Raw genomic sequence first — 72,089 nt, forward strand, 5'->3', positions numbered from 1 at the left:
ACGAGGGAGGCGGAGGAAAACCAGGGCGCCATGCAGCCTGTGAGCCAAAGAGGGGACATGCATGATTCAAGCGTGATTGGAAGAGGGGACCAAATGCAGCAGCAGAGATGTTTCCTCGGGGAGGACTGAAAGGTGTGAGGACTTTCAGACTGGAGGTCCACTGGCTACTTTTGCCTGAGTGTTTTCAGTGCGGTGGGCAGCAGCCGAACTGCTGGGCGTGAGGCTGGAATAAGGGGGAGTGACTGCCAGTCTGTGCCATTACAGAGACAACTGCTGGGGCTGGGAGAACGCAAGAGGTCACCCTGGGAAAGAAAAGACTAAAACCATCCTGGAGGGAATTGGAAAGAACACAGAGAGAAGGGTTGGTTTTCTGCCACCAGGGGGCGATCTGCACCAGCCCATCTGAACATTTTTCAAAGGAGGTGGATAAAGGAACTTAATGATCAATAAATTTAACTTTTTCTATGTAGCTTTCCTGTAGCAGCAGAGGCCTGTGCACAATAAATAAAATCTGTGGTGCTGAGTTACTGGCTCAAATGAATTATACCGGGGGTTTCTTAAGAGTAAAACTCTGTCAATATCTCACCTCTTTTATAGGAGATTCAGTAATCTCAAGATTAGGATCCTTAACATGAGCTGGTGGTGAGGTTGGGAAAAGGAGAGAAATGTGGGCTAATACAGGAACAGACTCTCAGAGGGGCAGACATGCAGACAGAACACGGTTTCCCTTTACTGGTGAAAGGTTCTAGATGCATCTTTTGATTCCTAACAAGACGGTGATTTAATATAGCTGCCTTCCTCCAACGCTTGGGAAGTTGGAAGAAAGAAGGAAGTTTACAGATCCCAGAATCTAACGTAAAAACAAGAAACACACCGGGCTTCCCTGGTGGCGCAGTGGTTGAGAGTCTGCCTGCCGATGCAGGGGACACAGGTTCGTGCCCTGGTCCGGGAAGATCCCACATGCCGCAGAGCGGCTGGGCCTGTGAGCCATGGCCGCTGAGCCTGCACATCCAGAGCCTGTGCTCCGCAACAGGAGAGGCCACAACAGTGAGAGGCCCACGTACCGCAAAAAAACCCAAAGAAAAACAAGAAACACTTTGGGAGTCAAAGGGTGGTCGAGGAAAGGCAGCCACACAGACAAGTTTGGGATGGAGCTTTTGTTTGTGTCCTTTTGTCTCCCACGTTGCTTGGGCCTCCCACTTGCCACCGCAGAGTAGAACCACAGCAGGGCCAACCATCTCCTTGTGACGACTGGAATGGAACTCCTAGGATGAAGGTGGCAGGGCTGCCATTGGCCTGTGACCCTATATGACCTTTTGGAGCAGAAACCCCCAACTTAGTCTCCTGTTTCTGACTTGGAACTATCCTGAGCTGTTATGTGAGAAAGAAAATTCTACTGCATTGAGTCATGCATTATGTGTTTGGGCCTATTTTTTTTTGTTACACAGCCAAGCGTCCCTAACTAATACAAGGCTCCAAGTCACTAATCAAAATTAAGAATTTCTATTTAACAAAGGACCCATAGACAGAGTGAACAGATGGGTGGCAGATTGGAAAAAGATGTTTGTAATAACCAACACTGACAAGGGATTAACAGCCTTTTAGATAAGAAATTCCTATAAAGTAACCAAACCTCACCACCACCATTGCCCAACTAGAAGTCCATCTGAGAAGTGCGCAAAGGATAAAAGATTCATTGAGTTAGAAATACAAATGGCTAAAATGAACGTGAAGAGATGCTCCATATCACTGATAATCAGAGACATTCAAATTACAATATGAATCAGAGATGCCCCTTATCCCAATCAGACTTGGCAAATTCAGAAATGTGGACAAGGCAAAGTGTTGGTGAGGGGTGGAGGAAATGGACCTGCCATGTATCCACTGCTGGTGGGAATATATCCTGGTGCAGCCCTTCAGGGGTGCCACCTGGTGGGATTTCATGGAATTAAGGATGCGTAGACGCCTTGACCAGTGATCCTGTTGTGACTCTGACGTGGGACTGGGAAGGGGCCGTGATGTCGTTGTTAGTGGCAGCAGAGAGCTGCCGTGGACCAGCTCCCCCTGACAGGGGATTAAATATGCAACACAGAAGCACTAAACCAAAAAGCAGCATTGAGTGAAACATACCAAGAAACCGAATGGGATACACAGCACCATACCATCTACATAAACCGAAGATTACTACACACACTGAATAGCACCCCCTACCCGCCCCCCAACACACACTTATATCCAAGGATCTAATAAACCCATCAGAATGGGTGTTTCTGGTTGGCGGCTGGAGGCTGGGAGGGGATAGGTGAAGAGGGGCCCTGCGTGTGCATCAGGACAACTGAGGAGTATGAGCTGAATGCTAAGATTAGCTCAATTTTCTCACCCAATCTCCAAACGGGGTAAAAAAAACCCTCAGAGGAAGTATTATCTGCAGAGCCTGACCCCTGTCACCTGATCCTTCACCCAATGCCGCTGAGTAGAGAGTTCATTTATTCCTTCCGACTTAGGGATTCAGTAGAGATTTCGACAATCAAAGCGTAACTAACTCCTACTTAATTGAAGTCGCCTCCACGGTCATGGTGTTTGCGTGCAGGACAATTCTGCTTGGCCTCCAGCGCTTCATTACAAGGCCCAGCTTCCAACTCAGCCACTAACAGCCCCGAGTCAGCGGAGTCAGATGAGTCTTCAGGCTGTAGGGGGTTTACTGCTAGAATCGGGGTCCTTGACCTCCAGAGGGACAGACTGCAGAGGAGGAAGGAGGTGTAGAGATTGCACAGAGAAGGGGATCCCACAGACTGGGCAGTATTTGGGCTCAGTGAACAGGACTCATGTGGAGGTGAAGGTGACAAGTACAGTGACCAGCCAGCTGCCTTTCCTGAGATGTCTCTCGATTGAAAGTGGTTCTTTTCCTTACTCATCTTCCAAAGCTAAGACAGGCCACTTGGTAAAATCTGCCTCCAGACCAGTACTGATTTCAATCCCAGTTTGGGAATCAGCCCGGGGGAAGGCAAGGAAATGTTTATAGCTCCAGGATGGCAGGTCATCTGAAATGAATCTAACACAGGGAGGTACTTGGAGATGAATTTGTCAAATAGGCTGGGGCCAGATTAGGTAGCATCTTGGGCTTTTTCCTAGCAGTGGAGAGCCAAGCTACTGGACTCTCTTTAAGAGAAGGTCAACATTAGCTAATAGATGTTTTGGAGGACTTCCCTGGTGGTCCAGTGGTTAAGATTCTGTGCTTCCACTGCAGGGGGCACGGGTTTGATCCCTGGTTGGGAAAATTCCACATGCTGTGTGGTGCGGCCAAAAAAAGGAGAGCATAGTAGATGTTTTCAGAGGACAAATGACCATCTAATCCCGGCCTCACTCTGCTGTCAGAGACTGCAAACAGGAACTCTAATTTGGAGGCATGGCAGAGGGCATTTTCCAAAAGTGGCTGCCACAGTGTTTCCATCCCACATACTTTTCTTACAGTGTGACTTTGACATTCTTCCCATCAACAGTTGGGGTCTATGCATACAAATGGCCAACAGGTACATGAAAAGATGTTCAACATCACTAATTATTAGAGAAATGCAAGTCAAAACTACAGTGAGGAATCACCTCACATCAGCCAGAATAGCCATCATCAAGAAGTCTACAAATAACAAATGCTGGAGAGCGTGTGGAGAAAAGGGAACCCTCCTATACACTGTTGTCAGGAATATAAGTTGGTATAGCCACTATGGAAAACAGTATAAAAGTTCCTCAAAAAATTGAAAATAGAGTTGCCATATGATCCTGCAATCCCACTTCTGGACATATAACCAAACAAAACTATAATTCAAAAAGATACATACACCCCTATGTTCATAGCAGCATTACTCACAATAGCGAAGACATGGGAACAACCTAAATGTCCATCAACAGATGAATGGATGGAAAAGATATGGTACATATATACAATGGAATATTACTCAGCCATAAAAAAGAATGAAATCATGCCATTTGCAGTAACATGGATGGACCTAGAGATTATCATACTAAGTGAATTAAGTCAGAAAGAGAAAGACAAGTACTATATGATCCCACTTATATGTGCAATCTAAAATATGACACAGGGGCTTCCCTGGTGGCGCCGTGGTTAAGAATCCGCCTGCCAATGCAGGGGACCACAGGTTCGAGCCCTGGTCTGGGAAGATCACGCATGCCACAGAGCAACCAAGCCTGGGCGCCACAACTACTGAGCCTGTGCTCTACAGCCTGCGTGCCACAACTACTGAAGCCCACGCACCTAGAGCCCGTGCTCCGCAACAAGAGAAGCTGCCGCAATGAGAAGCCCACGCACCGCAACGAAGAGTAGCCCCTGCTCATCGCTACTAGAGAAAGCCCGCACGCAGCAACGAAGACCCAATGCAGCCAAAAATAAATAAATAAATTTTATAAAAACTAAAATATGACACAAATGAACTTATCTACACAGACGTAGAGAACAGACTTGTGGTTGCTGAGACAGGTGGGGGAGGGATGGAGTGGGAGGTTGGGGTTAGCAGATGCCCACTATTACACATAGGATAGATAAATAACAAGGTCCTACTGTAGAGCACAGGGAACTATGTTCAATATCCTGTGATAAACCATAATGGAAAAGCATATGAAAAAGAATGTATATCTATGTATAACTGAATCACTTTGCTATACAGCTGAAACTAACACAACATTGTAAATCAACTGTACTTGAATAAAATAAATTAAAAAAAAGAGTTGGGGTCTATGTTCCCTCCCCCTGAATCTGGGTACACTTATGACTGTGGCAGATGTGACCCTATGTGACTTTTGAGGTGAGGTTATAAAAGGTGGTAGAATTTCTGCCCAGCTCACTTGGGATGCTTGCTCCTGGCCCCCAGCTGCCATGCGGTGAGGAAACTCAAACAAAGGAGGAATCACATATAGTTGTCCTGCCTGACAGTCCAGCTGAGGTCCCAGCCAACAGCCGGCATCCAATGCTAGCCCTGTGGGTGCACAAGCCCTCAGATGATCTCGTCCTCCACCACTGGGTCATGCCTAGTCTTTGAGTCTTCCCGCGGAAGACCCAGATGTCATGGAGCAGAGACAAGCCAGTCCCACTGTTTCCTGTCAGAATGAGTCCGGAAGCCTAGCAACATGGTTCTTGTTTAATGTCACTAAATTTGGAATTGATTGTTACACAGGATGAGATAACTGGAAAAGAAGAAGGCTATGGGAACAGCACAGGAGAGACTTAAAGAAGACAGATGCTCATACACTGTAGGGGTAGATCTGACTAATTGGAGGAGGGGCTTGAAGATGAATGAATGGCCGACGGGATGATGTGCCATTGACTGAAATAAGAACCTCAGAATGGGGAACAGAAAAGATGGTCCTTTTGACTTTGTGTATGTGGATTGTGAGGTGGTGGCTAGGTATGTCCATGGGCAGACCGGCAGGTTTGGGAGTCTTCAGCCTAGAGGGATATTTAGAGCCCTGGGAGGGAGAAGCTCACCCAGGAGAGGAACTTCGAAGTCTGGAAGAAGAGAGGAGAATTCAGAACCGGTCTTTGGGGCGAGTGCTCATACCAAGGGAGCACAGAGAAAAGAAGGTGGATGGAAACCAAGACAGAGGGGTCTCTAGTGTCTGTGGTACAGAGAGAGCTGGGAGGCCAGGAGCAACAGGGAGAAACTGGCCTTGGATTTGACAACGTGGAACATCCATTTGGTTTCGAGTTATTTACCATAAGCTCAGAGTTGAATCATTAAAAATGGATTTCTTGTGATTACCATTGTCTAATACCAGCTGGATGCCAGAGACCAGACTAGGTGTGCTACATGTGTTATTTTGCACTTTTAATTTTTCTAACATGTTGGCACATTTTATTTTTATTTATTTTTATTTTTGTTTTTGGTATGCGGGCCTCTCACTGTCGTGGCCTCTCCCGTTGCGGAGCATAGGCTCCGGACGCGCAGGCTCAGCGGCCATGGCTCACGGGCCCAGCCACTCCACGGCATGTGGGATCCTCCCGGACCGGGGCACGATCCCGTGTCCCCTGCATCAGCAGGCAGACTCTCAACCACTGCGCCATCTGGGAAGCCCTGGCACATTTTATTTTATCCTCACAACAGTCCTATGAAGTTAGGTGTTCTTAACTGGTAAGGAATCAAAGGCCCCAAGGAGACACTATTGTTTGTGGTAGAACCAGGATTTGAACCCAGCTCTTGCTGGCACCAAAGCTCTCCCATTTCCCCTCTGCCTCATCTCTCCTCTCCTCTCCTTTCTTAAACTTGCAATCTCTGGCACACACATATTACCCAGAACACTGGGTACAAATGGGAGTAAATGGATTTTGTCATGAAATGCAAGGAAAGAGAAGATCCTGCTTCTTGAGGCTGGAGAGAGCAGCAATGGACTTTGGTTTTAGAGGGTGAATTTTGCAGCCCTGGCTTGTGGTCTTGCTTACACATGATGGCTGGAGGGGAGGGAGCATTCATGGCAGTGGTTCGCCTCACGGCTGTGCTGGGAAAGAGATGTCGATGGTGTGTTCCAGGCTGTAACATCACAAAACCCCCAAAGGGAGGGAGAAAACCCAAAGGAAGTTCACAGTGCACACCTCCCAGAGGGCAGCAGATGGGAAGCTGAGCAGCCATCAGCTGCCTGAGAATCCCTTTTACCATCTCTGCCAAGACTGGATGGGGCCTGGAACGCTGGGCAGTGCTGGCACCGACACAGACTGGAATAGGTGCTAAAGAATGTCTACATGTTCTGTGCTTTACACACTTCCCAAGTGGCTGAAGCATGGCTCGGGGTTGCTGAGGAGGCCCAGAGCCCTGCAGAGCAACTCCCTAAATGTGGGGACTTCAGAACGGAGATGCTCCCCTGTGACAAGGGGGACACACGGGGAGCAGAATCCATTTAGAGCCATGGGGGCATCAAATACATACACCTGAGAGTCTGGAGACAAAGACCTGGGCTGTGGCCTGGGCAGGGAGGGCCCGGCTCGGGCAGAGGCCGCCCTGGCTTTGCTGCCCCATCAGGCTGCTTCAGGGCTGTTGCCAGGATACAGGAGAAGGGCAAGTTGTCCAGGTCACCCTCACACGCACCAACAGTGGTCATGTCGGCCTCCCTCCTTTCGTCATCAGTAACCAGCTGAGAAGCCGCCACCTGCCCGTGGGCTGGATGCTACCAGAAAGCCCATCCCCCAGGAACCGGGCTCCTGGTGTGGCTCTGGGCCCCAGGGCAGCTGGAGGCCGGTTTTGGGGTCACGCTCACCTGTCAGGACAGTTGGCCCTTCAACCTTGATGCTGCCCTAGATACCAGCCGGGGTCCTTCCAGCTGTAATCTACCAAGCACAAAGGCAAGGGATCCCAGGAGCCTCAACCCTCCTTGTGGAAAGTTCACTGTGGTGGATTCCCTGGAATGCTCGGCCCTGGGCCCCTGCTCCACCACTTACTAGTTTTGTGACCGTCTTTAGGCCTCCGTTTAGTTTCCTCATCTGCAAAATGGGGAGAATAATAGCGTGTCCCAGATAGGGCTGCTGTTTGGATTAAGTTAGGAAGGCATGTGATGCCCTGGACACAGTGGGGAAGGTGTTCAACACAGGTTGACTATTATTACTCCTGTTATAATTTATACTACTAGGCTTTCTGCTCCAGGTGTGAAGGGCTCTGAAGACCGCCAGCTCAGCATTCCCACTGCTAACCTCAGGTCTCTCCACCCACCTGCGTCTCTGGAGCACCCAGCAATCTATCCTCCTGCAGCAAACAGTTTTGCTGTTTTCCAAATTTGTCCATAAGGTTCTTTCACAGATGAGTTCCTGGATCCACTGGCTTCATTCATGAGGCACCAAACTGCAGCTGCCCAGGAAATCCCACAGGCTTTGGGCCTGAGCAGGTTGGCGGCGGAAGTGGGTATCACAGCCCAGCCCAGGGAGTGGTTCACTCCAGTGGTCCTGTGTCTGTGGCTTTGACAGACAGGAGTTTACACGAAGAGGCACTGTCCAGTCCTCCAGACTGTGCACAAGGCAGCCTGTTGGTCCCTGGAGGTCTCCAAAATGCCCCTGTCCAGCCCACACCCAGCCCCACTGGAGGCCCCGCGGCAGAGCAGCCCTGGGGCTTGCCTGCTTCATTCCTTCCCAGAGGAGTTCCAATGAGAATCAGTGCTTTAAAATTTCCACCTGTTTGGGGTTGATTTTACTAAACACACCTGCTGGGGGTGGATTTTTCTGGTTTTCTTGTATTGTCATAAAGAGCCTGCATCACTGTTTGTAAAAATGGGTCAAGATTATCACTGAGAAACCACCATGTCATCTGGGTCATCCCCACAAGTTCTTCCCAGTCACCACGGCTGCCCATCACCCTTCTTTCTTTCCCTCAGTCCCTTCAGGAGCTCAGGTGGATTGAGGAGTGCGACAGGCATGGAGATGGCCCACAGGGAGGCAGCACCGAGCTTCCTGGTTGGAAAACTCTGGGTGCAAATCCTGGGTTGGCCTTCACTGGCTGTGCAAGTCTGGACAATTTTCCCCAAGTCTCTGCACCTGTTTTCCTCCATCTGCATGACGATAATCATTCTGGCCTTGCAGGTTCATGCAGGAATACAACACCATGGGGCTGGCACAGTGTCTAGCATATAGCTGCCAGGTAACAGGACACTGCTGTTAGTTTGTGAAAAAGGAATAATAATTGAAAACAACACAGTGGAAAACCTGCAGTTCCTCAAAAAGTTAAATATAGAATTACCACCTGATCCAGCAACTGCTCTCCTGGGTGTATACCACAAGGAAGTGAAAACAGGTGTTCACACAAAAGCTCTTACACAAACGTTTATAGCAGCACTATCCACAATAGTCAAATACTGGAAATAGCTCAAACGCCCATCACCTAATGACTGAATAAGCGAAATGTAGTATATATCCTTACAAAGGAATATTATTTGGCCATAAACAGTGTAAAGTACTGACACACTACAACATGGATGAACCTAGGAAACAGGATGCTAGTAAAAGAAGCTGAGGGAGTTCCCTGGGGTCCTGTGGTTAGGACTCTGTGTTCTTACTGTGAAGGGCCCAGCTTCAATCTCTGGTCAGGGAACTGAGATCACGCACGCCATGAGATGTGGCCAGAAAAAATAAACAAATAAATAAAAGAAGCTGACATAGGGACTTCCCTCGTGGCACAGTGGTTAAGAACCCGCCTGCCAATGCAGGGGACACGGGTTTGAGCCCTGGGCTGGGAAGATCCCACATGCTGTGGAGCAATTAAGCCCATGTGCCACAACTACTGAGCCTGCGCTCTAGAGCCCGTGAGCCACAGCTACTGAAGCCCGCGAGCCTAGAGCCCGTGATCCACAACAAGAGAAGCCACTGCAATGAGAAGCCTTCGCACCACAACAAAGAGTAGCCCCCGCTCGCCGCAACTAGAGAAAGGCCACACGCAGCGACGAAGACCCAGCGTAGCCAAAAATAAATTAATTAATTAGAAAAAAAAGCTGACAAAGGCCACATGTTGTGTGATGCTATTTTTATGAAACATCCAGAATAAGGAAATCCATAAAGACGGAAAGCAGATTAGTGGTGCCAGGGCTGGGGGAAGGCGGAATTGGAGTAGTTAAGGGGTATGGGGCTTCCTTTTGGAGGGATGGCAGTGTTCTGGAACCAGATGGCTGTGGGATGGCCACACAACATTGGGAATGCACCAAATGTCACTAATGACAGATTTTACGTTACGTGTATTTTACCACAATTAAAAAAAAAGAAAAAGAAACAAGGAAGAGACGTTGCTAATCAATACTGTCTTATTCCTCACGGCTGTCTTCTCTCTGCTGCCTCTGGGCCCCCTCGGGGCTGGGGGAAGGGCAGGGGCTGGACCTTGAGGAAAAGCCGAGATGGGGGCTCAGAACAGGGCTTTTCAAAGCACGGTCCTCCCAGGGAGCTGCCCTCTGTTCTGTCCCCGTTGCCCCCCAGCCTCCTCCTCTGGGTGGGGGCAGTGACACCTCCTCTGCCAGTCCCTGCAACACCCCATCCCTGGTTCTCACACATAAGAGCACTTTCTTAAGAAAATGTTTGCAAATGATATGACCAGAAAGGGGTTAATACTCATAAAGTATATAAACAGCTCATGCAACTCAACATCAAAAAAACAACCCGATTAAAAAATGGTCAGAAAACCTGAATAGACATTTTTCTAAAGAAGACATACAGATGGTCAACAGGCACATGAAAAGATGCTTAACATTGCTAATCATCAGAGAAATGCAGCTCAAAACCACAATGAGATAACACCTCACACCTGTCAGAATGGCTGTTATCAAAAAGACCACAAGTAACAAATGTTGGCAAGGATGGGGAGAAAAGGGAACCCTCCTGCGCTGTTGGTAGGAACGTAAAGTGGTGCAGCCACTATGGAAAACTGTGTGGAGGTTACTTAACAAACGAAAAATACAGAGCTACCATTTGACCCAGCAACTCCACTCGTGGGTATATATCCTAAAAAAACAAAAACACTAACTCAAAAAAATACATGCACCCCAATGTTCATTGCAGCATTATTTACAATAGCCAAGATATGGAAACAACCTAAGTGTCTATCAACAGATGAACAGATAAAGCTGTGGGATATATATACACAACAGAATATTACTCAACCATAAAAAAAGAATGAAATTTTGCCCTCTGCAACAACATGGATGGATCTGGAGGATATTATGCTTCGTGAAATAAGTCAGACAGAGAAAGACAAATACCGTATGATATCACTCATATGTGTAATCCAAAAAATATGACAAACTAGTGAATAAAACAAAAAAGAAACAGACTCACAGGTATAGAGAACAAACTAGTGGTTACCAGTGGGGAGAGGGGCAGATGAGGTAGGAGACGGAGATTTAAAAACCACTATGTAGGGCTTCCCTGGTGGCGCAGTGGTTGAGAGTCCGCCTGCCGATGCAGGGGACGCGGGTTCGTGCCCCGGTCCGGGAGGATCCCACATGCCGCGGAGCGGCTGGGCCCGTGAGCCATGGCTGCTGAGCCTGCGCGTCCGGAGCCTGTGCTTCGCAACGGGAGAGACCACAGCAGTGAGAGGCCCACATACCGCAAAAAAAAAAAAAAAAAAAAAAAAAAAAAAAAAAAAAAACCACTATGTATAAAATCAGTAAGCTACAAGGATATATCGTACAGCACAGGGAATATAGCCAATATTTCATAATAACTGTAAAAGGAGTATAACCTTTAAGAACTGTGAATCACTACATTGTACGCCGGTAACTTATTTTATATTGTTAATCAACTATACCTCAAAGGAAAAAAAGAGCACTTTGTTTTCATTTGGTGGGCCTCACCTGTGAAACTCCACGAGTTCTGGCGGAGAGGGGCCAGGAAGCTGGAACTTCACACGAAGCTGTGGAGGCCAGTCCTCAGGTGGCTGGAGAGACAGAAGTGCAACAGGGAGGTGGCTGGCGGGGGCCACTGGAGGGTTGGCTGATTCCTGGACACTGTTCAAATCCTCTTTTTTACCCAACAGGAGGATATACGTGGTTCTGGGCTCTTGATCCAAGTCTTTCTTAACATCTCAGATTTGGGGAAGTAGCTCAGTCCTTCTGACTGCGGCCACCTCCCTGCCCGCGTGGAGGCTTTTGCGGGGGCGGGGTGGGGAGCAGAAAGGACTGAAAGGGGACGATCTCTGGAGAAGTGTCCTGGTCCACGGGAGCACCCCGACTCGGGAGGCACAGTGTCCCTTCCCCGAAGCTCCTGCTGCCCCTGAGCAATGTCATCTCTGAGGTTGCTGCCAGCCGGTCCTTGTTTCTCTTCGTTTCAGCCACACCAGGACCCGAAGGGCCATGTCAGCAACACCCCCAGCATCAGCAACACCACTGACTTCACAAGCGTTCTTTGAACCTTCTATCCAGTAACACAGGCTAGAGTGACATGTACCACCCGAGCCAAGAGCTGGTGCGGTCACTCCAGCTACCCGGTCTGCACGCCTGCATGTCCCTCCAGCCCAGGCAGACTGCCGAGGCCCAGACCCCGCCCTGCCACTGGAACCCTGGGTAATCATTAGTCAAATCCATTCCACCTGCCCTCACTCATCAAGGGCACCTTAATTGTGGCTACAAAACACTTGCATGTCTTCCAAGTGGAGCCTAAGGGATAAGTTGTTTGCCCTAGCCGTTGTCTAGGAACTTGGAGTCAACTGCGTCTAGTTCCAGCTGAACTGGTTAAGACTGGCCAGGACCACCGATCCTCTAACTGGGCGTGCGCCAATGTCCAGAATGTGTGGAACACTTCATGTAAATTAATTTAACCCTCTAACAACCCTCTGACTTTGGAACTATTTTTAACGCCCATTTTATAGATGATAAAACTGAGGCCCAGTGCATTGCAGTGACTTTACTGGGTTCACACAGGTCGTAAGTGGCACACCCGTAGTCAGCTCTGTGATCTCAACCATTGTGTTAGACCATCTCCCCAAGGAACATTTCTAGCCCTTTCCAGGGGACCAAATGGGACATCAGGTATCAGCCTCACAGCCCTCATTTCCTCAGACAATACTTGGGGACATCTACCAACATTCTTTCAGGAACGCCCTTGGTGTTCACTAACTAGTTCCCAAGAGTCTTTCTATCTCCATGGGGTGAAGACACACAACGGGGTTTCTGAGGAGAAACGAAATTACTACGTCATCTCACACCTTCCAGCTACCTTAGCTTGGTTTTCACATCATCGTGAAATCTTGCAAGACGTGTATTGATTTGAGAAGGCTGGCAAAGGACTCTAACAATTTGGTGAACCCAAATGACCACGTGCTTCCACTTGTTGGGGAAGCCACCGTACCTTCTACATTATGATAGTCTCCTTGGGGTGTGCGTTTGGATCTTGGAATGGGGATAGTGACCCACATTGTTGGGAATTCAGCAAGTATCTGATGAGGAGTCAGACCGCTCCGGGTGTTGCTGTTTGACACGGCCAGCTTGGTGTCCTTTAAACCATCCCTCCAACAATCGGAAACACTCAGAAACTTAGCTGCGACAATGCACGTGCTGATCGCTGCCACTTCTGACTCCCGGGAATTTTACACGTCGAAGTGCTTTGAAAACTAGATTGTTTGAGGCTGAGAGAGATTGTGAAAGTCATTAATGACGTCACACAACTGCATTTGCTCTCCATTCATCACAGTTTTCACCTTTCAAAGCCCCAAACTAGACTCAAGATGTGCGAACGCTGGTAGGAAGTGAGGAGATACAAACTACTAGAAATAGCAAGTCATCTTGGGTAGAGTTGGAATGGTTTTGGACAACATTCCTTGCTGGGTCAACCTGACGCACTCAGAATGCCTGGGGGAAAATTTTTTCTAACTCTAAAATGGGAGATTAAATGATATCTAAAATTATTGTATTTTTTCAGGGAAAAAGTTCCCAGGGTTCTTTTATGATAAGACAACTTTGGGAGATCCTGGACATCTTTCTGAAGTTTATACTGGGGGGAGGCAGGGCATACACTCTCGTGCCCCAGGCCACCCCTGAACGGTAGTGGTAGAATCCCATGACAGTCATTAGTAGAAACTGCCTTGGGGGAGCTTTCTCGTGAAGTTGCACTAGCTTAGTGCTTCTCCAAATTTAAGGTGCATATGAATCTCCTGAGGAGGTTGTTAAAATACAGATTCTGACTCTATAGCTCTGGGGTGGGGCCTGGGATTCTGCATTTCTAACAAATTCCCAGGTGATGCTCCTGCTGCTGCGAGGATATAGACGAATTGCTTGTGCTAGAAAATGAAAAGTATTGTTCACTATTGTGAAAATTTTACCGCGTGTGTGCTGAGGTTGGGATTGGCCAAGATGTTAAACAAAGCAATTCCTCCAATTGAGTTAGATTCAAGAGATACATTCAAGGAAGAGCCACAGTAAGATCAGGAAGCCCAGTGGAAAACAAAGACGACTTATCAGCTGACATCTGTCCAGGTATGTGCACAGCTGAAATGTAATCCTGCCTAGGAACTGGGAACCCGCCCTGTGGGGCTCCTGGGCATGGAAGCCTTTCTGTGTCCCCCGCTTCTTTTTTGGCTTCAGCTTCCATGACCTTCCCTGAGTTCCAAAGGGCAGGTACAAACCATTGTTAATCAGGGAAGGGAGGGGATGCAGAGACAAGGGAGGAGCAGCCAAGAAACAACAGTGCAGCCTTGGGGCAGGGTCCTGGTTCCCCCTCAAGGGATACACGTAACAATATCTTTGAGCTCTTCTGCACAACTAAAACCCCCAACAAATGGAAGATGTTAACTACCTGATGAAGCATTCTTCATCCCAGAGAGAAGGTCACAGTTTGATAACCTCCAGAACCACAGAAGCTCATCAGGAGACCACCTGAGGCCGGATTCAAAAACTGCAGGCCCTGCACACACCCTGATCCTTATCAGCAAAGCCACCCTTGAACCACTGCTCTGAAACTCCTCACCAAATCCCCCCGGGCTGGGACACACAGTTTTTGAGGGCACGAGCCCACTGTGTCCCCCTTTGCCTGGCAAAGCAATTAAGCTATTCTTTTCTATTTCACCGAAAACTCTGTCTCTGAGATTCGATTTGGCACCAGTGCACAGAGGCTGAGTTTTGGGCATCAAATTCTGTTTGCTTCTGGGGAAGAGAGAAACCAGCTGGAGAGAGTAAGGGAGGGGCTGAGTACAAGAGAGGTGAAGAGGTGCAGGTGGGCAGCTACCTGCATCGCCTGTGTGTGCAGGGTGTCGAGTTTGTGTTGGATACAAGGGATGTCACAGGTTTTGTTGGTAATCACTCTCCCCAGCAACCACCAGCACCCAAATTGCCATCTGCTGGGAGAGGGGAGCACAGTAGTGGGACATTGTGAGGTGGCTCTTGGGTGACAGGCAGAGGCGGGGATGGTGGGGTGGGGGGTGGGGAGGGAAGGAGAAAGAGCAAGCGAGCGAGGGCAGACACACAGCTGCTGGAGCCTGTGCTGGGGATGAGGGGTAGTGGAGAGCAGATCTTTAAGGCTTTTGAATAGAATATGAAACTGCAGTCTTAAAATGAACACGACCAAATCTTAAAAGCCAAAATGAAGCTCTTCCAATAACTCAAACACCTTACAGAATTGAACTGCCAATTAAGGGAATTAAGGGAATCCAGTGGATAAGGAGAATCTTCAGAGCACAGTTTTTGGGAAAATGAAACCTTTCCATATTCATCCCCTAGAGTTGAGACTTCTGTAAAACTGCTCACACTTGTATAGGCTGTATTACCTGGGGTCTGGTTTTTGTTGAGCAATCCAAGGAGGATTCTCAGCTGGCTCCTTGCTGAAGCAGATGTGTGGTCCAGGTTTGAAGAGTCCCTTGTCCAGCAGGCTGCATTGTTAACCCTTTAATATTCTTCCTGGCCTGGAGTCTGAGTTGGCGTATTTGGTTGTCCTATACTGTCCTGACCATGTCGTTGCTTCCTCCTAGAATCCTGTCCATTTTTTGCCCCAAACTCGTTAGCTTTAAAATCAATTATGCAGTAAATATTGTGTTAAAATGCAAGGACTTCAGTTTTCCTAAGAAAATGAAATTTACAGTATCCATGGGAATGATTATCATCAAATACTTAATGGCTTTAAAGAAAAGAAAATGTAACCAAATGCCTGTATTAGAAGGCACAGTATCAATTTAGGTAACAAGAGGGCTCGAGCTTTGAGCATGTCCAGCAAGACTTTCATTAAACAACAGCACTAACTAGATATTTCCACCCATCAGAAGTTGTATTTCAACTTCATGGAGAAGGGGAAAATCATATGAAAGCGAGCTCTAATAAAATTTATTCCAGAAAGCCATTTCCAGGAGCTCTCTTAAAGTGCAACTCAATCTCTTTCTTGTTTTACTTCTGCAAATAAAAATTAGCAAGGGACGTTACTGTGGTGTGGTGGGAAGGACATTCCATTCGGAGACCTGAGTTCTGGTCTTCACTGTGCCTTGACACACAACTGTGACCGAAGTTTACCTAACTCAACCCTTCTGCTTCAGTGTCCCCATCTATAAAAACAAAGGGGTAGAGTATGTGGTCTTAAGGCATCTTTCAATATGACGTTCTGCAATTTCAAGATGCCAGGTACAAGGTTAAAAATGATAACCCCTTGGAGAAATACACACGAGGAGCCTGGAGCATCTAATTCCATCAGAAAGCAAAGAAGTGCTAAAAACCAACAAACAAACACAAAACCTATATAATAATGGGGTATGTCAAAGGGACACAGGGTCTAATGAAAAGAGTTCCCAAAGGCCAAAGCTAAAACAATTTGAGCAAGAAAATAAATATTGGATTATAAACCAAGTACAAAATAAATATCTATGGGTCCATACTGATATAAATAAATGATTGAATTTTTAAAATGGGGGTGAAGGGTCAAATCTCCCATGCAGAAGAATTCCAAATAATGTATGTAGCAGCTCCATACTCAGGGAGGTGGAGCATCACTCCACACTTTATGTGTGGGCTTGACAGTGACTTCCTTCCAAAGAGGACAGTGGAAAGTGAGGGGCAGGGGGTGAGAGTAACTTTCCAGTAGAGAAATTTGACAAACACTTCCTCAGCTAGTGATCAAGGTTCATATCAGCTGTGGTAATTCATGTTGATAGTATATACTCTTGATATGATGTGATGAGAATCACACTTCATCTCTGGGGTCTTTCAAAAAACACATTACACTAGTCAAATCATGAGAAAAACATCAGACAAATCTCAACTGAGGAACATTTGGGAAAAAACTGACCAGTATTCTGCAGAACTTTCAAGGTCATCAAAAACAAGGAAGGTCTGAGACAGTGTCACATCCAAGAAGAGGCTAAGGAGACGTGATGTTTAAATGTAACGTGGCGTCCTGGATGCGAACCTGGGACAGAAAAAGGACGTTAGGTGTAAACTAAGGTAATGTGAATAAAGTATGAACTTTAATAATAATATATATTGGTTCCTTAATTGTAACAAATGTACCATACTACAGTAAGAGTTAATAAGAAAGGAAACTGGTTGTGAGAGTATTTGCAAAGTCTCTGTACTATCTTGGCAATTTTTGTTAAATCTAAACTGTTCTAAAATAGATTTTGTTTTTTTAAAAAATTATAGCCTTGAGGGCTGGGAAGCCTTGCAAAAATGATTCAGTACGGCCAACTGACTGGTGTGTATAGGGAGACAGAACTGACAGCGGATTTCCAATAAAGATGAAAAAAATAGGGTTTAATTAATCAGAAATCTTTTCCTGTGAGCTTTCCAGTAGATGGAGCAGTCATGGCACGTGTGCAGAAAAGGTTAGCCCAGGAGGCCTAGGTTGTCCAAACCCTATATGTTCTAGGTCTTCAAGACTGGCCCTTGACCAGCTCCTGGGAGATGAGCTCTGAGCCATTGGAATATCCAGCCTGATAAGAGTGTCTTTGCATGCCAAGGGCCTGGGGCCATCTTGGATTATTGATACTAACAGTGCAATTTATGGTAAATGCTTGCTTCTGTTTACCTGGGGCCCTGGGCCATATTGACTGAGTTTGACTTCTTGGGGGGAAGGGGACTGGAGACTGAATAGCTAAGGTTAGTCATGTGGGTGCTTCATGCCTACATGACCCCCAATAAAACCCCTCAACACCAGGTCTCAAGGGAAGTTTGCTGGTTGGCAATACTTCATACGTGTTGTCACACGTTGTTGCTGGGACCATGAAGGGCTATTCCCTGTGATTCCCCTGGGAGAGGACACTGGAAGCTCATGCTTGGTTTCTCCTGGACTCTGTCCTATGTCCCATATTCCTTTGCTGATATTAATTTGCATCCTTTCACTGTATGAACTGTAATCAAAGTACAACAGCTTTTCTGAGTTCTATGAGTCCTTCTAGAGCATCGTCAAACCTGAGAGTGGTCTTGGGGACCCCTGACACCACATGGCATACAGACTGGGGTCTCCAACCTGCGACATCCTGGCATATCTAACAAGGGACTAGGCCATATCCAGCTGGGGGCACCCTTAACTTGGCGATTGTTTGAGAACATAAATTACCTGATCAATTATCCAATTATCCATTGCCCTCCATTAGTCCTCAATCAATACTTCGGAACTTAGAAAAGCACATACTCAATTTCCTCTTCTCTCCAGCTCCTGAAAGCCTTCATAATTTGGAGGTGTTTTTGCCCAGTTTTTTTTTTTTTTTGCGGTACGCGGGCCTCTCACTGCTGTGGCCTCTCCCGTTGCGGAGCACAGGCTCTGGACGCGCAGGCTCAGAGGCCATGGCTCACGGGCCCAGCTGCTCCACGGCATGTGGGATCTTCCCGGACCGGGGCACGAACCCGTGTCCCCTGCATTGGCAGGCAGACTCTCAGCCACTGCGCCACCAGGGAAGCCCTCGCCCAGTTTTAAAAGACACACACAAAAGAATTCAATCACTTTTCTGCCCGATAATAAATCTCTACTCTCCCTGAGGACAGGAATGCTGCTTGCCCTCATTGCAACACTCCCTGCTCACCACTCACAGCTCTTCCCTGAAGCTGAGACAGTGCTTGGATCAGCAGGGTGCTCTGGGCTTGCCGAGGTCTGGCTCCAGTCTGGGAAGCGGGAGGGGTGGAGAGAGGATTGAAACTCTGAGGACAGAAAACAGCTGCAGAGACTGAGAAAAAGGCCGGGCTGGGAGGACCTGCGGCAGTTGAGACATTCATTGGTGGGCAGGGTCAGTGGTAGATGTTTTGGTCAGTGCCTCGCACGCTTCTGTAACGGGGAAGCTGCTGAGTCGGGCTCAGTTCCAGCTCATAGAGCCCCTAAGTGGCTGGGAAGTGTGGTGTCCTACAAGGAAGCAAAGTTGGGGTGTTGGGAGGAGTGTCTGGGCTGCACCCCCTTCCTCTGGCCAGGGCAACTTCTCCACCCCAGCCCTGGGCCCTTCTCCACCAGCTGGAGGACTTAGCAGATACACATGTTGGCCTGGTGTGGTCCCTGCAGCCAGCTTCAGGGAGAGGCAGCCCCCAGCTCCCAATAGCCAACTGGAGTCTTGTTGGGCTGCACCTCACAGACCTACAAGGCCTGTACCCACCTAGCTTTAAGACAGGAGAAAGAGCCCGGAGTCTGCGACAGAGACATCCACGGTTTAATGGATGGAGAAGTTTACACATCTAGAGCAAGGTCCTGGAGCAACGCTCCACCGTGTGTGCCAGACCACCAGCAGGACATGGTGGCAGCCTTCGCTCCTGGAGGGAAGGAGAGATTGCTAGTTACAGGGGGGAATTGAGGTCAGGTTGGCTCATGGGTTACCAGGGAAAACAGCAGAGGGACACGCCCCTCACTGCTCCTTTGATAAGAACAATCACTAGCTGGGGCCCGGGGCAAGTATGTAGGAAGGTCAGTCATGTGAGTTGTTGCAGGTGAAGCAGGCACTGGTGAGCAGGGGATGGACAGACAGCAAGAGGACAGCCACCGTGAGTGGCCTGACCATACAAGTCTCTACTTGAAAGGACCTGAGCCTGAAGGCCTGGACATGTCTTGGAGATAAAAACCGGGTGCCAACAGCCATGGTGGCCACTGGTCCATGGGGAGACAGAGAGGGTTTTTTCTATACACAGTACCTCTGAGGCCTTGTTCCTGTAAATTTGGGGGTCACAAGTTGGCTTTCTCTTTGATTTGATCCAGTGGTCCAGAGGTGATTGATGGGCGGAAGTTGATCGGTGAGAAGGGCTCTAGGGCCCAGGACCTTCGGGAAGGAAGACCTTTAGGGCAAGTCCATCAGGTGGTCTTGCTGGAAACTGACTGTCACGGAAACCATGGAGATTTCTGGTTTTTTCTCAGGCCCAAGCCTATAGAAGCTGGGGCTAGTTGAGGATGTCCAATTCCCGTTTCTGCCTTGGGAATGAAGAGGAATGTTTCCAGCTGGGTTTAAACGCATTAATTTCCAAATTGAGTTTGGCTCTCTTGCTATTTAAAAACCCTGTTTGGTAAACACTTCACCGAGCAATGGCTCTGAAAGAGAAAGATTACTTTCCCATTAGCCCGGCTTCGTAGAATGCATTTGATTCAAACGACTGACCGTCAAAGGGGGTTTAAGTGGAATGTGGGTTTCAAAGTCCAGGTGAGAACCAGTCTGCAGGGACTCGGGGCTCCCCCACCACTAGGGAAATGAGGGTGCGGTGGGCACCAGCTCCTCTCAGCAGACCTCCTAGGACCCTTCCCACCCTCGAGGCCTGTTGGGTAGCAGAGCAAGCAGGGAATTGACGATGCTAGGAAGCTACGCACAGGCTGCCCACTCCTGCCTTGGGACCAGAACAAGCAGGAAAGACAAACAGGAGGGCAGCAGCCTTTACACACTGACCGCGGCAGGTTGGGACCAGGAGAGGCCGATCCACCAGAGGGTCCTAGCTGTGCTCAGATCCCAGGCCTTGGAGTCCGCTGTGGGGTGTTGTGCCCTTAGCCCATGGGGCCAGCTTGTCCCCCTGCCTCATGTCTAGGACCATTTAAGAATTTTCTGGAGACTTCCCTGGTGGTCCAGTGGCTAAGACCCCACACTCCCAATTCAGGGGGCCTGGGTTCGATCCCTGGTCAGGGAACTAGATCCCACATGCTGCAACTAAGAGCCCGCATGCCGCAACTAAAAGATCCTGCATGCCACAAGGAAGATCCTGCCTGTTGCAACTAAGATCCGACGCAGCCAAATAAATAAATAAATATTTTTAAAAAATCTTCTGGATGACTCAGCTCTGCAACTGCCGCACTGCTGCAACTTCTGAAGAAGTACCCCCGACTGCGCCCTCCCGGGCTCTTGGCCAAATTTGCTGCAGTTAAACTTGGATGGGACCTGAGCTTTCATGTAGAATGGGAGGGGGGTTTCGTTTTGTTCGTGGTGGGGGGATGATGGAAGGTGACAAGAAAAGAGTAGCTAGACACTCTAGTGACAAGTTTTAGTATTCCATCTTTTGAAAAACTGAGATTTTTTTACACTGACATAGAGCAAATAGAACCGTGATGTGTTTCATAATTTATGTGGATGATACATCATGGGCTTTTGACAGTTCTAGCATATTTACAATGATTACAGGTTTTTCTGTCTGGGAGAAGCCTCCTTTCTCGCCCGCACCCGAGTGTTGCTGGCTTCTGACCATGAGACGCACCCACGTCTAGCACGTCCCTGGGCTTCAAGGTTGTCCATTTACCCCATCTTCTTCTTGTCCCGCCCTGCTTTGCTCCCAGTACTCTGCTCACCTCTTTTTGGGAACTGTGACCTTGACTGGCAGAAGGGCCCTTCTCTCCCTTCCTTCCCCTTTGATCTTTATTGAGCTTTGGGTTCTGTGCAAATAGGATTTCTGTCCTCAAGGCTCATAGCCTCGCAGAGCTGATGTGATACAAACCCAACATATGGAAACACAAGGAAAAGGAACCAAACCACACTGGGGGGAGAACGGGTCAGGGAAACCTTTCTTGAAGACATGGCCTCTAACCTGTGTCCTGAATTGAGCTGGGTGAGGGACTGTGTAAGGGTCGGGTGGCAAGGGGAAAGAGAGAGAAAAGGAGGGTATGGTGGACATTGGCCATTGTTCAAGGCCACCCAGCATCTCAACCCCTCTTTCTGAATCTGGGAAGCTCCCCATCTTGCGATTCTTGGTCAGTGGCAAGACCACCACTGTGGAAGCCAAAAATTCAGATAATCTCATTCTTAGCCTCCCTTTCAGCTCATATAGGCATGAGACCCAGGCACTACCTCTCTGCGCACTTGTACCATCTTTGACCTGGGAGCTAGTGATGCAAAGTAGCAGGTCTGTGCAAGGTCCATTCTGCAAGGCAGATGGATGCTTCGTTGTCCAGAGCCAGTAGTGTCACCATTTAATCAGCATTGTCCAGGGTTTGGTCACAGTGTTGTCAGGAACTCGGGCCCATCAGGGGTAGCAGTGATGATTTCACAATGGTTGTTCTGTACCTTGACTTTAGACCTCCTCCTGGCCTTGGAAGCTCCGGGTCTGGTTCTCTAATACTGGACAGCATGTGAGTTCTCCATCATCTTTTATTTTTAATTAGACTTTTTATTTTGGAATAATTATAGATTCACATGCAGTTGTAAAAAAATAATACAGAGAAGCGCAGAGGATTTTTAGGGCAGTGAAAATACTCTGCATGATACCATAATGTTGGATGTATGTCATTATACATTTGTCCAAATCCATAAAATGTACAACACCAAAAGTGAACTATGGTGTAAGCTGTGGACTTTGGATGGAGATGTATTAATGTAGGCTTATCAATTGTATCAAATGTACTACTCTGGTGGAGGAAGCTGAAAATGGGGGAGGTTATGTATGTGTGAGGCCAAGGGGTATACGGGAAATCTCTCTACTCGCCTATCAATTTTGCTGGGAACCTAAAACTGCTCTAAAAAATAAAGTCTTTAAAAATATTGTCTCTCCCTCACAAAAAAACAATTAACAATCAGTCTGAACTGAAGATCCCACTTAAGTATATATATATGCACATACACACACACACACACACACACACAATCATCCCTTGAACCCTCATCTGCCTGATGAGCATGGTCCAATGTAGTGTGATATAGACCTTTGCTACTCCAAGTGTGATCCATCACCTAGAAGCTTGTTAGAAATGCAGAATCTCAGGCCCTTTTCTAGATTTACAGCATCAGAATCTGCATTTTAACCAGATTTCAGGTTTCCTCACATTGAGGACTGTGAAACACTGGTAGAGCTGACAAAAGGCCCAGTTACCAACTTTAGGAGCTCCTGAGTTGACCAAGCAGTACATGGGGAACAGTCTTAACTGGGTCCTGGGCTTGTGACCCACCCACCATTTAAATGTTTCACAAGTGCTCAGTTTGCATGTTTCTTCAATCCAAATCCTCAAGTAATTAAGAAAGACTCCCCAGAGCTGCCAGATTGAATGGTTCTCTTTTGAGAAAGATTCAATATTTGCCCATTCAGATTAGCCCAGCTCTCACCTTCCATTGAGACATCTGTCCAAAGGTAATGCCATCATTACTTTTCTCACTCTAGTTTCAAAATTGACTATAAACAGATCCCTTTTCCCTGGACATCTGAACAGGAGAATTTATCCTTCCTTACCTGAGAAAGTTTTAATTATTTGCATCTGGGATTCCAAGTCTGTCTCAGTAATACAATTAATTTTAATCAGGAGTCTAAGTTTGTCATTCAATCCAATTATTCTCAATTAAGTGATTGTGTATTTCACTTCATTATCCATTGATTGTGATTACTTATTATCAAGTAAACTCAATATATTTATGATGATTTTACTAATCAGACAATGCCTGCTGTTCAAAAAATCCATGGTTTTATTCAGGGGCCCATAATCCGGGCACCTTGCAATTCTGTGAAATCACTGTGAACCCATGATATTTATCAAACTCCTGCAAAGCTAGGCTAGCACTGTACTGGGAAAGTTGGAACAAAGGAAAGTGCAGAAGACAAACACTGCTCTCAAGGCCCTTATGAGGGATGGATGGTGTGTGTGTGTGTGACTGGGGATGATGGTGCAGACAAAAAATTCTGGATGGTGGAGGAGGACTGACTGGTCCAGAAGGTTTTGTGGTAGAAGCCGGGCTGGAGTCTTTGGAAGGTAGAGAGCTCAGAGCCCGTCAGGTAAGGCCTCATAACGACTGACATTAGGAACACTTGGGACGCTTGCTAGACAAATGCACCCCAGGGCCCTGCCCCAGACCTACTGAGTCAGGATCTCTTGGGCATGCATCCAACAATCTGATTTTTAATAAGCTGATTAATTCAATAAGGTGATTCATATGCACAGGAAGTATGAGATCCACTGGCATAGCAGTTAAGAGAAAGGTGTCTGACTCCAATGCCTGATATTACTTCCCACTTTCCACCCTAGCTTTATGACCTTAGAGAAATTACCTGTCTTTCTGAGTCTCAGTTTTCTCATCTTTAAAGTGGGGGGAAAAATGCCTCTTTCATAAGGTGGTTGTAAGAACTGAATCAGATAGTTTAGCAGGGTTCCTGAGAACAGCAGGCCTTCAAAAAAGGTAGCTTAAAGAATACAAAGGAAGGAATAATGCAGAGAAGAACATTCCACATGGGACATGGCGTGAAGTCAGATTAGGAAGCAGAGGAAGTCTCAGAGGGCCAGGACCTGGCCAGGGTGATGGAAGTAGGGTGATCAACTGTCCAGTTTGCCCAGGCCTGGAGGGTTTCCTGGAATGTGGGACTTTCCTGGGCAAACGGGAACAATTACTCACCTTAGTATGGGAGCAGAAAGTGCTCCCACACCAGGAAGGAAAGTGTGAAGGTGGAGGGTGGCTGGAGCCAGGTTGTACAGGGCTGCTCTGCCAGCCCAGCGATCCCACACCTGTTATGTGTGAGACATGACTTCACGTTTTATCTGCAAACGCAAGCCTGTTCTACTGCAAGCTGATGAGAAGACACTGTTATTTACTTGGAGTGTCTAGCTGTTTCTCAGCCCTGTTCCAGGTGGGGCTTAACTCAAGCTGACATCACATTATCTACTCAACCCAGAGCACTGGGGAAAGGGCAGAAAATGACCATTTTTAATTGTAGTGGTCACTGTTGGTGCCTATCCAACCACCATTCCCAACTCCTCGTCTTACCTGCTTCCCACCATCAAACCTCCTTTGTAGCTAAGGCAGCCACATGCTCCAGATCTGGTCAATGTAACACAACATGAGATTTATCAGCAGGCTTCCAGGTAGGAGCTCTTCTCTCTGATAACGGGAAAGAGACATGTGAGCAAAGCTCTTTCTCTTACCTCCTTAGCTTCTCCCTTTGGATATAGTTATGCAACGATGTGATGCCTGGAGCAGTGGCAGCTATCTTGCAACCAGAGGACACAGTCTAAAGAATGACAGAGATGATGACCCAATACTCTGACATTGTGAAACCATACAACCAAGGCTTCTTATGAGGTAAACAACTTCACCATATAGCTTAAGTCTCTGTTAGTCTGGTATTCTGTTACTTGTGGCTCAAGGCATTCCTAACTGATTCATTAACTCATGCATATGGGGCCTGCCCTGCCACAGACTGTTCTAGTCTGCTGTGGTCTGCCTGATCATTCTAAAATGAAGCCTACTATGCCACTGCTCCCATCCCAGCTCAAGCCACTATTATCTTAGAGTGGGATATAATGTTGCTATAGATACTCCGGCCCCCAGTTTTTCCTCTAATCCTGTAACCCTTTCCTAGTAACACAGCTAGGCCTCCATTGCTTCAAGGGAAGATTGTCACAGGGATCAGAATTTGGTACAAAACTCTGTGATAGGAGAAGAAAGTGCAGACAACAGTTCGACTCTCACCTCCTTCATTCTGGTGTCTATGCTTCTGTTAATGTAGCCTCAGGTCAATTTTTGCCTTCTTTTATCCTTTTATGGAGCCTTATTCCATATGAAGGAATACATGGGGAACATGAAGGAGATGGAGGAGGAAGAGGAAGAGAAGGCCATGCTATAAAAAGAGGAGATACCAAGGGGGAAGGCATGTCACAAATGCATCCTTTAAAGTGGGCATGAAGCAGGGTTCCTGCACTGTTTCTAGGATCCTGACACATAGCCCTCCACAGATGATACTGTGAATGTTTTCTTCATCTGAGCCCAGATTTCCTAACACATATGGACAGGCTTCCTAATGCCAGCTCATGGCCATGAATTGGGTAACAGGAATTTAACAGCAAGCAGATAGCCCAGACTGAGACTTGATTTCTAGTGACAGACTGAGCATCACTGGAGAGAACCTTTAGAGAGGAAAACAAATTCAGAAAAAAGCTGTTCATCTGTCTTCCAATGAGGTTCCCAGGGATTGGCCAAGCCATCTCATTGCAGGCAGCCTGCCGAGGTCCCTCTCTGCTACTTTCATGCATCTGTACCCTTTTCCCCCTTCCTCAAGCCAATCCACCATCATCCCGCAGTGAGACCTTGGTTTGCAGAAGGTATGCCCTGTTATCCTGTGACCACCTCAGGATGCTAGACAAGAGGTCCCAGAATGAAATAATGCCATGTGCAGGAACATGGATGGACCTAGAGGCTATCATACTAAGTGAAGTAAGTCAGAAAGAGAAAGACAAATATCATACGATATCACTTATATGGCAATCTAAAATAGGACGCAAATGAACTTATCCATGAAACAGAAATGACTCACAGACATAGAGGACAGAATTGTGGTTGCCGAGGGGGAGAGGGGGTGGGGGAGGGATGGGTGGGTGTTCGGGATTAACAGATGCAAACTATTATATAGAGAATGGATAAAAAACAGGGTCCTACTGTAGAGCACAGGGAACTATACTCAATATCCTGTGATAAAGCATAATGGAAAAGAATATGAAAAAGAATGTATATATGTATAACTGAGTCACTTTACAGCAGAAATTAACACAACATTGTAAATCAACTGTACTCCAATAAAGTAAATTAAAAAAAAAAAAGGGCCCCACTGCCCCAGCAGAAGAGAACAAATGAGTTCAGATCTTGGCTTAGGACATACAGGTTTAGAAGAATTACATGAACCTGTTTTCCTCTAGGACGGAAGGAAGCAAAAGAATGAGAGAAGAGAGGGGACTTCCCTGGTGGTGCAGTGGATAAGACTCCACGCTCCCAATGCAGAGGGCCTGGGTTTGATCCCTGGTCAGGGAACTAAATCCCACATACATGCTGCAACTAAGAGTTCGCATGCCACAACTAAGGAGCCCGCCTGCCCCAACTAAGGAGCCCACGTGCTGCAACTAAGGAGCCTGCCTACTGCAACTAAGACCCGGTGCAACCAAATAAATAAATAAATATTAAAAAAAAAGAATGAGTGGAAGAGAGGGGGGCATGACAAAGGGGAAGGTGGGTCCAGAATGAGGAGACAGCATTCAGATGCAGCACCTCACCTGTGGGCAGTTGGCATCACTCTTCTTCCAGCTGGTAAACCATCTCTCTGTCTGGTGAGCCTGGAGGCAGGGGCTGAGCCCACAGACATTTAGAAGGATGGTAGGGGATGCATGGATAGGAAAGCAGTTCATCTCAACACAAGATCTTCTCCCTGTTTGGCACAATTAAAACACATCACTCTCTTGCCTGCTAGTTCCCTGATTCTAGCTACCTACACACATCCACTGGTTTCATCTCTTTTTTTTCTTTCTTTTTTTTTTACATTTGTATTTATTTATTTTACATAACATACAAATACAACTATCATTAGCTAAGGTCTCAGAGAAAAATACACTTAAGGCAAGATTATTTATTAATAACAATGAATACAAATTCAGATTTCAAAAATCCTTCTTGATAATTTCTTTTTCTGGAGAAGGAAAATGTTAGATCTGATAAGATCATCATTAAGTTTTTAAACATCTTTATTGGAGTATAATTGCTTTACAGTGGTGTGTTAGTTTCTGCTGTATAACAAAGTGAATCAGCTATACATATACATATGTCCCCATATCCCCTCCCTCTTGCGTCTCCCTCCCACCCTCCCTATCCCACCCCTCTTGGTGGTCACAAAGCACCAAACTGATCTCCCTGTGCTATGCGGCTGCTTCTCACTAGCTATCTGTTTTACGTTTGGTAGAGTATATATGTCCGTGCCACTCTCTCACTTCATCCAGGCTTACCCTTCCCCATCCCTGTGTCCTAAAGGTTTCATCTCTTGTTCATCCGTTCACTAGGCTACCACGTGAGTGATCTTTGAAAAGCATGATTCTGATTATATCAAGACCATGCTAAATCTCTTTAGTTGTCTTCACTTCCTGGAGGCCACAGTCCCAACTCCTGGACAGGGCGGACGAAGGTTTGGCTGTTGCATACCTCTGTAGCCCATGCTCTCACCAGTCTCCTGCTTTTCAGCCAGACTCAATGAGAGTTACTTTGACTCTGGACTCTGGACATTTGCACATGCTTCTCTTGATGCTTGGAGCCAATTATCTATCACTGCATAGCAAACAGCCCAGAGCTAATTGGCTTACAATAGCAGTCCTTCACTTCGCTTAAGAACCTGTGACTTGGGCAGAGCTCACCTCTGCTCTGTGTGGTGTCCGCTGGCTGGGGAATAATTTTCAAGGTGGCGTACTCACATGGCTGGCTGTCAGTGGACGCTCAGCCCGGGCCAATGACTGAGGCCTCAGTTCTCCACCAGCTGCTCAGCTTTCCTCACGGCATGGTGGCTGGGTTCTGAAAGTGATAGTCCCAAGAGCACCAGAACGAAGCTGAATTGTGTTTCATGACCTAGCCTCAGAAGTCACATAGTATCACTTTAACTATAGTTACAAGCCTACCAGATTCAAGAGTAGGGGACAGAGACCCCCAGCCCCAGAATAGAGGAGTGCCAAAGCTGCATTGCAAGAAATGCGTGGACCAGTGGGGAGAGGGAAGAGGGGAGGGGCAAGATAGGGTAGAGGATTAACAGGTACAGACTACTATGTATAAAATAAATAAGCTACAAGGATATTCTGTACAACACAGGGAATATAGTCAATATTTTATAATAACTATAAATGGAGTATAACCTTTAAAAATTGTGAATCATGATGTTGTACACCTGAAAGTTACAGAATATTGTCCATCAAATATATCTCAGTTTAAAAAAATAACTTAAAAAAAAAAAAGAAATGCTTGGGATGGGAGATAATGTCACCATCTTCGGAAAATAAAATCTCCTATCCGCTCACTCTATTCTGTTACTTACACTTGCCCTTAGACTTCAGTTTAAACATCTGTTTCTCAAGAAGCCCTTTGATCACCTAAGCTGGGTTGGGTCACCTTTTTATCTGCTATCTCAACACCCTGTACTTCCCCTGTAGAGATACTCATCACACACTTGGAATGATTGTTTCCCACTAGACTGTCCGTATGTGCTGGCTCCATTCTCTCTCCATCCCCTCGTTGTTTGAAGAAGGAAACACATTAGTCAGAAATCTGTACATGCCAAGCCTTGTGTATTATTGAATGCGCTATTTCTAATTCTTGGAACAATGCTGCAAGGTATTAATTATTTCTTTTATTTTATACATGAGCAGAGATTCAGAAAGTTTAAGAATAACTGTCAAAGGATAAACAGCTAGTAAATTGGCAGAGCAAGACTTCAAATCCAGGTTATCTAGTTGTGAAGGCCTGTGACGTTTCCACTATATCTTTTTGCCTCTCTTGAGGTTTATTGTACATCTTTGGAGAGATTACTAACTGAAGTTGAATATTTTCCCTTTTTTTTTAAACGTTTAATTTTTTTAAAAAATTTATTTATTTTTGGCTGTATTGGGTCTTCGTTGCTGCGTGCGAGCTTTCTCTAGTTGCGGTGAGCAGGGGCTGCTCTTCAGTGCAGTGCACGGGCTTCTCACTGCGGTGGCTTCTCTAGTTGCAGAGCATGGGCTCCAGGTGCGCAGGTTGCAGTAGTTGTGGCGCGCAGGCTCAGCAGCTGTGGCTCACGGGCTTAGTTGCTCCGTGGCATGTAGGATCTTCCCAGACCAGTGCTTGAACCCCTGTCCCCTGCATTGGCAGGCAGATTCTTAACCACTGCACCACCAGGGAAGTCCATCCCATATGGTTTTAGACAATTATATTTCCTTTTATATGAATTCTTGGCTTATGTTTCTTTTTAATCCACATAGCTTTTTCCGATTGATCGGTAAGAGTTCCATATAGAGTAAATTATTTTCACTGTTGTATTTACCTTTTGATTTTATTCCATTTTAGACATGTGAAATTTTATATTTTCATGTGGTCTAACCCAGATCTCCCCTTTTATGCTTTCTTTCATAACTTCTCAAGTATTTTTTTCTTTTCTCATGATAAAAGTGATACATACTTATTATAGAAGATTCAAAAAATGCAGAAAAGTATAATGATGAAAATACAATCACCCATACGCTTTTCACTCACCCAGAGACCACTCTCAAAATGGTGTATTTCCTTCCTTCCTTTTTTGAAAAACAATATCATATATAAAAGAGTATGTATGGGGCTTCCCTGCTGGTGCAGTGGTTGGGGGTCTGCCTGCCAATGCGGGGGACATGGGTTCGGGCCCTGGTCTGGGAGGATCCCACATGCCGTGGGGCGGCTGGCCCCGTGGGCCACAATTGCTGAGCCTGCGCGTCTGGAGCCTGTGCTCCGCAACGGGAGAGGCCGCGATGGTGAGAGGCCCGCGCACCGCGATGAGGAGGGGCCCCCGCTTGCCACAACTGGAGAAAGCCCTCGCACAGAAACGAAGACCCAACACAGCCATAAATAAATAAATAAAATTTAAAAAAAAAGCAAAAGAAATCTGAACGAAGTATGGTCTTAAAAAAAAAGAATAAATAGCCTTTAAAAAAAAAAGAGTATGTATGAAAGGTATGCATAGTTTAAAGAATCTTTACAAAACCAGCACCCATGCATTATAAACAATGCTGCTAGCTTTCTTATAGACATTGCCTGATGTAAGCGTATAAAAGTATCCCTTAGGTGTATATATGCTTCACCCAGGTTAAGAACTAGAACATTAACAACACCTTAGAAGCCCCAGCTATGAGTATCTGCTCTTCCAGAGAAATAAAGTTAGTTTCTATTTTATGTTAAAATTTTTTTATTATTATTCCCTTCTCTAATAACACCTCTCGTCCCTACCCCTTTTTTCTAGAGGCAACCATGAGTCTACGTTTGTGTTAATCATTCCCTTGGTTTTCTTTATAGTTTAGCCATTTAGCTATTAAACAATATATTGCTTAAGCTTTAGCTATATTTGAATTTTATTTCTGACATTTGCTTCTTTGACATTTTATTTTTGAGATTGGCTTGTGTACTCTAAGAAAGAGAGGGCAGTTCACTCATTTCAGTGTTGTAGAGCATTGCAGTGCATGACTACTCCATTGTTTATCCTCTTTTTTTTTTTTTTTTGGCCATGCTTCATGGCATGTGGGATCTAAGTTCCTCAAACAGGGATCGAACCCATGCCCCCTGCAGTGGAAGCATGGAGTCTTAACCCCTGGACCGCCAGGGAAGCCCCATGGTTTATCCATTTTATGGCTGATGGACGTTTGGGTTGCTTCAAAATCTTGGCCGTTATGAAGAGTGCTGCTATGAACTCTCTTACACACGTCTCCTGATGCATGTGTATGGAAGTGCCTTTAAGGTGTGTCTATCTAGGAGTGGCACTGCTGGGTCATCCAGAGTACGTGCACACTCAGCTTCCTAACTAATGCCCAGCTCTTCTCCAAAGTGGTTGTAGTGATTTACACTCCTGCCTAAAGTAAATAATTCACCACCACTGTTCACCATTACCAGAACTTGGTATTGTTCTAGTTAAACTTTTTTTTGGCAGTCTCGTTGGTAAGAAATGTGTTAATCTTGTCAATACATTAAAATTGTTCACATTTTCTGTGTATTACTGATGTTTTATCAATGACTGACAGAATTGTGTTAAAATATTCCCCTAGGGTAGATATGTCAATTTCTCCTTTTAGAGCTTTTTATTTCCTGAAGTATTTTGAGGTGATTAGGAACATACAAGTTTAAAATTAAAGTTACCATATCTCTTTGGTGAACTGATCCATTTGTCATGATGTAATAACACTTTCATTTCTATTAGTGTATTTTGCTTTAAATCTTGTTTTAAATATTAGTATGGCTACTTTAGCTTTCCTTTGGTTAGCATTTGTCTGATATTATCTTTTCATTTAAACTTTTTGGATCTTCTTCTGTGTCTTTATGTTTTAAGTGTGCTTCTTGTGATCAGAATTGTCATAGCCAACCTCCACTCTCCAATTCACACCCTGGCTATTCCCCTCCCCCATCATCAATGAGCGAAGACACCTTTATTTCCGCATCCCTCGCACCTGACATGCAGTCAGGGCTCGAAGGTGTTTGACGAATGAGTGAGTGAATGTACAATGCCTATTACACACTATAGAAAAACTGCAAGACGGAAAAGTGTTCCCTTTCTGACAAAGGTGTTTTGTGGTAACCAAAGTTATTTTTTTTACCAAAGCAGATTGATGTGCAGGATTTTCTTCAAAATATATTGCTATTTATCATACCTCCAGCTGCAAAGAGATGAAACAGGACATCTGCTTTTCTGTGATGGCACCGAATGGCAGATGGGCTCTGGCCCTTATGGGGGCAATGGTACCCACCCCCACCTCTCCTCCTCTGGCAGCCAGTGTCTGTTCTTAAAAGGGCTCCAACTCTTTTGTCTGCTTGCATTTGAGCTTAGGGAATTTGGTGCATTTGTTGGGCACATTTGAGGCGAAGAGAGCGCACCAGGGCTACTGCAGAGAGTGGCTGCTTGGCGGCGTTTACTTACACCAGCCTCACCAGTCAGCCTGGAGAGCCAGGGAGACCTGGGGATGGCTCAGGCCTCCAGACCCTGACATCCACTCTAGCATCAGCCTTTACCTTTCGCTGTGCCCCAGGGAAAATCACTGACCTTCTCTGGGCCTCTGGCTCATGAGAAGGTGGGACTCGGAACTTTGTACCTTCTGGTTCTGAAAGGCCACGCTTTCTAGGCACTTGTATTTTCAGAGTGAGGCTGGGCTGACAAGCGTAGAGAAAGCATTGCTAGTGCCAGCCTGGCCTCTGCTGATAGTTTCCTACAGCAGAAGTGACGAAGCCTTCTGCAGAGAGGCCTGGCCACCAGCCCACTAGGGCTTCCTCCGTAATCCTGAGTCATCGGCAGCACTGGCCCTGGCTCATCCTTTCTCCTCTGCCCCCGTGGGAAGGTAGAGGACTCCCGTGACAGCTGGAGTTTTCACAAGAGTTACTTCTTCCAAAGGCCACGGGCTCGGCATCCTCCCGAGGTCCAGTTCAGCTACTGAATGTCATAGACAGAAAGGAAATAGGCCCCCTCTTCTTGGTTTCTCGAATGCTAGAGCACTTTTTATTTTCAATTTTAAAATTAAGCTACCAGAAAAACTCTTGAGGGCCAGCCAAGACAAAATGCTCTTACTTGGCCCCAATTTCCTGTTAAATGCCCTAAGCAGTTTGGCTGCTGAGATCAGAGTATTCCTTGAGCCAAAGACCATCTGGACTTTCTCTTCTTAGGGCGGCACAGCCGGCCGGGGCCAGGTGTCATGCGTGCTCAGTGCAGTCAGGAGGTCCCGCTGTGCTGTTGGACGGACAGCTTGAGTTTCCCTGAAGCACGGAGGTGAGTGGAGGGGAGCTCAAGGAGGGGAGTGGAGGGAGCTCAAGGAGGGGAGTGGGGGGAGCTCAAGGAGGGGAAGGGGGGAGCTTAAGGAGGGGAGGGGGGGAGCTCAAGGAGGGGAGTGGAGGGAGCTCAAGGGGGGGGAGCTCAAGGAGGGGAGTGTGGGGAGCTCAAGGAGGGGAGTGTGGGGAGCTCAAGGAGGGGAGGTGGGGAGCTCAAGGAGGGGAGTGGAGGGGAGCTCAAGGAGGGGAGGGGGGGAGCTCAAAGAGGGGAGGGGGGGAGCTCAAGGAGGGGAGTGCGGGGAGCTCAAGGAGGGGAGTGGAGGGGAGCTCAAGGAGGGGAGGTAATTGCAAAACCAGCTCAACAGTCGAGCCTCAAATTCCTCTTTCTTTGCTCAGTTGCTAAAAAGTTATAACGAATCCTTGGAGCGAAGTGGATAGGGTAGGTATAGTCTGGGAAGGTTGGGGGCTCTTTCTTCAGTGGCCTTCTGAGGTTTTATTCCCTCCCCACTGAGATGCTGGGTGGATGGGAAGAGGCCAGCAGGAGGTGCAAGTGGGGTGTTTGTTCTCCAGAGGGGGCTGATTGGGTTGCCAACGGCTGCATAGGAGTTTTGCATGGAGAAGCATAGTATCAAACCCCCAAGGACCCCTGAAATCACAACAGAATTGGTGTAAATGAAGGTGCCCTCCTCCTGGCTTCCAGCACCCCACACTCTCTTGTTTCCCTTCTCCCTCTGGGGCAGCTCCTCCTCGGACCTGGCTGACAGCTTCTCCTGCAGGAACGGAGCCCTCAGTGCTCACACTGGGTGCTCCTGTCCTCCTGTTCTCATCTCTCTCCCCAGTGATTACATCCTTTCCCTGGGCTAAGTACTGTTGACTCCCAAATAGACATTTCTGGGCTGGACCCAGAGCTCTGGGCTTTCCACTTGACATCACCTGGGACAGGCCTCTTAATCTAATATGTGTGGAGATCTCAGCATTCACCCAAACGCACTACCTCTGTCCCCTGCTTACGCTTCTCCGTGGATGGCAATATTTACCTCCCCAGGTGCTCACACCAGAACTCAGTTTCCTTTCTCTTGCTCACCCTGACCATCCATCAGAAATGGAAGTCATTCCTTCTCTGCAAACTCACTACCATCTTCCTCTCTTCCCTGCTCCCTCTGTCCATCTCCCAGCTGGTCTCCCTGGACCTCCTCGTGACTATCTATTCCTGCACAGAAGCCAGGGTGATTTCAAAGTCTACATTAGACCATATGCGGTCCCCTGTTGAACCCCCCGATGGCTTTCCCATTGCAGGCCCATCTGGTGCCAATGGGTTGCCTCCATTTGGAGCAGGGATAAGATGTGGGGACAAAGTCCAGCCCTTTGGGTCCGGGTTCTTCCATGGGCTAATGAGGATACAGTCAAGTGGTCCTAGAGTCACAGCCATGACCACCATTTTAAGAAGGCAATGTTACTGCAGCTCTGGTTTTTCTTTGCCAGCATGTCTTCCTCCATGCTTCCCTAAAGGCAGACCCCACTCCTTGGGGTCTTGGGGTCCATCCCTGATTATAGCAGTAGGCTGTGAGTGAGGCTTGACCAATAAACCCTCTCAGCTACTGGCCATACTGAATTTTCTAAGAGGTGAGTACCGGACCAAGTTTCAGCCACTGGATTCTCTCTCCAGGGAGTCTGAAACTCGAACCGAGACACAAAGTGCTGGAAAGAGGTAGTAGGAGTCATTTTATGGCAGCATCCTAGAGAGAAGGTCTGTGGACTCCCGCTGCTGAGGTTCCCAGAGCTCTGCTTCCTGTGTTTGCTGAGAACTTGTCACTGTGCACATCCTTTCATGGTATGTGCTGTCCTGGTATTGTTCCAAAAAAGCTCTATTTTTGCTCAGCTTAGGCAGGGTTGAGTTCTATTGCAACAGGGGCTGCAAAGATGCAAACCTACAGACTGCTCGGGATTGCACTCACACAGCACAGAAAGGCTGGGAGGGAAGAGTACCACCCCCCGGAGTACCCAGTGCTCACTCCTGGAGCACCCAGCAGAGGAGATGCTCGTCTTCCCAGGCACCCTGAATTCTCATCTGGTGCAGCTTATGAGGAGGGGCCAAAGAAAGGAGTAACCCTGTTTCTGTATCAGTTAGGACACCTTCACCCCAAAGTAACAGAGGATTGGACTAATACTGATTAAAGAACAAAGGTATTTGAAATGATCTCACACGACAAAAGTCTGGAAGGAGGCAGTTGTGGTGTCAGGTCATCATCTCAAACAGGTCAGCACGTTGAATCTGAATCTCTGTGACTCTCATATAGATTTTCATGATGGCATGATGGTGGCTGCAGTTCTGAGCATCACTTACCAAAGGCAGGAAATAATGGGTGGTCGCCAAGGTGCTAAAAGAAAGAATATTCTCATGAACTTCCACCTTTCTATCAGAGAGGAAGAATCTTCTCCAGAACCCCTCTGGCTTTGTAATTGCATTGGCTAGGATTGTATTTACGTGGCTACCATTAGCTACCAGGGCAGGTGCAGATATTGTATTCCAGTCTGTAGCTTGTCATTGAATTCTCTTAACCATGTCTTTTGCAGAGCAAAAATTTTAAACTTTGATGTGTTTCCAAGTTATCACTTTTTTTCTTATGTGGATCAGACTTTTGGTTATCATGTCTAAGAACTCATTCTCCAACCCCAGATCATGCAAATTCTCTCTTGTGTCTAAAAGTTTTCCATTTTATATTTAGATCTGTGAGCCATTTTGAGTTCATTTCTACATAAGGTGGGAGGTCTCCTCGGTCCCGCCTCTGTGTTACAGAGCAGAAGGCCAGATGGAGGGCAGAGACCTCTGTCAGCTGCAGACACTGGTCACACCTCTCAGAAGACGCACATGTTTTGGGAGGTGGAGGAAGCCCTCCGTCCCCAGGCTCCCCGGGGAAGACGGCACATGCCGGGAGGCTGCCCTGGTCATCGCTGGCCCCTCCTGGCCACCAAAGCCATTTCGTTGCCCCTTCTGAGAGGGCCAAGACAGCAGCCTTACAAATCACCACGATCCGCCTTGCCCTGCCCAGGGCGGGCTCTGCGCTCAGGCCCATAAATATTTCAGGCTGTGCCGCTTAGTTATTAATGGAGTGAAATGAAAAGGAATTCTTTAGCCTTTTCCCTTCTCCACAGATTGAAAATGAGAGCCAGTATTTGGGAGGCTGGAGGGACTGGTGTCTGGGGACTTTGGATGCTGGCGGGGGGCTGCGGGTGGACTTTCCCTGTCCTGTCCTTGTTATGAAAAAGGTGACACTGACATCCTCGTTCCTAAAAGCCCCAGAGCTACCTTCTTTCCCCTGCTCCTTTCGGACTCTGCACCCCTGGTGTTGGGGTGCGCGTGCTGTCCAGCGATGTCTGTCTTCACTCCTCTACGGAGCAGACGCTTGGCATGCACGTGGAGAATGGGGTCGCGTCCACGGCGACGCCTGCCTTCTGCGGAGTGAGCCTGGGGAGACCCTGGAGAGCCTCACTTGGGTTGGGGCAGGGGACCCATCAGATACTCTCAGACGGCATCACTGACCCTGATAGGCTGGCTGCCTTGCAGGCATTTGGCTTCCCACCCTGTCCCTGCTTCCTATCTCAGACCTAAAGAAGAGGCCTTTTTCAGAGTGTTCCAGGGCCATGGCTTCTGCATCATTCCCCCCTCCAGTGGGTTGGCAGAAGCCAGGAAGAGCTGGCTTTCTCTGAGAGAGGAAGCAGGGGGCAATGGTTTATCTTGCTGTTCCTTTTCATTTGGAACATAATACACCCTAGAAAGCTTAGACCCCAAGCTGAAGGAACCAATTACACTGCACAGCATTTTTAGTGCTCCGAGTCTCCGAGCAAAGGAAATAGGTGAGACATTGTCGTCATGGTAGCCAGTTGCAAATTGTCTCTTAAAATAGTATCCACGCTTCCTAAGAAGGGGCTTAATGCTTCCAGACTGGTAGTAAAGACATGCAATCACCAGGCACGCTCTCACGGGACCCCTGCTCCCCCCAGCTCTGGGAGGACATCCTTTGGGTACTGAGAGGACCAGGAGCCCCCCCACCCCCACCCCAGCCCCCAACTCCAGGCCACCACGACTAAAGGGATTTAGGCTCAGGGATTCCTACTCTTGTCTCTTCAATTCATTAAAAAATCACTGTTGAGCACCTACTATGGGCCAGGTCCTATCCTAAGCACTGGGGTTGCGGTGGTGAACAAGACAACAGGCCACAGACCTCACAGAGCTTATGTTCTTGTGGTGATGACTGATCATCTGATGCAAAGGAATAACTAAAGTGAGTAAAGATAGGAGTAGAGACTGAGTGTGTGTTGGGGGTGAGGGTGGGGAGCATCTCTTTATGGAGTGAAAAGCAAAGGCCTCTCTGAGACCTGAGAAATGAGGATGAGATAAGCTTTCGGAGACAGTGATTCCTGGGGGAGACACTTTCTCCACTCCTGGTGTGGCATCCCACTCCTGCTTTTTCTCTGCCTTTCTTCACCACACCCAGGGCCAGTAGAAGGGCTGATGGGATTAGTAGAGCTGGGGAGAATCAACCAGACATCCCTAGCTCTTCCTCATCTCCCCACCCCTTATTATCCTCTCCTCCATCTGGGGAGCAAGCTGCTCTGGGGTGCAGGGCTTCTCCCCTGTTCCTCCATGCTCCCAGTCTTACCTTGGCAAGACCTGTCTGTGCGGAGAGGTTGGGTCTGAGTGGAGAGATTGTGCTGGTCCTGGGGTCTGCAGGTCATTGTGTTTTCACCTGAAGCTATATCCTCCAACCTGGCCTTTATTAGTCATAAAAGGGACATTTTGGTCTTCTTTTGTTATTTCTTTATCTTATTTCTCTGTTTGTTCAGGTTCAAATTGGGAAGAGGAGAGCTTTTATTGGGTCCTTTTCCAAATCCCAACTTTGGGAAGGAGGCTCAGGATGAAGAAAAGAGAATGTGCAAAAGTTCTGGGGCAGGAGGGAGCTTGGCATGTTTGGAGACCAGAAAGAGGGTGAGTGGGGCCAGACAGAGTGGTCAACTAGGAGACTGTCAAAGTAGAGTCAGAGAGATGAGGCCACATACACAGCATCAGAGGCCTTGGGGAAGAGTTTGGGTTTTATTTCAAGCACAATGGGAAGCCAAGGGGAGTATTTTAAGCACAGGGGTGACATGATCTGATCTCTATTAAGCAAAACAATACAAAACAAAGCAAGAAAAAGAGACCAGTTAGGAGAATGCAACAGTTTTCTAGGTAAAATATGATGGTGGCTTGGGAAAACGTATCTGCTGAGAAGAGTAGTAGTTATATTCTGGAGGTAGAGCTGAGAGGACTTGTTGAAGTGTTAGAAGCATTTGGGAAAGGAAGATTACAGAGAAAAATTAAGCAGCCGAAGTGGGCTACCTACTCTGGCTCAGTGAGGCTGAGTGCCAAAGCCAGGATATGTAATTAAGTGGCCCTGGAGATGCACAGGACTTTGGTGGGGTGGCCACACTCCAGCGGACAAGGGGTGAATAACCAAGAGGAAACAAGGCTAATAGCTCTAGGAAGAGGCCAAAGTGTGAGCCTTGCTTTACAAGAAGCCACTTGTTAAATGAACACACACTCCTAACCTTATGCCATCAATGAATTACCATCCTTCTGGTCTACCAAGCTAGCCCCTCAGGATCACTATCAACACCATCCTTCTTCCAACTTTCCCTTTCTTTCCACATTCTCAGTCATTCACCACTCTACTGACCTCCCAACCCCCAATGTCTTGGCCATTTTCCTTCCCTGTGCTTAGCGTGAAGTTTCATCTCTTCCCTAGATTCTTACAACAGCTTCACTGCCCTCACTGGTTGCTCTTTTCCATTCTCCCCTCTCATCTTTCCATTCCATCTTTCAAGCTGTCAGAATGGTCTTTCTAAGATATATAGGCTGAATCACATAACTCTCCATCCAGAAAATAGTAGTAGCACTTAGTTTTGTAAAGACTAAAACAAACTCCTTAGGAGGACGTGCACTGTTCTTGATAATTCTTCCAGGTGCTTTCAGTTATTATAATTATATATATTATATATTTTATATATATGATAATTATATAATATTATAATTATTATAATGGAGCCACCTGCTCCAACACTTAGTGGCTTAAAACAATGGCATTGATCATGTCCATGGATTATGTGAGTCATGAATTCAGAAAGAGCTTGGGGTCTCTCATGCTGCAGTCAGAGGTCAGCTGAAGTCAGATGATGTTGGAATCTTCTGAAAGCTTGACCAAGGCTGGAAGATCTCTTTGCAAGGTGTCTTACTCACAAGGCTGGTGAGTTGGTGCTGGCTGTTGCCTAGGGGGCTCGGCTTCTATCCACAGGGCTGCCTGAGTGTCTTTGTGGCATGGCCATGGGCTTCCCCTCGAATGAATGATCCAAGAGACCTTATAGGAGCTTCAATGCCTTTTATGATTTAGCTTTGGAGGCTGCATAGTACTACTTCTGCCAAAATCTACTGGTCAAGGCAGTTCCAAAGTCCACCCAGGTTTAAAAGACGGAACAAAGATTCTTGTGTCTTGATAGAGGAGAGTCAATGTGGTACTGTGAGAAGAGCAAGTATAGGATGGGATACATATTGGTGCAGCCATCTTTGGAGGATGCAATCTGCCACTCATCCTGGGCTCCATTCACTTGTTCACCCCTGGGCTACATGTTTTCACAACCTTGTTTCTCTCTTCTGCTCTTCCATTGATCAGACCCCTTTCCACTTCACCATCCTTCAAGGTCAGCTCAAATAACACTTCCTGGTTGAACTTTCCCTGATCTTCCCAGGCAGAATGAATCCTCCTCCTTGTATGCTCCCACTGCATCCTGCTTATACATCCACTTAGCATGTTTTCCTCTACACTGTATGTGAAATCACTTATTTAAGAGTCTGTCTCTCCCATGAGACTGTTAAGTTCATCTTTCCATCTCCAATTCCTTGCAACGGTCAAGCCCAGAGGAAGTTCTGAATAATAAAAATTGCCAGATGACATGTACGCCTGAGAGATGGCCCAGGTGAGATGGCTGTGGTGCTGAGGAGGGCAGTCAGGCCATGGGTCTGGAAGGGGTGTCAGTTTCTAGATCCATCAGGCTTGCTCCAAGTCAAGGATCTTCCATGGAGGAGATCCCATTCTGCCTACTGATGCCAAAGCTGGGGCTGGTGACCCCTGTCCCAGGATTGAAATGGGGGTGCAGAGCCTTGTCTCCGAAGCAGGATTGCCCTTGGCTGGCTCTGGAGGGCAGCAGCCAAAGGGGAAAGCGTTTGTAGTTACAGCTACACTCACCCAGCCTCTATGACAGCCTGGCACTACATATCCACCATCTCAAATTTAACACGTCCAGAAGAACTCTTGATTCTTTGTTTCCCCCACCCAGACTCTGTCTCATTCCCTCCCTCCCCTAGTCTCCCCAGCCCTGGAAAGGTCCCCCTTTGCTCAGGCTGAAAAGCCTGCTCCTCAGATCCCTTCTTTTGTTCACTCCCCACTACCTTGGGAATAAACCCTGAATGTGACCACTTCTCATCCTCTGCCACCAGCACTGTGGGCCAAGCCACCAACATCTCATCTAGACAACTGCAGAGGCTCCTGACTGTTCTGTCTGCTTCCACATTTGCCTTCTCCAGGTGTCCCGGGGCCCATTCTGATGTGGTATCAAAGCGTGGCACGTCCGAGCCAGAAGTCGTCTTAACAGTGGGGTCCTGAGGCTTTAAGCAGATCTTAGAACTTTAAGCGTTGCTCAAAAGGAGTCTTTGGGGACCTAGGGAAAAAAACGGGAGTGATGGGGTTGGCCACCAGCTGACTTACATGGAGTCTTTGTACAAATTATTAAAAGCAGCCCTCTTTGGGCAGGCACATCTCTCTGGGAACATGCCTGGCATCAGACAGGGTCTTTTTGCAAAGGAAAGGGCACAGGACTTGGCAAATGAACCAAATGATTCCAAACCAACCAAATGAACCAAAAAAGCACAAATGATTTAGCAGGCTGGATTCCTGGTGCCTCTGTGCAGTCGACAACCTGCTCCTGTATGGCCTGTGGTAGGCTGGATGGCGGCCCTCCAAAAAACATCCACCTCTTAATCCCCGGAACCTGTAAATGTTACCTTCCTGGCAAAGGGGACTTGCATATGGGACTAAGTTAAGGATCTTGAGATAGAGAGATGCTCCTGGATTATCTGGGGCGGGGGGAACCTGAATGTAATCCCAGGGGTCCTAGTAAGGGGAGACAGGGAGGTCCAAGGAGGATAGGAAACAAGAGCTTCGGCTGCTTCAAGGAAGAGGTCATGAGCCGAGGGATGCAGGCGGTCACCGGAAGCAGAAGAGGCAAGGAAAGGGGTTCTCCCTCGGGCGTCCGAAGGGGTCAGCCCTGTGACACCTCGACTTTAACCCTAGGAGACTGAGTTTGGACTTCTAACCACCAGAACTATAAAATAATAAATCTGTGTTGTTGTAAGTCCCCAAGTCTGTAATTTGTTACAGAGGCAGCAGGAGATGAAGACACAGCCCCAGCGCTACCTCTTCCAAGTGAGCCTCCTGGTCCCGTCTGCGATGTGCATTGGGCTCCAGGTAAGATTGCACTTGAAGGAGGAATACGGCTGCTGAATATGTTTCAGACACCCAGCGCTGGATGGTAAAGTGTTGTTTTCAGTGTTAAATTCACTGGCGTTGATAAGTGCACTGCGATTGTAAGAGAATACCTTTATTCTCAGGAAATACATACAGAAGCATTTAGTATAATGTATGGAACTTATTCTGAAATGATTCAGAAAAAAATGTGTGCGTGTGTGTGTGTGTATATATATATATATACACACACACACACACACACATATATATGAAAAGAGAGTACATGATAAAGCAAATGGGGAAATATTCATAACAGGCAAATCTCAGTAAAAGTATATATATGTGTTCTTTGTGCTCTTCTTGCAACCTGGCTACAAATTTTGAAATTATTTCCAAAGAATAAGGTTAAAAAAAAAAACAAACAACTCCACTGTGAACCAACTCCTTTCAGGGTATGAGTAAGAACATGGAGGTGGTCGGGAGCTCACACAAGACCTCAAAAACAGTTTGTAGCTGAGCTGGGTCTAGACTCCCTGGCTCCTGATCTAAATGATGTTTTTTTTGAGGCAAATACCCATGGGAAGTCATAGTACATTAAACTAGTTCATGCTGTTCTAAATGACTTCCTGGGCCTATTCTCCTAACCCTGGAATCTTGGTTACTTGAAAGCATTTTGATTCCGTAGGTGGATGCAGAGAATGATCTGGAAACTTGCCAGTTATTCTGTGAGTAGTCTTGTCCTGCAGGCATCCCATTATGACATTATTTGCCACTATCCTGAGAGTGGAAAGATATACAATTAGCTGGATGTCCTTCTACTAAGTCCTGGGGAAGGCTCTGTTTATTCATTCATTCAATCAGTCAGCAAATATTATTGAATATACACTATGTGCTCAACTTATTATAAGAGCTGGTCACACAGATAACACAGCGTGAACAAGAGAGATGGATCTTGGATGGAGTTTCCCTTCTAGGGGAAAGAGAGAGAGAAACAACAAACAAAAGAAACATTTGTTTAGTGTTAAGTGACAAGAAGACAATAAAATAGGGAGTTAGAGTAGAATAGCAGTTCCCAACTCTTTTTTTTTTTAAGTTTTTATTTTATCTTTTTGGCCACACCACGCCACATGTGGGATCTTAGTTCACTGACCAGGGATTGAACCTGTGCCCCCTGTAGTGGAAACGTGGAGTCTTAACCACTGGACCGCCAGAGAAGTCCCCCAACTCTTTTGGTTGTACGTATCTATCAAAATTTTTTGAACACTTGCCATAAACACACATTAGACACATATGTAGTGGTTTATGAATAATACTCATGTGCCACTGTACTAATGCATTATAAAATATACACAAAATAAAAATGTTATAAAAATAGAGTAGGGCTTCCCTGGTGGCGCAGTGGTTAAGAATCCGCCTGCCAATGCAGGGGACACAGGTTCAAGCCCTGGTCCGGGAAGATCCCACATGCCGTGGAGCAACTAACCCCATGTGCCACAACTACTGAGCCCGCATTCCACAACTACTGAAGCCTGCATGCCTAGAGCCTGTGCTCTGCAAGAGAAGCCACTGCAATGAGAAGCCCACACACCGCAACGAAGAGTAGCCCCCACTCACCACAACTAGAGGAAGCCTGCACACAGCAACGAAGACCCAACGCAGCCAAAAATAAATAAATAAATAAAATAGATACAACATTAAAGACATAAAAAATGTTTAAAAATAAAAAAATAGAAATGGAAGTCTATCACTTTCTTCTTGTACCTCATTGTATCATCTTTGGCAACCCAGCATGTGTGTCCTGTTCTAGGGATCGCTGAGAGAGAAGAAAAGGGAAGGGGCTTGCTCTAGACAGAATGGTCGAGGAAGCCCTGAGAAGGTACTACCTGCCCTAAGACCTGACCAATGAGAAGAAGCTGCCAAGAGACCTGTGGGAGAATCTTCTATGTACAGGAGCCACCAGCTACCAGGCCCAGAGGAGGGAGCAGGCTTGGTGTTTCTGAGGAAGAGACAGATGGTCAGGGTGTCTGGAGCAGAGGGAACACAGAGCAGAATGGCCAGAGGGAGGTCTGTGAGGAGGACAGAGGCCAGATCCTGGAGGCCTGCAGGCCATGCTGGGAGCGTGGATTTTATTCTAACACCGCAGAGAACAGCTAGAGGGTTTCCAGCAAGATGGTGGTGGGATCACGTGGACATTTTAAACAATTTCACCAGCTGCTCTGTGAGAAGGGATTGTAGGTGCAGGATCAGAAGAAATGAGACCAGGTAGGAACTTCTTGCAATAGTCCAGGGAAGAGATGCTGATGACTTGAAGTTGGGAGGTGACTGAGGAGTGAGCAGGAAGTGGATGAATTGGGATGAATGAATGAATGTTTTGGAGGAAGAGCTGACAGGATTGGGTTGGAAGTGGGGAGCGGTCTGGTGATGGTAGGAGAAGCATCAAGACTGACTCCTAGGTTTCTGGCCTGAGTCGCCAGGTGAAGAGTGGTGCCATTTACTTGTCTGGGGAAGTCGGGGTGAAGAAGTACTGCTCACTTCTGCTCCAGATGGGGGAGGCAATAAGTAGGCGCTTGTGTATACATGTCTGTATATGCACGTGGGGGAGGTCCGGACTGCGGGTGTCAACTTGGCTGTCACAGGGGAGAGAGGTGGGGTGTCTGAGGGCAGCCTGTGGGCAGCAGGGGGCAGCTGGAGAGCCCAAGATAGGGAAGCGCTGCAGACAGGAAGCAGGAAATCATCCAAGAGAAACTGCACCCTTGGTCAAGTTTTGCCCAGATTCAGCCCAAATTGTTTCATATTGTGAAGCAATGCAGTTTGGCTGCAGTCTGGAGCTGCCACCGTGGGCATGCCTGGAGGATCGACAGGTGGGAGGCTCGGAGCCCCTTTGCTGGGGAAGAATGTCAAGTTCAGACCCCTGGCAGCAGGTGGCCGGGTTGAAAGCCTCTCCACCCTGGCCCCTGAGGAAGGCCTGAGAACACTCACAGCCCCCCCTGACCACCTCCTTCCACTGCATTGCAGCTGCTTCCAGGGCCTGGAGCTCGTGACATCTTGACAAACGATGCAACTGGCAAAGCAAATCAATGTTCCAGCCAGAGAGCTGCAGGTTTCCCCTTGGGGGAGGGGGGGTGGGAGCAGGGGGAGGTGAATGCACTTTCCCGAGTTTGCTCACAAAGTGGGTATGAATCCCAGCCACGAATCCCTCCTGTAAGAAATTGCATTTTATTTTCTCATAACTGAATGTAATTTCTATGTCAAGTTCCCATGCCACCCAGTGGCAGAAGACATCACCTCTGTCAAGTATGAGTTTCCCGTTTCCTTGAGGTTGTGTCCAGATGCCAGGGCTCTCAGAGGCCAGAGGTGTCAGCCGGGAGGGGGGTGTCAGGCAGGAGGCCTGTGGCTCTTGGTGTTGTCATTTGCGTGGGCTGGGACATCCTTGTGTCCCTCTGGTCCTTGGTCATCCGTCCATCCCCCTCGGGTCCACCAGCTCTCGCTCCCACTCCTCAGCCATCCTTGGATCCATGGGGGACATTCCACTGTGCCCCAGTTTCTGGGCCCTTGGACCATCTGCTTCAGGCTCCTGTCGATATGTGTGTTCATGACACTTTTGTGCTGCAACCCGGAATATGGGACCTGCTGCGATCCCATCATGACCAGTCTGCCCAGTTACACACCTCTGGTCAATTCAGCTTCTGCCCTAACACAGTGGGCCTGGCAGTCCCAAGTTTGGGCCACTTCCTTGGGCTCTGCCCAGGGAACGGGTTAGAGGCTGCTTCTCCTCTTGGAGGCCCAAGCTTATCTAGAAATTTTATCATCCCCTTGGGTGCAGCCCAGGGAATAGGCCGGAGGGGCCCCTTTGCTCTTTGCTTCCCCGATGCTGATGTTCTAAGAGGCTCAGGACTGCCAGCCTGCCCTGCTCTCACTCGGGCCCTGCTCCCACCTTTTCTCCACAGGTGGCTCTTGACAGAGGCAAATAACGTAGATGGGGCAGAGATTCACTGATCAAGCAAACATTGGTAGAGAAGTTGACCCCCACACCAATGTGTTAGGTCTGCCTTTTCAGTTCAACTTGGCTTTGGTTAAGACAAAATTCCCCTTCGTTTAACTGGCTGCTTGGGGTTTGATGAAGTAGCTGCGTTGGTGTGGTTCACTTTGCAAGGGGTTGGAATGGAACAATTTAAGTGTGTCTGTAGGCTGGGTCCAATGATGCCTACAGACCTGGTTTCTAGGCAAAAATTGGTCTAACAAGAGGAATTTCTCTTACAACTGTTTGTTTTTATGGCGAATGTATTTTATGCCCACAAAACCGGCAGAGCAGTGACAACCTTAATCCAACATAATAATTCATCATTGTACAAAGCCTTATACGTTGCAATGTATATTTCTATCTGCATCCTCATTTGGGAGCCATAAACACCCCGAGAGACAGGCAGGATGTGTATTAGTTATCCCTGCCTTACCAATAGGGGAAAGTAACGACTGGTCTGGGATCTTGATCTCCCACCTCTGCTCCGGCACCCTTTAAATTTCCTGGTGTTTCAATCTTCCCACTGAATTGCTTGGTTTTGCAATATGCACCCTTGTGGAAGTAGCCATCCTGACCCACTCTGACCAGCTGTAGACACTGCCTGGGATGCATGCTGACCCTCCTATGTTCTGCAGTCATAGGACAAATCCTTGTACTCCTGCCTCCAGTTTGGAGAGATGAGAGAGTGATTCTAGCACTCAAGAATGAAGGTCCACCTCACTGTGCATCAAGATCATCTGGGAACTTTAAAAAACAGTGTGTCTGCTATGGAAAACAGTATGGTGGCTCCTCAGAAAACTAAAAATAGAATTACCATATGATCCAGCAATCTCACTCCTGGGCATATATCCAGACAAAACTGTAATTCAAAAAGATACATGCACCCCTATGCTCATAGCAGCATTACTCACAATAGCCAAGACATGGAAACAACCTAAATGTCCATCAACAGATGAATGGATAAAGAAGATGTGGTACAGATATACAATGGAATATTACTCAGTCATAAAAAGGATGAAATAATGCCATTTGCAGCAACATGGATGGACCTAGAGATTATCACATTACGTGAAGTAAGACAGAGAAAGACAAATACCATATGATATCACTTATATGTGGAATCTAAAATAGGACAGAAACAAACCTATCTACGAAACAGAAACAGACTCTCAGACATAGAGAACAGACTTGTGGTTGCCAAGGGGGAGGGAGTTGGGGGAGGGATGGAGTGGGAGGTTGGGGTTAGCAGATGTAAGCTTTTATATATAAAAAGGATAAACAACAAGGTCCTACTGTATAGCACAGAGAACTATATTCAGTATCCTATGATAAACCATAATGGAAAAGAATATTTAAAAAAGAGCGTATATATGTATAACCGAGTCACCTTGCTGTACAGCAGAAATTAACACAACATTGTAAATCAACTCTACTTCAATAAAACAAAACAAATCAAACAAAAAACAGTGTGTCTGGGTCCCACCCCAGAGGTTTGTTTTGATTGGTTGTTTTTGTTGCCATATTTAAACTCTTCCAGGTGATTGTCATGTGCAGATAGGGTTGAATACCACTGGGCTACAATAAGACCCATTTTACCTTGGCCCCCTTTCTAGGCATTAGACATTAGGTGCATCATTTCTCCTCAGCAGTGGCATTGGCTGCTTCTTGTACTTAAACATCTCTTTTGTGGGCCTCCTGCAGTGCTCCTGGTCCCCCGTGTATGATACAAGAGAGGGTGCCATTTGCTCTCATCTGAGGAGAACTGAGCATCAGTCTATAGCCAGGATTGGGCCTTAGTTGGGGGAAAGTTTGAGAGGACAAGTTCTACCTGTGTCAAAGCGACAAAGAGAGACTTGGTCGATGGTTGCCACAGATATGCCGGTAAGCCCCCACTTCCGTGTCCCACCTGAAGTCTCAGGAGTTGGCCTTGTGTGTGGGAGGCTGAAGAGGAAAGCCCAGCACTGCTGACCTCTGCCTGGGAGGGATGACCCACTTCCTGGGCCCACGATGGATTGCTGGCATGGTGGTCTTTGCTGGACCTGGCTCTTGGCCGATCCCTGAAGTGTTGGCCTGGTGTGACGGAGCACAGGGAAGAAGCGGTGCCTGAGGAAGGCTCAGGGAGTCTTCTCTGAGGAAGCAGCATTGGAGGCGGGCCTTGGAGGATGAGCAGGAGATCCCGGAGGTCGAGATGGGAGGAGATGAGAGCCTTCTTGGCCAAGGGCAAACCAATATCACTTCCCACACTTAGGTATCATCAGCTCAGCATAGGGGAAGTGGAGAATGGGCTGATTCAGGTCAATGGAAAGGTTGGGCAAGACTCTGTACCTTCTGAGATGCCCTGTGCAGCTGTGGCTGAGGTTGCCAGGCATGCTGAGCAGCTGCAGACACCACACTTAGGACCGGGGCACCCAAAGGGAGTGGAGGTTGCACCCCATGCCCTATGGGTTCCTTTGTCCCTCTTCATCATCCTCATTATCACATAATAAGAACATGATGCTGTTCAGCTTTCAGTGGCACCGCTGTCTCACAATCTTGTGAAGTAAACAGGACCGGGATCATTGTCCCCATTTGATAGATGCAGAAACGGAGGCTCAAAGGGGTTAAATGACATGGGTAATGCATACCAGAACAGCACACCCGATTCCAGGCTCTGTATACGAAGGGCTCATGGCTTCCTTTTTAGGCTTCAGGCACACTTGTAACGGAGACTGAAGTAGCATTAGATGACAGCCCCACCAAGACATCCATCCGTACCTGGCCCCGTGCTTCACTGGCAGTAGCATCGTAATCAAATGCTTACTATGAACTGCTCCAAGCATCCTCTCTGTTAATCCATGTGGTCCTCACAATATCTACATTTTACAGATGAGGAAACTGAGGCACAGGTATTAGCTGACCAGTTCAAGGAACAGCCCCAGCTCTCAACCATGAGGCCCCACCACCTTGAAAGGAGGACGACTGGGGAAGGCAGGGACATCCAAATCAGACAAGTGCAAGTGTGGATCTGGGGCTGTGATGACTTCTCCACCTGAGTCTCCTGCCCGTGACCAGGGGAGCGCTTACCCTGCTGGCTTGTCGTAAAGGTGAGATGAGGTGCCCTCTGCGGAGCACCCTGCACTGTGCCAGGGACCCGGTCATATTCACTCTGCACTAGGGATTCTGACTCTGAAACCAATGTTGAGCGTATTGATCAGGTCAGCGGGGACAGGAGGGGAGGCCGGGGGAGGGACTGGCAGACCCAGTGTGGTGATCTTGCTCTCTGGCGGGATTTGCAATGCCCCACACTGAGCTCCACAAAAGCTGCTCCCTTGGTCGAAGCAGAATGTCAAACTAGAACTGGAAATGTGGCATTAAAATATTGCTACGGTGGAACCACCAGCCATTGGGAATCGGGACAGCAATAAATTAAATGATGCTCCTAGCGTATGTGGCTTCCCTGTGGCCTCCCAGGGGCACATTTCTATATAAATAATTTACCAGGTAAAGGGATATTGAACCGGCCACATGGAGCTGCAGGAATAATGATCAATTCTGGTTTTGTGAATCAAAGAGAGGCATCACCTTGTAAAGCAAGGGCCCTGGATCTGGAGTCTGAAGTTCTGGGTCCCTGTCCTGGGTTGGCCCCCAGGACAGCAAACCCACCCGGTGGCTTCGGGCAGACCCCCGCACATCCCTGGGCCTCTGTCCAGAAAATCAGGTGCCTGCTCAGGCCAGAAAATCGTTCAAGTAAATACTTGTATGATTTTTCCTCAACCTTCTCTTGCTTCCTCCTAGCTGCTCTCCAGATAGTGAGCCCTTTGGCTAGTCAGGCCGAAGGAAGTTGTTTGAGAGGCATTTCACACACATGCACACACACCCACACACGACACTGCAGAAAGAAGCAGTCCTTCTCTCAAGCGCTACTGTGAACAGATGAAAAATAATGCAAGTGATTTTTCAATGCAGCGGAAGGCAGAAGGCAAGTGGACAGGAGGGCAAAGTGGAAATGATCATGGCCAGAGCCCGTGGCTGGAAACGTTAACTGTCTCCTTGGAATAGCACAGGAAGGGGAAGTAGCTATTACCCCAGGAAAGGAGCCGGGATGCGTCCTTTGTGGTGCCTCTCCAAAACTCCCTCCTTTTGTTTCAGTCCAGGTTGCCTCCTTGGGCCTGGAGGTCAGTTTCTCCTCTTTCATCAGGAGAGCAGCACTGGCTCTGAGCAGGGATGCTCCCGCTGTACCACGTTGCCAGACCCAGCGACCTCTTTCCCGGGCTCACCCTGCCTCTGCTTCCAGCACCGGCTCACGCGTGGGTTGTCTTCTGCTCTGTCGTAGCTATTTTTACTGTCGCCACTTCCCAGAGCTGAGCCTTGGTCAGGAGCTGAGTGTTGGAGCCAACAGAGGCAGCCTGTCTGGTCCATCTCAGCCAGAAAATGAACAAGCAGACACGAGAAGCTATTCAGTTCCAGATTAGAACCAAAAAGTCTTTACATTCTGATCGTACCTTGATGCCCAAAGAGAATATATTCCACAACACACTTTGTGATCAGAAATAGGTACTGGGTGCACAGAAAGTCACCTCAGGACACAAGAATTCTCCCTCTCCTTCTCTCCCTTCTTTCGTCCCTCCTTCCTTATGGAAATATTTCTCAAGCACATATTGTGAGGAAGAAACTCAGAGAGAGACAAAGGGGGAGGGAGAGAAGACAGAGCCTCTGCTCTCCCGTAGGAGATACAGAAACATTAGGCAACAATTTCAAAGCAGTGCATTAAGTGCTATAATAAAAGGAACACAGGATGCCAGGGGTGCAAAGAAGAAGACTCTTATTTGATTGTGAAATAAATAAGATTTGGCATCAGTAAAGCTTCTTAGAAGAGGAGATACTGAAACTGAGCAATAACAAGGTGGGGCTCAGAGCAAGTCAAGGTGGGGCTCAGAGCAAGTCACCGTGGGACAGAGTAGCATTCCAGACAGAGCATGGACAAAGCAACCAGCCAGAGAGAGCAATGCCTGCAGCTGAGTGCAGCAAGACAGTAAGACCACAGTATTGCAGGCAGCCTGGACTGCATCCAAAATGAGATAGAGGCATGGGCTCGGGCCAGGTCATCGTGGGCCCAGAGTGCCATGCTAAGAGGTCAGAGCTTTGTCCCAAAGGTTCTCTGGAGCTGCATCAGTCAGGGTCTGGTCAGGAAGACACAAGAATCCCACTAGGTATTTCAAAGGCAGGGATTTAATAGAGGGAATTAAATGCACAGGTGCTGGAGGGCTCAAAGAGAAGAAAGGACCCAAGGGAACCCAAAGATAATTGAAGAAAATGGCTACCACCTGTAGGACTTGGGGACAAAGGGGGGAGGGGATTCATGAGAACCTAGAGATGCAGAGGACAGGGTGCTGTGGAGCTGGTGCCGGGGTCTCCAAAGGGGTGTGTTAGGCTGGTCCTGGGAGTATCAAGAGAAACCAGTCTTCACCCACCTGTTGCCCAGGGCACAGGGCACTGCTTGTGTAACTGGGGGCTTTCCCCACCACCAAGCAATTCTCCAATACCAGCTGGGTGTCCTACAACCCAACTCAATTCTGACACTGTACCTGGAAATGCCATCCAGTCCCACAGGTTAAGGGCTCAGTCCCACAAGATGACCTCACACACCCCCCACTCCCCTCAGATGCTGGTCTGAAGTCACCAAACTCTGGATTTGCGACAACCCCCTCCCTGGGTTCATTTAGTTTGCTAGGGTGGCTCACAGAACGCAGAGGGAAGCATTTTACTTACTGGATTACTGGTTTATTATGAAAGGATATAACTTGGGAACAGCCAGATGGAAGAGACGCAGAGGGCAAGGGATGGGGAAAGGATGGGGAGACTCCATGCCTTCTCTGGGATATCATTCTCCCAGCATCTCCACGTATTCAGCAACCCTCTCTCTGAACGCTGTCTTTTTGGGTTTTTATGGAGGCTTCATTACATAGGCATGACTGATTAAATCATTGGCCATTAGTGATGGATTAAACCTCCAGCCCCTCTCCTCTCCCTGGAGGTCAGGTGGGTGGGCCTGAAAGTTCCAACCCTCTAATCACATGGTTGGTTCTCCTGGCAACCTGCTCACATCCTCAGGTGCCTTCAAAAGCCGCCTCATTAACATGATAAAAGACACTTTATTCTCCCAACTCTCACCATCACAGGAAATTCCAAGGGTTTGAGGAGCTCTGTACCAGAAACAGGGACTAAGATTAAATATATATTTCTTACTATAAGTCACAGTATCACAAAATCACAATGCCACGGCTTGGGTGGAGCTGACCCATGGGAAGGAGCAAGGCCCTTTTCCTCATGCAGAACCTGACGGGGACCAGCTGGCCACATGGTTCACGGAACCTCAGTCCAAGCATCACAGAGCAGGGTGTTGAAGGGGGGTGTGGAGCTGAGAGATACGAGCTGAAGAATCCACATAAAAAGGGACTGATGTGGGTTTGGGTTTTGGAAAGAGCAGTCTGGGTACAGTGTGGAGAAGGTATAGGATAGGCTGGGCAGCCCGTGAGGAGGAAGATGCCTTTCTCCAGGGGGCACATGGTGGGTGGCAGGAGTCAGGCTGGGAAGAAGATTCAGAGATGAGGTGAAGGAACCTGGAGATCAACCACCCAGTGGGTTTGGGGTAGAAGGAGAGATGGAATTCAAGGCTGAACCACAGACCCCTACTTGGGCGAAGGCGTTGGTGGTACTGCTCCCAGCATAAAGCACATGGATGAAGATAAGGGGGGTTGGGGAGTAGAGAGACAGCCATTCTACCTCTGCTTGTCAGCTCCTAAGAACAGGAGTGTCCATCCTCGGCTGGACAGCATCCCACTGGTCCCTGTAATTGCTAACATCTCTGCCTTTTCACAGAGGAAACAACTGTCTCCTACAGTCTCCATGCACAGGTCCTAACATCGTCCTCCAGAGCTACACAGAACATTCCTCTTCTCCCAGACAAATATTTGAAGACAACTGTTATGGAAAAGAATGAGTAAGAGGTGTGTAAGGGGTTGTAATTCAAATTAAGACTCTCAGAGTGTTTTTTGGCCCAAAGCAGCACTAGCCAAGCATGTGTCAAGGGCAGGCTGGAGCTCGAGGCTGAGAGGAGGTGACGATGCCTTAGCCTCCCGACAGGGGCTTTTCAGTGAGGGCGATGAGCCCCCAGACAGAATAGAAGAAATGCTGCAGGAAGGAAAATGGGGGATGCGAAGGACGAAGGGCAGGGGATGGCGTTGGCTTGTGCAGCAGAGTCAGATGTCAGTGCCTTGGAGGCCATGCTCCAATCCTCATGGAGGTCAGGTGATTCCCAAGTGGTCAGCCTATCAGTGTTGAGAGAGTGAGGATGTGATGGGCACAGGTGTGGTCTTGGCCTTGGAGACTGGTCAAAAATAGTGGCCTGGGGCTTCTCTGGTGGTGCAGTGATTAAGAATCTGCCTGCCAATGCAGGGGACATGGGTTCAAGCCCTGATCCAGGATGATCCCACATGCCACGGAGCAGCTAAGTTCATGCACCACAACTACTGAGCCTGCACGCCTAGAGCCCGTGCGCCACAACAAGAGAAGCCACTGCAATGAGAAGCCTGCACACCTCAACCAAGAGTAACCCCCGCTCACCGCAACTAGAGGAAGACTGCATGCAGCAACGAAGACCCAAGGCAGCCAAAAATAAATAAATAAAATAAATTTAAAATATAATAATAAATAAAGTTTAAAAACAAAACAAAACAAAAAAACAGAGGCCTAATAAGGCTGTAGGGACACACAGCTCCTCACTGTGGAAGTGACAGAGACCAGAGGAGAAATCCCACCTGCTGCCACCATGCAGGGACAGGTGAGGGGGCCACAGGAGACTAGGGAGGAATCTATGGACCTGTGGCCAAAGATGATGCAATAACTGAGATTGTGCAAGGCAACAAGACTGTGGGGGTGATAGTGATAAAAGAGATGTGATTTCTGCTCAATGCCCTACACTACTTTGCTAGGGTTGACATAAAAAATACCACAGATGGGGTGGCTAAGAGAACAGACATTTATTTTCTTACAGTTCTAGAGGCTAGAAGTCTGAGATCAAGGGGGCAGCAGGGTTGGTTTCCTCTGAGGCCTCACTCTTTGGCTTGCAGATGGCTGTCCTCTCCCTGTGTCCTCACATGGTCTTCTCTCCATGTGTCTGTGTCCTAATGTCCTCCTTTTATAAGGACACCAGTCATATTGGATTAGGGCCCACCCTAATGACCTCATGTTAATTACCTACTTAAAGACCCTATCTCCCATTGACAGAGGAATGGATAAAGAAGATGTGGTACACATAGACAATGGAATATTACTCAGTCATAAAAAAGGATGAAATAATGCCATTTGCAGCAACATGGATGGACCTAGAGATTGTCACACTAAGTGAAGTAAGTCAGACAGCAAAGCACAAATATCATATGATATCACTTATATGTGGAATCTAAAAAGATGATACAAATAAACTTATTTACAAAACAGAAAAAAAAATAAAGACCCTATCTCAAAATACAACCATATTCTGAGGTACTAGGGGTTAGAACTTCAACTTATGAATTTGGTGATGGGGGGACACAATTTAGCCCATAACTCCCTCTGAAACCAGGGACCATGTCTTATATTTTTAATGCTCTTTTTCTACAGCTCATTCTCAGGTCACAAACATAATTGGCCCATGTTAACTGACTTGAAAACATAGTCTGGGTCCAGCCCTAAAATATCCCTCATTTGCTCTGTTGAATTCTGATCACTTTTTCAGGGCCTCAGTGGAACCCCCAAGGCTCTGCCTAAATATATGGCCTGAGTTAACAACTTTTAGTAAACCACGAAGTATTTGTGAATGAAATCTATCAAAACCCTGCAAATTTTTATTCATGCAATTTCCATGTATAGAATGATACATGTTGGATTTTTTCCTGGAAGCCTAGTGAGGTTTGTTTGTTTGTTTCCAGTGGGAGGTAGATATTAATGAGCTTTAGGAGAGAAAGTTAATAATTCAATATGATGCATCATGGGCACATCTGTGCAAACATATATCTGTCAATGTTTCAAGAAATTTAGAGAAGGGAGTGATATGACACATTCTTCTGTCTCTAGGCCCTCTGAAAAGGACAGAGGAAGGCTTATCCATCAAGAAAACTGCTGGAGTTCTTTCTAAACTTTTTTGAAGCATGAATACGCAAAATGGATATCTTTCTATTTTCCTTGTTGGACGTCTCATTTGAAATAGGCAAGAAGACTTGTTTCTCATTTCATTGGATGTATGAAATATGCATTGAAGCTTGCTGTTATACTCAAGCATAAGATACATTTTTTTATCATGTATGACTTGAAGAACCAAATTCATCAGAAACTTATTAATTCAAACACGCCTTAGAGCTCCTGATTGCCAAGAATTTAAAAAAGATTATAGCTTTGCTCTACATACCTACAGGAGAGCCTTCGTATTATTAATAATAATGGCTAACATCTATAAATTTCTTACTCTGAGCCAGGTGCTCTGCTGTATAGTTCACATTGCATCATTTCATTTAATTCTCCCCATAAGTCTATGCGGTAAGGGTGAAAGATACACTAGAAGGAATCAATAGCAGAATAACTGAGGCAGAAGAACGGATAAGTGACCTGGAAGACAGAATGTTGGAATTCACTGTTGTGGAAGAGAATAAAGAAAAAAGAATGAAAAGAAATGAAGACAGCCTAAGAGACCTCTGGGACAACATTAAATTCAACAACATTTGCATTATGGGGATCCCAGAAGGAGAAGAGAGAGAGAAAGGACCCAGGAAAAAGGACCCGGGAAAATATCTGAAGACATTATAGTTGAAAACTTCTCCAACATGGGAAAGGAAATAGCCACCCAAGTGCAGGAAGTGCAGAGAATCCCAGGCAGGATAAAGCCAAGGAGAAACACAGCAAGACACACAGTAATCAAATTGGCAAAATTTAAAGACAAAGAAAAATTATTGAAAGCAACAAGGGAAAAACAACAAATAACATACAAGGGAACTCCCATAAGGTTAACAGCTGATTTCTCAGCAGAAACTCTACAAGCCAGAAGGGAGTGGCATGACATATTTAAAGTGATGAAAGAGAAGAACTTACAACCAAGATTACTCTACCCATCAAGGATCTCATTCAGATTCAATGGAGAAATCAAAAGCTTTACAGACAAGCAAAAGCTAAGAGAATTCAGCACCACCAAACCAGCTCTACAACAAATGCGAAAGGAACTTCTCTAAGTGGGAAACACAAGAGAAGAAAAGGACCTACAAAAACAAACCCATAGCAATTAAGAAAATGGTAATACGAACATATATATTGATAATTACCTTAAACGTGAATGAATTAAATGTTCCAACCAAAAGACACAGGCTTGCTGAATGGATACATAAACAAGACCCATATATATGCTGTCTACAAGAGACCCACTTCACACCTAGGGACATATACAGACTGAAAGTGAGGGGATGGAAAAAGATATTCCATGCAGATGGAAATCAAAAGAAAGCTGGAGTAGCAATACTCATATCAGATAAAATAGACTTTAAAATAAAGAATGTTACAAGAGACAAGGAAGGACACTACATAATGATCAGGGGAGCAATCCAAGAAGAAGATATAACAACTATAATTATACATGCACCCAACATAGGAGCACCTCAATCCATAAGGCAAATACTAACAGCTATAAAAGAGGAAATCGACAGTAACACAATAATAGTGGAGGACTTTAACACCTCACTTACACCAATGGACAGATCATCCAAACAGAAAATAAATAAGGAAACACAAGCTTTAAATGACACAATAGACCAGATAGATTTAATTGATATTTATAGGACATTCCATCCAAAAACAGCAGATTACACTTTCTTCTCAAGTGCACATGGAACATTCTCCAGGATAGATCATATCTTGGGTCACAAATCAAGCCGTAGTAAATTTAAGATAACTGAAATCATATCAAGCATCTTTTCTGACCACAACACTATGAGATTAGAAATCAATTATAGGGAAAAAAATGTAAGAAACACAGACACATGGAGACTAACCAATACGTTACTAAATAATAAAGAGATCACTGAAGAAATCAAAGAGGAAATAAAAAAAATACCTAGAGACAAATGACAATGAAAAAATGACGATCCAAAACCTATGGGTTACAACAAAAAGCAGTTCTAAGAGGGAGGTTTATAACAACACATGCCTACCTCAAGAAACAAGAAAAATCTCAAATAAACTATCTAACCTTACCCCTAAAGGAACTAGAGAAAGAAGAACAAACAAAACCCAAAGTTAGTAGAAGGAAAGAAATCATAAAGATCAGAGGAAAAATAAATGAAATAGAAGCAAAGAAAACAATAGCAAAGATCAATAAAACTAAAAGCTGGTTCTTTGAGAGATAAACAAAATTGATAAACCTTTAGCCAGACTCATCAAGAAAAAGAGGGAGAGGATTCAAATCCATAAAATTAGAAATGAAAAAGGAGAAGTTACAACGGACACCGCAGAAATACAAAGCATCCTAAGAGACTATTACAAGCAACTCCATGCCAATAAAATGGACAACATGGAAGAAATGGACAACGTCTCAGAAAGGTATAACCTTCCAAGACTGAACCAGGAAGAAATAGAAAATATGAACAGACCAATCACAGGTAATAAAATTGAAACTGTGATTAAAAATATTCCAATAAACAAAAGTAGAGGACCAGACGGCTTCACAGGTGAATTCTATCAAACATTTAGAGAATAGCTAACACCTATTCTTCTCAAACTCTTCCAAAAAACTGCAGAGGAAGGAACACTCCCAAACTCATTCTATGAGGCCACCATCGCCCTGATACCAAAACTAGACAACGATACTACAAAAAAAGAAAATTACAGACCAATATCACTGATGAATATAGATGTAAAATTCCCCAGCAAAATACTAGCAAACAGATTCCAACAACATATTAAAAGGATCATACACCATGATCAAGTGGGATTTATCCCAGGGATGCAAGGATTCTTCAATATATACAACTCTATCAATGTGATACACCTTATTAACAAATTGAAGAATAAAAATCATATGATCATCTCAAATTTTGTCAAAAACAAAATTCAACACCCATTTATGATAAAAAACCCTCCAGAATGTGGGCATAGAGGGAACCTACCTCAGCGTAATAAAGGCCATATATGACAAACCCACAGCAAACATCATTCTCAATGGTGAAAAACTGAAAGCATTTCCACTAAGATCAGGAACAAGACAAGGATGCCCATTCTCACTACTATTATTCAACATAGTTTTGGAAGCCCTAGCCATGGCAATCAAAGAAGAAAAAGAAATAAAAGGAATACAAATTGGAAAAGAAGAAGTAAAACTGTCACTCTTTGCAGATGACATGATACTATACATAGAGAATCCTAAAGATGCCACCAGAAAACTATTAGAGCTAATCAATGAATTTGGTAAAGTTGCAGGATACAAAATTAATGCACAGAAATCTCTTGCATTCCTATACACTAATTATGAAAAATCTGAAAGAGAAATTAAGGAAACACTCCCATTTACCATTGCAACAAAAAGAATAAAATACCTAGGATAAATCTAACTAGGGAGACAAAAGACCTGTATGCTGAAAACTATAAGACACTGATGAAAGAAATTAAAGATGATACAAACAGATGGAGAGATATACCATATTCTTGGATTGGAAGAATCAATATTGTGAAAATGACTATACTACCCAAAGCAATCTACAGATTCAATGCAATCCCTATCAAACTATCAATGGCTTTTTTCACAGAACTAGAACAAAAAATCTTAAAATTTGTATGGAGACATAAAAGACCCCAAATAGCCAAAGCAGTCTTGAGGGAAAAAAACGGAGCTGGAGGAATCAGACTTCCTGACTTCAGACTATACTATAAAGCCACAGTAATCAAGACAATATGGTACTGGCACAAAAGCAGAAATATAGATCATTGGAACAGGATAGAAAGCCCAGAGATAAACCCACGCACCTATGGTCAACTAACCTATGACAAAGGAGGCAAGGATATACAATGGAGAAAAGACAGTATCTTCAATAAGTGGTGCTGTGAAAACTGGACAGCTACATGTAAAAGAATGAAATTAGAACACTCCCTAACACCATACACAAAAAGAAACTCAAAATGGATTAGAGACCTAAATGTAAGACCGGACACTGTAAAACTCTTAGAGGAAAACATAAGAAGAACACTCTTTGACATAAATCACAGCAAGATCTTTTTTGATCTATCTCCTAGAGTAATGGAAATAAAAACAAAAATAAACAAATGGGACCTAATGAAACTTAAAAGCTTTTGCAAAGCAAAAGAAAGTACAAACAAGACGAAAAGACAACCCTCTGAATGGGAGAAAATATTTGCAAAGAATCAACGGACAAAGGGTTAATCTCCAAAATATATAAATAGCTCATGCAGCTCAATATTAAAAAAACAAACAACCCAATCCAAAAATGGGTAAAAGACCTAAATAGACATTTCTTCAAAGAAGAAATACTGATGGCCGAGAAGCACATGAAAAGCTGCTCAACATCACTAATTATTAGAGAAATGCAAATCAAAACTACAGTGAGGTATCACCTCACACCAGTCAGAATGGGCATCATCAGAAAGTCTACAAACAACAAATGCTGGAGAGGGTGTGGAGAAAAGGGAACCCTCCTGCACTGTTGGTGGGAATGTAAATTGATACAGCCACTATGGAGAACAGTATGGAGGTTTCTTAAAAAACTAAAAATAGAATTACCATATGACCCAGCAATCCCACTACTGGGCATATACCCAGAGAGAATCATCATTCAAAAAGACACATGCACCCCAATGTTCATTGCAGCACTCTTTACAATAGCCAGGTCATGGAAGCAACCTAATTGCCCATCGACAGATGAATGGATAAAGAAGATGTGGTACATATATACAATGGAATATTACTCAGGCATAAAAAGGAATGAAATTGTGTCATTTCATTCCGTGGATGGATTTAGAGACTGTGGATGGATTTAGAGACTGTCATACAGAGTGAAGTAAGTCAGAAAGAGAAAAACAAATATCGTATATTAACGCATATATGTGGAACCTAGAGAAATGGTATAGATGAACTGGTTTGCAGGGCAGAAATTGAGACACAGATGTAGAGGACAAACGTATGGACACCAAGGGGGGAAAGTGGCGGGGGGGTGGGTGGTGGTGGGGGATGAATTGGGAGATTGGGAATGACATGTATACACTAAGATGTATAAAATGGATAACTAATAAGAACCTGCTGTATAAAAATATAAATAAAATAAAATTCCAAAAATAAAAATAAAACATAAAAATGGAAGAGAGGGACTTCCCTGGTGGTCCAGTGGCTAAGACTCCACACTCCCAATGCAGTGGGCCCAGGTCTGATCCCTGGTCAGGGAACTAGATCCCACATGCTGCACTTAAAGATTCTGCATGCCACAACTAAAAAAAAAAAAGGAAGATCCCGCATGCCGCAACTAAGACCCAGCATGGCCAAATAAATAAATTAATTAATTAGTTTAAAAAAAAGAAAAAAATGGAAGAGAAACTACCTTCCAGAGACTGACGAGTGGGGGAGTCCAGGCATAGAGGATCCATTTCCTGAGCCCAGAGGGGAAGGCAGCCATGTACAGGGTAAATTGGCCCATAACAGGCCATGGCCGGAAAGGCAGAAAATGTCACATGAGCACAAAGGAACATGCAACTAACACTCAACTAACCCCAGAGGCGTGTAAGAGGAGGTTGCTGACCTTTGCCCTGATTTTACAGGTAGAAGCAGGAACTTACCAGGCAAACAAGAGGCATGAAAGACAGAATGATTATAGTTGTGAAATGGCCTGGCTGGTTTCAGGAGCAGCGAGATGCTCAGCAGGAGAGCTGAAGAATGACGATGGTCCCAGCTTGGGAGGCTCGGTGGATGGCGATGTTCATTGAAATCGGAGACGGAAGAAGACAAGTCTGGTGATGGGGTGTGGAATTCGGGGGGCCTGCGGTACTTTCCAGGGAGAAATGAAGAATAAGAGTAGATGGAGGCTTGGATTTGGGCATTATCGATAGACAAGGGATTGTTGGAGCTGAAGTCACTGATAAGTTCACCCAGGGAGGCATGTAGAACAGAGGATGAAGGCAGCAAAGGCGGAGGCCTGGGGAAGAGCAAAATCGAGGGGAGGGGAGGGATGTTGCAATTGGACCGGAAGCCTGGGAGGATCATTGTCAAAGAGGAAAGGGGGAAACCGGGAAAAACTTTGAGACTGAGGGATGATCAACAGCATTAGATGCCTCATGGAGCATTGAGTGAGAGGCTGGTAAGAGTCCGTTGACCGAGTATTGGTGTCCTAAGTTTCAGCAAATGGTCCAAGTTGAAGAAGGAAGAGAGTGAGTCTGGGGAGACTTGAATGCGCTGGTGAGCCGAGGGGATGCAGGTGGTGAGCACGGAGATGATGTCGTTAAAGCTGAGATGGGTTAACAAGCAGAGCCAGGTGAGGAAGAGGAGGACAGGGCTGAGACCCCGAGCACACATAGGGGAGAAGGTGTCTCTACAAGACAGGGGAGGAGGATGGGTGAAGTGATGTCCAAGGAATTCCTGGGTTGTGACTTCTGTTTACCCTGGGAAGCTGGGAGAAGTTCACTTGTGAAGAGTCGGATGAGGGTGGGTCAGGTAGGTTGAAAGGGAAGGTTGATGGCGATAGTGAAGGTGAGTGAAAGCCAATGAGAGTGGTGGGTCAGGGCCTGATAAGCGACCAACAAGTGTGTCTAGGAGCCAACTACACCTCTGTGGTCTCACGACCTGAATATTTCTGTAATTTTCCTTAGTAGCCCGCGGCCCTTTTGGAGGAAGATAAAAGAAAATAGACAGTTAGATAGACCCTGACCTGGGGTATTTGCAGGTGGGAATGGGGGATGATGGGGAGACAAGACACATGCAAGTACTGGCAGCAAAGTCTTCATATTGACACAGAGGGTCAGGCTGGCTGGGAAAGCCAACAGAGCAAGAAGACGAGAGCTGAAGCTTGGCAAGAGTAAAGGCTAGAATCTTCCATGAGATTAAAAAAAAAAAAGGCAGGTGGGAGAACGAAAGGGCTGGAGCTGGCAGGCCACATTCTAAAACTTCTAAGAAAGCGCATTCTGGGTAACGCTGGGGTCCGGGATGGGACTGAGGAGTTGGGGAGTCGAGGCATAGAGCAGCCATTTCCTGAGCTACATCCTTTCCCCGTTCACACACATTTCCCCCAAGTTTGCCTCTGGCCCAGCTTCCAGGCTTCTTTCCCCATGGAAGACAGAGAGGGTGACCAAGAAGGACAAGCAAAGTCTGTGTGGCCTCCTGTCTCTGAAGCATGTGGCCCTGGCCCCCACCCCTACCTGACATGGGCCTCCACGCCTCGGCCCTGGGCTCAGGCCACAGAACCAGCCTGATGGACGGCAGCAGCTGCTAAACCCATCCTCTGCCATCCCCAGATTCTTGGGGGTTTCCCTAGGTAAGTGTGAGATAGGTACACTGTGTATTTACTTATTTTTTATAATTAACTAGAACAGGGAAAGAAAGCCAGAGCTGCAGTCTGCTGAGATCGCAGTGATGTGAATCAGCAGGACCTACTGGCCACAGATGGGAAACCAGGTAGAAAGCCTGCCCCTCCCGCCCGCGCTGGGCCAGGCCTGATCACTCAGGAGACCAGCATCCGTGACTCTCGGGGCCACACACCTTGGGGCCTGATGGAACGGGAGCAACCCCAGGAGCACCAGCCTCTGACAGGTGGTCAAAGGCACCTCACCTCCGCCAGGGGCAGCATGGATTAGACCCTCTCAGCCCCGCACCTGCCAAGAGCCCGAGACACTCTCCGCAGCTGCAAATGCCCACCGCGTTCGTCTGGAGTTCCTGGAGTGTCTACGACATGACCCTGCAGTCCCAGGCCTGAATGGATGAGGATCACCTACAGGATACTGAGGACAGAGGGTCAGAGGAGACGAAGGAATTACTTGTGCCTGAGCCAAAGCCCCGGCTGGGAGAGTTAAGGGGATTTTTCTTCCTTCTCTCTCTGTGAAAGATACAGAAAACAGACTCTGGAGAAGCGTTCAGTGTCTCTGCTCGATGGGGCGGTTGTCTTTGCTCCATCAGAACGGTCTGTGTGGCCAGGACTGATTAAGGGTGGAAACAAATACCCTCCTCTCCCAGTCCTGAGTCTGTTTTTGTTTGTTTTTTAATTTTTTGGCCGCATCTCGCGGAATGTGGGATCTTAGTTCCCCAACCAGGGATCGAACCCACGCTCCCTGCATTGGAAGCGGAGTCCTAACCACTGGCCCGGTAGGGAAGTCCCTTCCATCCCTAAGTCTGGATCATGGGAAGCCAGGCTGGTTTACACCCGCACTGAGGCGTCCAAGCAACCAGACCAGAACTCTCTGGTTTCTTCCTGCTCTGTGATTCTGTGTCTAAAAGGTAACATCTCAGACTCAACTGAACATGCAGTCCTGGATTTTTTTCCTTCTCTTAGCAAGTGAAAGTGTAATGGAGGTAAAAAGTGCCGTTAGCTTTCTCAACTAGATTTAGCTACAGAAAATGACTTTGCTTCTTGGCAAGAGGTTCCAAAAATAAAGGTGTTAAAAGTGATGCCTTCAGGGACTTTTAGGATGGCAGAGTGTCTCCAGGCTGTGACTATTCTAAACACCATTGCTCTTAAAAAAAAAAAAAAATCACTTACCAAAAAAAGCAAAGGTTCTCATTTTTCTGACTTTTTTTTTTTTTAGTCTCACAAAAAATGCAAGCTTGCCAATGGAAGGGAGTAATAATGTGGCAGGTTGCCAAGGAGGTTTTCTTTCAAGAACAAACAGCCAGTCACTCCCAGTGGCTCTGGCCTCCATCCTGGCCAGTTTGACTCAGCTCAGCTGGGGCTGAGCTACTAGAGTTTTCTCAAGCTTCTGTGTTCCCCATTGCAGATAGAGTGACTGTCTCTTTTGCAAGTGAAGTTCCGTTACTTATGAAGCCTCATCACAAGCTAACCAACCATGTCATACATATACATGTAACCAACACTAGCACTTTTCTCATGCCTCTGAAGACGAACCTTTCCTCAAATCTTCAACTACAATGAAACATTCAGGCATTTTGTTGTGTCCAAGAAGCAGCAATTATTGGTTCAAAGCAATCTGAAGATCTCTCTAGGTGTTATTATGTCTTCACATAAAAGTGGTCCTTTTACCAGTGTGTGTTTATTGGTAAAACAATATGATAATAACATTAAGGCCACGAAAAACAGAAATAGTCAAATTATCCCTTCATCTGTACACGATTGTTATAAATAATACTGAAAGTACATTTCAGTAATCAATCTTTGTCGACTTTTCTCGTTATTGCCTAAGAATTTATCCCGAGAGGAGGCATTATTGGCTCTAAGAGCATGGGTATTTTTTGAGATTATTGATACATTTCGCCAGACAGCTTTCCAGAAATAGCGTTTTACCACCTCATTGTTATTTAATTTACATTTCTTTGGTTATTAATGAGCTTAGGCAATACTTTATTTGCCATTTATATTTCTTCCTATGAATTATTTGTTCACTTCCTTTGTCTCTATACCTTTTTGTCAATTTGTATGAACTCTGTTTATTAAGGCTCTCATATTTATTGCCAACATTTCCCCATTTGCCCTTTAACTTTATTAATATTTTGATATATAGAATTTTAATAATTTTATGTGTTCAAATCTGTTCAACTATCCTTTACTATTTCCTGAATAATATATACCATTAATGTAACACCTACTACATGCTAGGCAATCTGTAAGAGGCTTTATGCTTATGTTCTGTTTGATCCTTCTGTCAAGCACAGGACACAGGTGATATTATACCCATTATACAGATGAGAATGTGATCATAATGAAATAAAATAATAACAACAATAATGATGGCTAACTTTGAGCAAGAACCATGCTCCAGGTATTGTTATTAGTACTTTAAATGTATTATTAACTCATTTAATACTCAAAACAACCCTACAAGGTCAGTATGATTATCATTCTCATTTAATAGAGGAGAAAACTGAAGACAAAGAAGTTAAGCACATTGTCTAAGGATGCACAGCTGGAAGGTGGCAGAGGTCAGACTAGGGGAGATTTCAGAATTTGTCCCAAGTCACAGAATTATTCAATGACAGCTGCGTGAGTCAACCCTGGGTCTGATCCTGACAGCCAGGGGTCTTTCTTTTACTGTTGAGTCCTTCCTTATTCAACTGTAACATTTGACCTAGTGTCTGTTGTCCTATATTAAAAACCTACATTTATACGACTCTTGTTTTCTTCTTCATGTCTTGTGTTGCATGAATCATGCTTAATTTTTCATTTGTTACATAGATTTGGAAGATAAACATCTTATATCTTATTCTGTGGCATGAAACCTCACAGTATCTGGGTTTTTGCTGCTTAATGCCACACAATATCCCAAACAAAGTGCAATAAAGTGCAATATAAAACCATCAAGACTATTCATTAAAAGGGTATATTAATGTCTCTAATGTGTATTATATACATGTCTGTTTTATTCTTTTTGTGATGAAGGCCATGGCCATTTCCAAAAGTCATGCTTCTCTGGAATTAATGTAAAATGTTGGGACATTTCAATGTCGGTGATCTTTCTTTAGCAAAAGCCCATGAGACCAGGAAGAAGGAGGAGGGCAGGAGAGCTGCCTATGTGTAAGGGAAGAAGCCATGTATAAATCATGTTCAAAGCAAAGGGCTGCAGAACTTCCCTGGCGGTACAGTGGTTAAGATTCTGCGCTTCCACTGCAGGGGTTGCAGGTTCAATCCCTGGTCGGGGAACTTGCATGCTGTGCAGTGCGGCCAAAAAAAAAAAAAAAGTCCCAAAAAACAGAGTAAAGGGCTGACCTTGAGTTAGGGTCTTATGCAGGGAGCAAGGCTGGGTCACGTTTAGCTCACACAAATTCAACTACACACATTTCAGAGTGATCACAGGAGTATGTTTTCCTGCTTCTTGGAATGTCTAGTAATTTTAGATTTTGTTTTCTTCCCTCAAATAATGTGCTGAGCTTCTGGCAGGCAGATAAGCTACTGGTTGATCCCTTTGATCCCTTTGAGCTTTGCTAGGGTGGATCTAGAGCAGCCTCCACTCCAATGATAGTTGAGCCCTACCACTAAAGTGGGGGTCTCTGGGGTCTCCACTGGGTAATCAGTGAGCACCCACCACGCTGCTGATTGGAGCTCAAATGTCTCCCTGTTCTGTGTAAGCTCTGGGAATTGTTCAGCTTAAACATTCAAGGCATTCTTTGTTGGCCTAGTGGAGTTTACTCTACGCGTATGTAGCCAGTGCTCAGCAAACGATCGAGGGGATCCCTGTGCAGATTTATGAAGCACTTTTCATGCATAGCTCCCTCCTTTCCAGAACTCTGCCCTGAATTTCCAGCTGCCTCAACCTCCCCAAGCTTCCAGCTCTATCTCCTCAATTCAGAGAGGCCCGGCTGTATTCCTTTCCCTACTCCTGTGTTCTGCAAAGAAAACTGGGCAACCAGAGGGTCACCTCAGTTGTTTCTCTTCCCCCAGGGTTCACAGCCCCGTGCCACCTGTGCCCCAAAGTCTGAAAACAGTTGACTCACAGTTCAGTGCCTGGAAACAGAGTGTCTTGTTCTCTAGTTGTTTATGGTGGGAGGTAAAGTTCAATCCTTATTACTCCCAAAGAGTCCAACAAGAGTGAGGACAATTTAAGTACCACGGGCTAATCTGCCTGGGGAGTGAATGCCCCAGCGAGCTGTGTGAAAGGAGACCTGACTCTCCTGTTCTCTTGGTTTGTCTTGGGGTCCTTGGGCTACTCTGGGCTGAGGTTCATCCTGTGTTTAAAGAGATATATTTTTCATACAATATGGCCCCACAGTGCAAGTCAATGGATTCATGTGGTGCTCATTCGAAGAACAAAGATCTGTCCTCGCAGTCGGAAGAAATGCCCGGTTGGACTTCCTGAGATATAGTATGTTATTCTCCAGTGGAGCAGACTTTCCAAGGGCCATTTTTACTCTAGGCAATTTTTACATTATGGGCTGATGTTAGGACCCAACCTCCCCCTAAGACACACTCCACGGTACTTGGATCCCCTTTTAGAGATTGGGTGAACCTGCCTTTTTGCTTAGGAGTCTTGGGGTGAGGAGTTTCACTCTATTCCTCCACTGGAGTTCCCAGAATGTTCTGCAACCAACATTGTACTATTCATGACCAAGCAGGGCCTTTAACCCAGGCCCTGCTTCTACCGAATGACATTTTATACCTATTAGCTTTCTTCCATGGAAGAATCCAAGTATTGTAAATCTGGGCAGGCTTGGTATTAAACTTTCACTCTTCCTCCTACAGTATAAAAACCAAGGCACAGTCTTTACAGCTCTGAGCCTTGATCTTCTCATTTGTGAATGACGGTAATGATTCTCACCTTGCAGAGTAGTTGGGGTGATGAAATGAGTTCATGCCTTTCTTTTTCAACTCTCTGGTGTGGCTTCCAAACTCACCTCTTCATGGAAACTGCTCCTGTTAAAGTCACCAACACCTATCAGGTGTCAAATCCAAAGACCCTTCTCTGGTCCTCATTTTACCAGATTGCTCAGCAATATTTGATATTGTAATCACTAGCTTTTTCCTGAAACACTTAAAAAATTTCCATGACATCCTATTCTTCTAGTTTTCCCTCTGCCTCTCTGGCCACTCCTTGGCTGGCTCATATTCTTCTATCCCAACGTCCAAATCAGTGGTCTTTCAATTTACATTAATTTTCTTTTGAATCAATCTTAATTAAAAAAATCTCATCCTCCGAAATTGTGTATGTTTTATAATGTACAGAATATTTGAGTACAGTGGCTCATGTACATAATTTTAAGTAAATGTGCCCATGGGGAGTAGAGGCTAAACATCTTTACTGATGGAGGTGAAGGTGGAAATGCTTTGGAGGGTACCACTGCTCTAAATGTTGGAAATGCTCTGTCTGCATCCTCACAGGGCCATCTTCCCTCCCTGTGTCTCTGTCTTCATATGGCATTCTCCTCTCTGTGTCTCTCTCCTTTTCTTATAAGGACATCAGTCATATAGGATTAAGAGTCTACCCTGGGGCTTCCCTGGTGGTGCAGTGGTTAAGAATCTGCCTGCCAATGCAGGGCACATGGGTTCGATCCCTGGTCCAGGAAGGTTCCACATGCCGCGGAGCAACTAAGCCCGTGCACCACAACTACTGAGCCTGTGCTCTAGAGCCCGTGAGCCACAATGACTGAGCCTGCGTACCATAACTACTGAAGCCCGCATGCCTAGAGCCCATGCTCTGCCACAAAAGAAGCCACTGCAGTAAGAAGCCCACACACCACAACAAAGAGTAGCCCCTGCTCGCTGCAACTAGAGAAAGCCCACGAGCAGCAATGAAGACCCAACACAGGCAAAAATAAGTAAAGTAAAATAAATAAAACATTAAAAAAAAAGAATAAAGAGATTTCACTTGCATTAAAAAAAAAAAAAAAAGAGAGTCTACCCTGCTCCAGTATGACCCATCTGAACTCAGCTAATTACATTTACAACTACATTTTTTCCAAACAAGTTTCTTTCTGAAGTACTGGGGGTTAGGATTTCGACATACCTTTTTTTGCAAGGGACACAGTTCAACCCATAGCAGCACCTATTTTTCTTTGGTAGCAATTTTACTGTTTACAGTTAAATTTTTTTGTGTGAGGTTGCTAGTTTAAAGCTTGTCTCCTCTATTAGTCCATGAGGGTAAAAACTGTGTCTGGTTTATCACCACCGTCTACCCAGAGCCCAGCAGAGACCCTGGCATAACTATAGTGTCAATATAGAGTACCTACCTAATAACTGGCACATCAAAGAATCCAGCAAATGACAACTCCTTCTGATTCTTTAGGGAATTGTTGGAATATTTTCCATTGTAAGTATCTCACCAGAATCTATTGTATTCTGTACACGTCCAAGGACAGGGAATGAGGGTGGAGCTAAAATACCCAAGGGACATGTGTGTTCATCTTTAAATATTAAGAGTCATGCATGACTGAGGAATGGAATGGCCCTGCTTGGCCCCAGGTGTCTCTGAGGGGACCATGAGCTGCCATGTAAGAATGAGGCCCCTGCTGTGATGCCGCAGTGTACAGGCAGCCTCCGACTGTCTGGAATAGCGTCTGCAACCCTGCCAGTGTTCATTCTTTACCTCTGTCATCCATCTGCCACTGGCAGGGCTTTCTCTGTCTGGCTCAGGGGGAGAATATGAATCAGGCTGCCCCTGGTATTCAGAATTAATAATTTCTCATTCAAATTGATTGTGTACTCCCAGAGCACTGAGCTGAGCCAGAAGTTCTGGAATCTGTTTTCTAAAAAGATTTTCCAACTTGGCAAAAATGTTTCTGCTGGTGGAGGGGGAAAAGGTGAGTTAGGGAGGAGATTGTTAAAGCTTTGTAATAAGGGAAATGATTGTGGAGAGTTGAGATGAGATCTGACTGCCAGCCAATAGGAGGATGATCAGGCAGTAGTGGGAGGGGTGGGGGAGACCAGTAAGGATCACGAATTCGCAGTGGCATCTTTCTGGGGGGTGGGGTGGTCTAACTTTCTCTAGCATCTCAGTCAGCTGAGAACCAGAATGAGGACTTCTTTGGTAGGGGGGTGCAAGAGATGGGGGTGGGGGCAAGGGATTTTAGTCTGGAATAGAAAGAATTGAATAAAGTAAGAGCATTAGAAGGAGAAATGAAGGGGTCCAGGAGGAATGGAGCAAAGAAAGGGTATAGTGGTGAGACAGGCTGGGGCCCGGGACCCTGTGCTGAGTGCTTGCACCTGGACAAACATCTCCTCAAGGAACAGAATACAAGAAACTTTTATGAGAATAAAAATAGCGGTGTGCATGCACAGTTGGGGCAAATTATGCACTACAAGATACAAAAAAACAAACACCCAACTGCCACTTCTGAAGAGCCAGGAGCAAAAGCAGGGTACTACCCATGGCCCCTGCACACAGCAGCACCAAGGGGGTGGGCAGACCACCTAAGCCACCCTCCAGCCCGACCCCTGGACACACCCCTACCCTCCCCCCATGTAAGGAACCAGCCTGCCCCCACTTGAGGAGCGAGCATCAGAACCTGTTACAGTAAGTCCCCTACATACAAACGAGTGCCATTCCCATCATAAGTCCAACTTGTTTGTGAGTCCAACAAAATAAGTTTGTAAGTCAAAGCTGCAATTTCACTCATGCCTGATGTTGATGCAACACACATTCACATCTTTGAAGGTTCTCAACTTGAAGGTTCGTATGTAGGGGACTTACTGTACTTGTTTTCGCTCCCTCCTGCTGCAGCAGGAACCCCTATAAAGCATTGCCTGAATTGTTTTGTCTGGCCCCTAATCAACTTCTATTGATAAAGGAAGGCCAAGAACCCAGGTCAGTGACAGTGAGATAAAGAGGGGGAGTGCTGAAAGGACTGAGGTTATAACACTTGAGTTTAAGATTTGAGAAGTGCAGGTATTCAGAGTGAAGGGGAGAGAAGATCCATTAGTGCGTGGCTGAAATGGAGTGGCAGTGGACGTGACTGGAATTGAAGAGGGAAGGACAGCAGTGGTACAGCTAAATCTCCCAGCCAATCCAGGCAGGCTTTGAGCCCACCACTCAGTGGCAACTGCTCTCATCAAGGTCCACAATGACCTCTTGTTGCCATGTGACTCATCACACTCTACCTGTTGGCAGCCTTTGACAAGTTGACCACTCCCTCTTCCTTGAAATGCTTTCTTAACTGGTGCTCGATCCCCCAAGCTCTTGGTGTCCATCTCTCCTGGCCACCCCTTATTTCCTTTATTGGCTCTTCTTTCTGACCTCCTAATGTGGACGTGCCCAGACTCTGCCCTCAGACTTCTCCTCTGCACTCTTGCTCTAGATGTTCCCTTCCATACTTCCACTTAAGTACCATGGCTTAAATGCTATCCATACCCTCATGCCTTCCAATTTGCATGCCTAGTCTCTACTTTGCTTCTGAACTCCAGGTATCTGGATCCAAAGGCTTCCTTGACATTTCCACTTAGGTGCCTCATTGGCACCTCAGCTTTAACCTGTCAAAAATAGAAGTCATGATTTCCCTTGCCTAAATGTCCATCCCTCCTGGTCCTCATCTTAGGAACTGGTGACTCCATCTTTCCGGCTCCTCAGATTTAGTTCAAATGCTAAGCTTCTTTGTGTTTCCATTTTCTCATCTATAAAACAGAGTGAATGTTGGTGCTTACTATATAGGGATCCTGTAAGGATTAAATCATTGCATTTAAAGTACTTAACATTGTGTCCCAACTCATAGAAAATACTCCTAGTGTTGTCTATTATTACTATTAATATATATATGCAAAATCCTGACTCTACATTGCCTGCAGCTAACTGATAATGAGCTCCTGATAATGTAACTGGTTTAAAATGGAGTTGTTCTTGCTTAAAAACCATGAAGTCTGGCTTAATAAGAAAGAGTTCAAGATCAGTGCAGGTATTTAGTATTGGGGGAGGTAAGAAATTCCTTATGCTGTTTTAAATTTTGTTTTGGTAGCCAAAACATCTGGATAAAAATGAACATTTCATCTGGACAAAAAAATGAGCATTTCTACTTTCAGACATTCTGAGCCTATGAGGCCAAATGTCTGTTTTTTGGCAACTTTGGGGAAACCCATTCCCCAGGCAGCCTGTGCTGGGGCCCCAGCAAGGTCTTGTGGCCAAAGGCCCAGGCTACAGGGTAAGAGTGGGCAGTGGCTGAGCTTTATTCCAAGGTCTGGAATTTAAACAAATCCTGTTTTCAATTATCTAAATATTTCCTAGCAAACAGATGTTTAACATCACATAGCTGTTATATGAGAATAATCAGCTAAAATTCCCAAGCAGCCAGGAGGGAAGTGGAAAAGAAGCATCCCTCTTCTGGAGGGTGGCTACAAAAATTTTGCTGCTGGTATTCTGCACCTTCTTTTTCCCCTTCTATGAACCCTTAGGCATATTGTTCAGCTGTGAGAGGAGATGCTATTTCAGAGCTCCTAACAGTTTCTCTTTCACTGTTGCCATCTTGGTCATCCCACTCCTCTTGTACATGGATCTGAAGTTGGGGGAAGTAGTCTTCTTACCGCCATACCTGGAGAATGTCCTTCTTGGGTGGGAATGCCATCCTCTTCCACCAAGATGCAGCACTGCATGGGACGCCTTTAAAGGATTAAGGAGAACTGTGAACTGCCCTTCCAGACAATCCAGTCAGCCTCATCCCTAAGGGTAGATGGGATGATGGAGGTCCCAGCCAGGTCCCCTTGCCTCCAGGATGATATTTATAGGAATTCTAAGGAGTAGGCTTTAAATTTTAAAAAAGAAATCAATAAACCAAGATTTGCTAAATTTAAACTGCTCAGAGGAAATCAAACATAGAATCTTGGGAGAAAATAA

This window comes from Mesoplodon bidens, assembly GCF_964165515.1.
Source record: "Mesoplodon bidens genome assembly, chromosome: 15".
Taxonomy (NCBI): Eukaryota; Metazoa; Chordata; class Mammalia; order Artiodactyla; family Ziphiidae; genus Mesoplodon; species Mesoplodon bidens.